At 29.1% G+C, this 70941-nt stretch overlaps 9 protein-coding genes and 1 long non-coding RNA gene across 25 annotated transcripts in view; 4 read left to right on the top strand and 6 right to left on the bottom strand.

The window, feature by feature from the left end:
* The window catches only part of LOC145191602 (E3 ubiquitin-protein ligase MARCHF8-like), a 7365-nt gene extending 3845 nt beyond the window's left edge, over positions 1-3520 (top strand). Inside the window, exons 2-3 of the mRNA XM_090079740.1 lie at positions 1729-1971; positions 2566-3520. Coding sequence (XP_089935866.1) covers positions 1729-1971; positions 2566-2919 — 597 coding nt within the window. The 3' untranslated portion in view covers positions 2920-3520. The remainder of the gene's footprint in view (positions 1-1728; positions 1972-2565) is intronic.
* A 1804-nt stretch (positions 3521-5324) lies between these two features.
* Positions 5325-8498, bottom strand: LOC145189387 (potassium voltage-gated channel subfamily A member 1-like). 2 transcript variants are annotated; one of them, XM_090079314.1, is made up of 3 exons: positions 8306-8498; positions 7956-8059; positions 5325-6669 (listed from the first exon to the last, which is right to left on the bottom strand). In XM_090079314.1, the coding sequence occupies exon 3, from the start codon at positions 6577-6579 to the stop codon at positions 5452-5454; it is 1128 nt and encodes a 375-aa protein (XP_089935440.1). In that variant the 5' UTR covers positions 6580-6669; positions 7956-8059; positions 8306-8498; the 3' UTR covers positions 5325-5451. The 2 variants fall into 2 exon arrangements, with proteins under 2 accessions (XP_089935440.1, XP_089935441.1); XM_090079315.1 differs by lacking the exon at positions 7956-8059.
* A 4734-nt stretch (positions 8499-13232) lies between these two features.
* LOC145186053 (shaker-related potassium channel tsha2-like) lies at positions 13233-16178 on the bottom strand. The gene has a single exon (XM_080062111.2). The coding sequence runs from the start codon at positions 15179-15181 to the stop codon at positions 14078-14080; it is 1104 nt and encodes a 367-aa protein (XP_079918237.2). The 5' UTR covers positions 15182-16178; the 3' UTR covers positions 13233-14077.
* Positions 16179-16353: 175 nt separating this feature from the next.
* Positions 16354-18743, bottom strand: LOC149892286 (uncharacterized). 2 transcript variants are annotated; one of them, XR_016450018.1, is made up of 3 exons: positions 17832-18743; positions 17479-17716; positions 16354-16921 (listed from the first exon to the last, which is right to left on the bottom strand). It is a non-coding gene; the product is annotated as an uncharacterized LOC149892286 (long non-coding RNA). The 2 variants fall into 2 exon arrangements; XR_016450019.1 differs by having other exon boundaries at positions 17479-17698; positions 17832-18591.
* Positions 18744-20095: 1352 nt separating this feature from the next.
* LOC145186138 (potassium voltage-gated channel subfamily A member 10-like) lies at positions 20096-23897 on the bottom strand. The gene has a single exon (XM_080062226.2). It carries the CDS (start codon positions 21482-21484, stop codon positions 20381-20383), a length of 1104 nt encoding a protein of 367 aa, XP_079918352.2. The 5' UTR covers positions 21485-23897; the 3' UTR covers positions 20096-20380.
* An 861-nt stretch (positions 23898-24758) lies between these two features.
* LOC149892285 (potassium voltage-gated channel protein Shaker-like) lies at positions 24759-27093 on the bottom strand. Of its 3 annotated transcripts, none has more exons than XM_090079258.1 (2): positions 26801-27093; positions 24759-25752 (listed from the first exon to the last, which is right to left on the bottom strand). In XM_090079258.1, the coding sequence occupies exon 2, from the start codon at positions 25730-25732 to the stop codon at positions 24893-24895; it is 840 nt and encodes a 279-aa protein (XP_089935384.1). In that variant the 5' UTR covers positions 25733-25752; positions 26801-27093; the 3' UTR covers positions 24759-24892. The 3 variants fall into 3 exon arrangements, with proteins under 3 accessions (XP_089935384.1, XP_089935383.1, XP_089935381.1); XM_090079257.1 differs by having other exon boundaries at positions 26829-27093; XM_090079255.1 differs by lacking the exon at positions 26801-27093 and having other exon boundaries at positions 24759-26052.
* A 3083-nt stretch (positions 27094-30176) lies between these two features.
* LOC145182490 (potassium voltage-gated channel protein Shaker-like) lies at positions 30177-31575 on the top strand. Its single transcript, XM_080057640.2, has one exon. It carries the CDS (start codon positions 30301-30303, stop codon positions 31477-31479), a length of 1179 nt encoding a protein of 392 aa, XP_079913766.2. The 5' UTR covers positions 30177-30300; the 3' UTR covers positions 31480-31575.
* Positions 31576-31978: 403 nt separating this feature from the next.
* Positions 31979-33562, top strand: LOC145186410 (potassium voltage-gated channel subfamily A member 1-like). Its single transcript, XM_080062522.2, has one exon. The coding sequence runs from the start codon at positions 32064-32066 to the stop codon at positions 33216-33218; it is 1155 nt and encodes a 384-aa protein (XP_079918648.2). The 5' UTR covers positions 31979-32063; the 3' UTR covers positions 33219-33562.
* On the bottom strand, positions 33221-56643 carry LOC149892284 (ATP-dependent DNA helicase Q5-like). Of its 9 annotated transcripts, none has more exons than XM_090077204.1 (23): positions 56376-56451; positions 55831-55938; positions 54898-55148; positions 52956-53177; positions 52459-52831; positions 50838-51396; positions 50509-50596; positions 50217-50319; positions 49995-50106; positions 48123-48230; positions 47839-47899; positions 46944-47008; positions 46816-46864; positions 46559-46719; positions 46180-46279; positions 46003-46095; positions 45537-45604; positions 42480-42579; positions 42292-42348; positions 40792-40854; positions 39695-40414; positions 35644-35707; positions 33221-33394 (listed from the first exon to the last, which is right to left on the bottom strand). In XM_090077204.1, exons 5-23 carry the CDS (start codon positions 52484-52486, stop codon positions 33300-33302), a joined length of 2694 nt encoding a protein of 897 aa, XP_089933330.1. In that variant the 5' UTR covers positions 52487-52831; positions 52956-53177; positions 54898-55148; positions 55831-55938; positions 56376-56451; the 3' UTR covers positions 33221-33299. The 9 variants fall into 9 exon arrangements, with proteins under 9 accessions (XP_089933330.1, XP_089933333.1, XP_089933332.1 ...); XM_090077207.1 differs by lacking the exon at positions 56376-56451 and having other exon boundaries at positions 52459-52665; positions 52757-52831; positions 52956-53154; XM_090077206.1 differs by lacking the exon at positions 56376-56451 and having other exon boundaries at positions 55831-55981.
* Positions 56644-60291: 3648 nt separating this feature from the next.
* LOC145182513 (protein Wnt-5b-like) lies at positions 60292-68168 on the top strand. 4 transcript variants are annotated; one of them, XM_090077199.1, is made up of 5 exons: positions 60292-60437; positions 64384-64462; positions 65011-65255; positions 65544-65833; positions 66789-68168. In XM_090077199.1, the coding sequence occupies exons 2-5, from the start codon at positions 64416-64418 to the stop codon at positions 67269-67271; spliced, it is 1065 nt and encodes a 354-aa protein (XP_089933325.1). In that variant the 5' UTR covers positions 60292-60437; positions 64384-64415; the 3' UTR covers positions 67272-68168. The 4 variants fall into 4 exon arrangements, with proteins under 4 accessions (XP_089933325.1, XP_089933324.1, XP_089933326.1 ...); XM_090077198.1 differs by lacking the exon at positions 60292-60437 and adding an exon at positions 60496-60668; XM_090077200.1 differs by lacking the exon at positions 60292-60437 and adding an exon at positions 61221-61245.
* Positions 68169-70941: the final 2773 nt, after the last annotated feature.

Here is a 70941-nt window from a genome sequence, read left to right as displayed (position 1 = left end):
ATACCAGCTCCTACAGCTACTTATAAAGTTAATCATTGGACCTTGAATATGGCTTTGTTGCTTTGATTACTGATTGCTCTAATGTTATGAAAGTATCTGGAAAAAACCTTTATACATTATGTGTTCATGCTCATCCCATTCATTTAGCTGTGTGTGACATTCTTTGCAAAATGTGTAGAAGAAGTATTTGGTGAAGTGTTGGAAGAAACTCAAGAAATAATTGTTGATGAAGATCATGAAAATGACGTGGAAGATCTTGATTCTGAGAACAATGCTGAAGAAGAACCTGAGTTAATGCTCTTTCAAAAAAGGGTGCTGATGATTTGAAATCAGAAAAACAAATTGAATTTGCAAAGAACATCTTAAATAACCTTGAAACAGTATGAGCAAACAGTTGCTTTGGTTATTTTCAGTTTGCTTTATTAATTTCATGCAGTTCAAGCAAATGAAGATGATAACAATAAAAACAACACATGCAACAAAAATAAACTTTCTCTGGTAATAATACTTAATATTTTTATGAAAGAGTAAGACTAAGTTCTAGTGGTTAACAATGCTGGCTCAACTTTTTAAAAAAGAAAATAGAACTCTTTGAATCTAAAAAAGAATCTAAGGTTTATAAAGGGTTCTCAACCTTAAAAATGCTTTAAACCGGTATCACTAGAGGTTTAAAGGAACTTTTCTTCACTTGCTTTGTTTTTTACTGATTTATGAAGTAGATTTATATTTTAGATATAGTTAATGACCTTATTTCATACACAAATGTTAAAAGAAGCAAAACAGCTAAGACATTTAAATAGGTTTTTAAAACTTACCTTCATATATTTACACTAGTTGTATGTTTGATGTCTTTAAATAGTCATAACTTCAAATCTATTGAAATTTTTGGATATTTCAATAATTATTATCTCAAGCAAGAAATAAAAAGTAGTAATTTTTTTGGTTGAATAAAATTAAAAGGAATTGATATGGAACTGTCCTAAATTATTTTGATATGAATTAAATATGCAACTTTATATTATTTTATCTAATTAATAAATCTATTACATAAACTCAATGGTGTTTTATGAATGAGTTACTGCAGAAAACAGCAGTCAAATGAAAAAAGCATTTAAATTTCATATACACAAATAATAAAATTTCATAACAAAAATATTTTGCTAAATTTTCAAACTAACTAGTGCTAAAAAAGTATGAATCATAAATACTTTAAGGTTATTTTTGATTCTAACAATAATGGTTATAATAGATCAAGTTATGTTTAAAGCAACCATATTTTATGAATACTTTTTATAATCATGTTGCAAAATATTTGATCATTGTTGCAAAATATTTGAACAAACTGACGCTGCATTACTTATAGTTTTTTTTATAGATTTAATTTTCATTTAAATACAAAGATCTCAAATAATAATTGAGATTCTGATGCTACTTAAAAGATAAATTTCGTATCAACTGTTGTTATTTGCCCTATGAATACTTCTTAGCACTTTTTTAACTTTTCTATTTAAGTTTCGCCTTCCATATCTAGTTTCTTTTTTATTTTCCTGGCCTCCATTTAAATATCTGTGTCAGCTACTTCTTATTAACAAAAGTTACTTCCTATTAACAATAGATACTTTTTTTTTTTTCAAAATCTTTATATATGATTTTTAGGTTATCCATTTCATCTATAAAGTTACATATAATAGTTACAAATCAGTTTTAGGAATTGATCTTTATTTGTAGGTTTGTCACACCTCAAGTCCATCGTCTCGCTCAGTAACTTCATTTGGAATTGAAATTTGTAAAATATGCCACAGTGAACCAACAAAAGATGATGCATTCATATCACCATGCCTTTGTTCAGGTTCATTGCTCTATGTTCATCAAGGTTGTATACAAAAATGGATAAAGGTAACTGGTGCAAAAAATTGTGAACTATGTCAGTATCATTTCAATATTGACTCCACAACTAGCCCAATAAGAAAGGTAAATTTTACTTTAAAAGTTTTAAAAAAAGGTGTGTTGTATATATATATATATATATATATATATATATATATATATATATATATATATATATATATATATATATATGTATATGTATATGTATATATATATATATATATATATATATATGTATATGTATATATATATATATATATATATATATATATATATATATATATATATATATATATATATATGTATACACCCCTTTTTTAAATATAAATGTCACAAATTTATCAATGAGGTCTAGGATAACCTCAGTCAGCAGATTTGTCAACACTTTATAAATAAATTAATTGTGCTTGATTTTGTTGCAAGGCAAGGTCAATTATCTTTGTTAATTTTCTTCAAATTCCTTCAGTTTTTTTTATAGATTTTGGTCTCAAGAAATAATTGTGACTAATGTTGATTTTCTCACAATCATGCAATTTGCATATTTTTTTGTTTTAAAAACATCTTAAAAACTAGTTGTTTGAGCAATTATTAACCTAACCTTTTTATATGTAATTTATGGCTTGTATATGTAATTTATGGTTTTTTAGTTGGCATTTTACATTAATTTTCATTTTACAGTGGAAGCGTTTAGAGTTATCACACGGCGAACGTCGTAAGATATTGTGTTCTGTTGCTTTCCATATTGTAGCTGTCACGTGTATTGTTTGGTCTTTATGGGTCCTTATAGATCGGACGGCAGAAGAAGTCAAAGGTGGAAATTTAAAATGGCCTTTTTGGACCAAACTTGTTGTAGTGGCCATCGGTTTCATAGGAGGTGTTGTTTTTATGTACGTGCAATGTAAAGTTTACGTGCATTTATTTACACGATTAAAAGCCTATAATCGTGTACTCTTTGTGAAGAATGTTTCAGAAATTGACAAAGAAAGATACAAACTTCGTTTAGTTGAAGAACAATGCAAAGAAGTTGTTTAAATTCGAATTAGTCAAATTAACACGTATAATGTGTATAATGCGATTTTTTGAAAAATTATCTTTCATTTTAACAGACTACGCTCCATTTAATATTTGTCACTTTAATTTATTTTTAAGTATCTAAGGGTATATATACGTGTGCTAATGCTTAGTGTCTATATATATGTGTATATATATATATCCCATACGTATACTTTTATGTATATAATATACATATATTATGTATAGCTTTTTTTAGACTTCAGATGATTACATTGAGGCTCATGTGTAATAGATATTTATTCTCTCATCATGTGCGGGTTAGTTTTTGTAAATTAATATTAAGTTTATTTAATTGGGATAAAAACTAATTTCATTTCTAAAACTGTTTATTTTTAAAAATTCTTACTTTGTGTTTCACTCATTATTCTAATATTTTCATTCTGGAGATTTTCATAATAAAAGAAAGAGAAGTTACAAGCTTGTGTTTGTCACAAAACGTCCTAAATCTTTAAGATTATTATATATGCATAATTTATATATGGTACAGTGCCTACAATTGGTAGTAGAAAATTGTTTCATGATGTCTATTACATCGATAAAAAATTTAAAATAATTCAAATTGTATTTTTCTTCTCTATGATTGGTACTTAAAATTTGAAAAATAATTTTGGTTTGATTGCTTAGATGTAAAACTTCTAATTTAACACATTTCAAGGTTCTGTAGCGTAAAATTTTGCGTCATAATGTTTTCTCACTTGTTTGTATTGTTTATACACTGTGATTTGTAAAAAATCTTTAACAAAATAAATGGATCCACTTTAATAAATTTGACCTTAATTCGGATAAATTTCGAGGGGAAATTCGCAATTTCTATGCGAACGGTTTTCTATTCAAACAACCGTTCATTTTTTTCAAAATCAACTCGAGATAATGAAGGTAAGTATTTAGAGTTCAGCGGAGAATACAAAGACGTAAAATGCAAATCATAAAATTAAGCAGAAAGTTTAAGTTTTAAAGAAGTTGGCATATAACGAAAATTACCTATTCTGCATCAAGTAGAGTGAGTACTGTCTACAGTACTCCCTCTACTTGGTGCAGAATGTCATTTTCCCCAAATATACGTTTTCACTATGTAAAGTACTTATTGCAATTATTTCTTTGATTTCAAATTATCAAAACACTTGTTATACGTTGGAAAATTTTCTGAAAATTATTGAAGTTGATAGACCCAGTATTATACAAAAACATCCAAATATCAGTTCCTCATATTTAGCTGAAATAATGCGTGAAAATAATTCTTTCAAGACCTAATATCTCAATTAACAAACACAGCTAATCAAAATTACGATATAAAAAAAAATTAGGAATTGTGTTGAATTTTTTTCTATCCTTTGACCGTTTTAGATAAGGTTTGCATCCTGAAGAGCTACTGCTAATGAATGCTTGTATCATAACTACTGCTTCTAAATTGAGCATTTACTTTTTGACAATAAAAAGTGCAATAAAACCAAAAAATGTTTTATTTTTTCTTAAACTTTATTAAAAATACCTTCTTTTTCAATTATCCACGAATACTTGTGGAAACATGAAGTAAAAAAAAATTGACCTCTTTAAACTATCCCAGCGCTTGTCCGCGAAGCGCGTAAATTAATCGAGTAGAACTTAGAAAAACAAGAAATTGAAGCTTTTCATTTCAGCAGAGCGTCGTGTTTGTATGGTAGCCACCGATTTCTGTTTAAACGTTTTTTTCTCAAACTTTTGTGATAAGTTCAAGCCCGTTTTCAAGAATGCTGTTTAGAGCGCTTTTAACCGCCAACAAGCCGGTGACGTAAAAAAATGTCTCCTTTATCGCTTCTACTCAGAACGGGTGGGTTAATGAAGATGTCTGACATGAGTAAAAAAGTTCTTGAAATGCTAAAGTCTGATTAATGTTGTTTGTTAACTTAGACTGCTATGGTAGCAGTCTAAGTCATCTAAAGCAGAAAGTCTTAAATAAACCGAATGGAATAGAAAGATCCAAGTTGCACAGTATTCACATAACATAAACCTTATTATTAAAAAGTAAAAGCATTTAGATAAAAAAAAATTTTTTTTTTTTTTTGAAACCTAAAAAAACTTGAAATTTGAAAAAAGTTTTTCATTAAATCTCCAATGGATTTTTTAAAAACAGGTTTCTTAAGAAAACTCATAATTTATAATAATGAAAACTTGATACCAATTTATTAATTGATAATCCAAACATCGTCTAGTATGTAATGTCTTGGTTTTTTAACATTTGTAAGTACATATTTACTTCAACTTCATCACAAATTTGGTTGCTAAGTTGAAGTAAATATATCTTCTTTACTGATTTTGTAATCTTCGTAAGTTTTGCACGAGGTCCTATTGAACTTTCATATTTTTCAATTTAAACTCAAAGTGGATGTATTTTAAAATTTTCTCCTTTTTGATTTAAAAATATAATGAAAATTTACAAGAATTTAATGCAATGCCCATGAAAATTTAAATTAAATTTATTGCTTTAGTGACATCACAAAATGGATTGTTTAATCAGTCCTTCAGGGGCTTATCAAAATTATGCATGACAATTTCATAAGTTTTTGCATACGTCGAAAAATATTTCCCTCCTAAAGATAACAGTGGAAGAATCATTGTTAAAGCTCCAATCGCTGCCGTAAAAGCAGCTGATATCTTTCCTAGGATTGTGACAGGTATAATGTCACCATAACCCAACGTCACTATGGTCTGCATAGCGAACCACATTCCTTCAGGTATACTTGATATAGGGCTACTCGTATTCTCCAATTCCATGTGATACACAATGCTGCCAAAAAGAATACAGGAGATGATCATGATAAATCCTAACATCATTACATCTTTAAAACAATTTGCTAATATGTTTAAAACCACAGAGAGTGAAAAGAAACTTCTAGACAGTCGCATTAATCTTAGAATTCGAAATGTTCTTAAAATACGAACAAAAAAAACTCCAACCATTTGCTTTTCTTCGATAACAGTTAGCAAAAATGATGGAAATATTGAAAAAAAGTCTAAAACGTTTCCTATAGATATTACAAATTTTAACTTTGACGGCGTAGATACCATTCTCGTGACGAATTCTACAGCGAAAAATACATTTATGTAAAAGTTCACTGTATATAACGACTTTAAAATGGAAGATTTTCTATAACTTTCCAACGTACCAAAGCAGTCAACTCCTACTACAAAAAAAATGAGCATCAAAGATAAAAATCCAAAAAGTTTAGCCGGTATGGAAGATTCTGGCTCTTCGATAAAATGCCATATCTTTTTGATTGCACGCTGCTTTTGAATTGGTATAGGCTCTTCAACGTTCACATGTAATCCTTCAAGTTCTTTCATAGATTTAATTGCTGCTTCACCTAGAGCGTAAAATTTACATTCTTCTTCAAACAACTTCATGGGCAAATCAGGTGGTCTTATCAAACGACCGTTCGATTGATAAAAAAATAAAATAGCTTCAAACGCAATTGCTGAGCGGTTAATAAAATGTGCATTAGATACAGAGTCGAAGAATTCAATTCGACGCGTCTCGTCTCCTAGTAATGTATTCGGAAATCGATTTAATGTTTCCAAAAATGTTTCAAAATTATATCCAGAGACATTAAAGCGAACTCTTATACTGCTAAGAGGATCCATCGAAATGCTAACGGAGTCTTTCCTAAGGTTTTACTATTCAGCATTTAGAGTGGTTGTCGACTTGGAGTTAGGGGTATAATTCAACAATTGCTATAAAAAACATAACAGAATTAAACAGGGATATCTTTACTACTTCTTACAAATGCAAGTTAAAAATAAATTATTAATCAAGTCGCAAAAGAATGTGCTTTTTATGGTTTTTTGTCGGCTTATAAATTATTAATGTAGGAACCAAACATTGCGTTAAACTTTCGTTGTTTAAATTACATGTGTTTCTAATTTATCTTCAGTTGCTATTTTTGTTTCAGTTGAAAACTTTGCCGGATTACTTGAGTCACTTGTAGCAGTGTTTGTACCAGTTGCAACAGTATTTTTATCAGTTGCAACAGTATTTTTATCAGTTGCAACAGTATTTTTATCAGTTGCAACAGTATTTTTATCAGTTGCAACGGTATTTTTATCAATTGCAACAGTATTTGGATTATTTGTATCACAATAACTTTTTTTTGTCTGTTTAAGAAATCTTGTCCAATTAAAAGTCACAATCAAAAATTGATTTTTTTTTTTTTATTTACTCGAATTAATTTGTTCCTTTGGTAACGATAACTTTAAAAACTTAAAGAAAGTTAACTCGCTTCAGGGAGAAAATGCAGGAGTGTATTGGGTTCTTTGATTTGGTTAGAAGGTTCGCTGACATAAGTTCAAGTTAGTATGTGTCTGTCTTTTTGGCCTTCTTCGGCATTCTTCTATCTTCGATTTCTAGCTAAATCTACGGTCGATGATTGTAATTTTTTACCAAAGGTATGAAGACGAGGATTAAATAAAAACAAAAGTCGTTATATTTTACAAATATCTGGTGTATCAAGTTTTAGTCGAAATAGAACATAATTTCTAAGAATAATTTGTTGAACTTATGATGGCTATTCAATTCAAGTTATTTGTCTTACAAACTTTTAAAAATAAGTCGTAAAGAGCACCAAACACTACAATATTAACCACAGTATTATTGTCGCTGTCAATGGTTCTTTTCTTTTTAAACCATGTATGCTAAAATGAACTTCTTTATTGATTTAAGTCATTAAAAAATCCTTCATTACCGTAGGATATCACATCTAAATAAATTGATTATGAACACAGAAGTGATTTTGACTGTCAAATAAATTACAACCCAATCTAACAAGCTCGTAGCGAGTGTGTCATAAAAAAACACAGCATTAACTTTACAACCTTATGATGAGGTCATTATGATAGTAAGGAAAACGTCTATACACGTGTATGATTGAGTTTATACACGTGTATGATTATCACTTCATTTATACACGTCTATACACGTATATGATTAGTACAAATACATGTAGCTTGAAATACAGATATACCTTAAAATGTTGATAATTGAAATTTAGTTTCATGTCTCTTCAAATCCAGTGGAACAAGGTTTATATTATTGAAGGAATTCGCTACGGCAATTATGCACTGAAAACTGGTAGTATAATAAAACATATTCAAAAATTTGAATGCAGATTTTTATTGAAACTTAAAATTAACTATTGATGTAGTTTAATATGCTATTAAACTACATCAATAACAGAAGGGCTTCAATTTCAACTTAAAAACAAGATCTAAATCCTATAACTGATCAGATTAACATGTGACAACTAAAAATCCGGACAAACTTTGTAGCTTCAATATGTAAGTCTAACAATTTTTTATAATTTTATAATCCTACCTATTATGTTGCAAATTTAATCCTCTACAATATACCATAGTTATATATTGACTTAGGACGAGTACAAGAATTTACAATGTTTGTTGAAATGGACTGTTAAACGAATATAGATTTTTTTCATTTTGTAAATTACAAGTTTCTTGTTATCTTTTTGATCAATAAAATTGAATACTCCGTTCAAGAGCTCCGTTCATTTTCAAAGTTAGGATTTTTAGTTGTCACATATGAAGAGCAAAAACACCAGAAATTTAAAGGTGCATGTTGAGCTTTTGATAATTTCTACACATTTGAACCAATAACAGGTGTAAATTAACAAATAAAAGAATTGAAAATTAAAGTTTCATGATAAACGGAAAAGCAAGAAACAAAATATTTTAATTAAAAATAAATTCAATTAGCAAGTATCCATAAAAATCTTAACAGCTGTCATATTAAAAGTTGTTAGTGTACTTATAGTCGTAGCAACCGAACTGAATAAAACGTTTCACTAATAAACTGATGCATAATGAACGGGGTCACCTTCAGGTTCAAAGTTTTGAGGGATGGAACACTGACTGTTTGTTCTCTCTTTTTAATCCCATCTCCTAAAAATTATTTATCCTCTTGCAACACTTTTACCCATTGATTTAATTCAACTTTAGCAGTAGGTATTTTAATTAGATTTAAATTTGATGGGTTGTAGATTTGACTCATTTTCTTGCACTTTACATCATCTTTCGAATCAATATTGGGTTAAAAAAGTTCGGATCTTGTAAATAAATCACCGCTTTCTTTTTCATAAAAATTAATAATATTTCTTCTAGAAGTATTAGAACTTAGTGGCTTCAATCATTTTGGGTTTAATAACAACAGTTTTACAGGATTGCTTGGTAAAAATTGACTTCAAAACATCATTGTTAATAGATCGCTGCTTGCAACCAGGTACTGAACAATTTCCATTACATTAAAATTGATCTTTACATTTGAGAAACTGTTCTTTCATCATTTCTTTCATCATGTTCTTTCATCCATTTTTTATTTATTCTCCTGTTTCTTTTTATCTCTTTCTTTTTTCTAGATTTTTTTTCTCAACTTTCTTTTTCAGTGACCGCTTCTATGACATTTTTGTCTTCAATTGAGATATGATGTAGAGTTACTATGCTGTCTTTTGAAGTTACCGTTGAAGATGATAACAAACAAGGGTTATCTTTAATTGGTCATGAAGAATCAGTAAGATCATGGACAACTTGATATGCATTCCCTTTTTTTTCTTGTAATTGTCACAAGAACATGTTCTAACACCTCAGGGAATGAAATAACTAAGTTTTTTTCTGAAGAAAACTTTTTTGGAGTCTGAGAAGAATAAATAGCTGCTATGTATCTTCTGCTTGTTAAAACTTATTGCATCCAGTGTCAGCTAGACTAGACTCTCCAATACCAACAACTTTTTCTGCCTTGACTAAAGCTTCTTTTGTTTTCCATGATAGCCATATCACTCCTTATATTTCCCAGAACAGATCCCAGAACAATCAATGATCAACATATTCAAGAATAATTGTGATTTATATAGCGATAATTGTTGGTGTAAACTATGATTAGCTTGATCTAACAGTTGTGATACACCAATTCAAAGTTAGGAACTTTAGTACATTGTGGTGACCGAAAATTGAAAAGCTTATTAAGTAAAAAGTTTTTGGCATTTTTTAAATTTCAACTTAGCCTTCGTGAAATTTTCATCCTTCCAGCTTTAAATAGAAAACATGGACAAATTTTGGAAAAATCGAAAAAAAATTTAAAAGTTTTTTTATTACGTCAGGAAGTTCGATGGCAGTCTTAAGTTTTTGCTTAAACCAATTTCTAAGTTAGTTAAGCTGGTTAGAGGGTCAGATGGTACACTATACCCCGTACAAAAATATCTTTTAAACTTACTTTCCTACTTATTTTACGAGCGTGGAGTTCTCAATATTTCCTGTATAATTTGTTTCTTGACTCAGCAGGTTTTTCACTAATTACTCCTAGTAGAAAAGGCGAATGTAACAAAATTTAAGCATGTGCTAATACTTTTTGGAATGAAGCTAGAATCATAAGCCAAGAATCATACAGATCAAGAAATAATTTAAGCTTTTTTGCAATATGAATTCAATTTCTCTGCATTGATTTCTTGATGGCAGTCAAACGTAATCAACATACTTTTGAATCAAACAATCAGGTCTTCTGGCCTTAAACTTCACTTCTTTGGATTGGAGAAAATTCGTCAACAAATATTGCCTATCATGCTAATTCCAGTACCCCCAGCTATTGGCTGATCAACCTTTAACAAGCTTTTTCCTTATATAGGAGGGCTTCTGATCCTTTTGGATCTCTAGACATTTAGCTCAAGCCAATATGATATAAGGAGTAAGGGACTCGAAGAGACTCATCCATGCACGAAAAGGACAAATACATAGCACAACACGTCCGGCTTTACTTTGAATCCTTTATAAAGCTCGGATTTGTCAGTTATTAATTTTGGAATTGTCAACAATAGATAGGAAAATACTTCCATTCATTACAAAAACAAAATTCAAGTTTGCATTGAATTTATGTTTGTAATGAATGGAGGTATTTTCCTATCTATCATTGACATCACAAAGGCATAATCAGTGATTGCATAATTGCCATTTGGAAGGTCAACCTTGATTTTAGAACTACATTCTTGCAATCCCTGATAAACTCTATAATGGCGACAGATTTGCGCAACTCTAGCTCATTAAGTTCGACCAAAAAATATTGTTTTTAAGCTTTTAAAAGTATAAAAAAGCCAAGGAGTGGTATTTGTGGCTAAAAGGTCTGAGTCGTTTGCTTCGCGATTGGACAATTGCTGATGGAGTTGGGAGTGTCCCGAAAAACCATCAAGCAAAATACAAAAAAAAAAAAAATGGCGAGAATATTGTTGATTTTTTTCTATGTATTTTTCTACCTGCTAATAAAATTAATCACTCACATTTTTTACTAACCATTGGAGATCATAAGATATTTTCATGGTATATGCATCATGTGACATTTTTGTACGTGATAAGCTACAGAAAAAAGGAAAGCTTTTCTACCTGCTGCTTGAGATCATAGATTTCTTTAGGTATGATATTGCAGCACACTGACATCAAACCTCATAAAGTTTTGACGTGAGTTTCCTGCAGTATTGTTGTGGAAAAATTCTGTTAACGTTAACAAGTTTGAAAATTGAGTAGAGAATTGTGACCTTGTACTTCATGTAATGTCATGTAAAGGTGAGCTACCGTCATGAGTATTATTATATATATGACTATTATAAATAAGTTTATAAAATTAAACATTAGCTCTGAGGGTCTGCATCTACAGTTAATAATAAATTATGGCAACGCTACAAAAATTAGCCTTGTTTACCAGTGTATGTACCTTAAAATGCTGGTTTTATTTTTAAGATTAGGAACGAATTACATTTTTCTGTTGAGATTTGTGCAATAATTTCGTAATTGTTTTAGGTTAAATTCACATAAGTAAGTTGTATCAATGACTTTTAGATTTTCAGATGAACTTTACAGTCTTTTCAGGTCTTTATCAATCTTTACAGGTTTTTCGTACTTTAAAATGAAAATCAGGAAAGTGAACATTTTTTAAAATCATAACTGAAAATCCAAATGCTTTTTAATTTTGTTTTTATTGTAGAAGTGTAAAAAAATGAGACCAAAGTTCAATCTCAGATCCAAATATTTTTTCTCGTACCTCATGTTAAAATCCAAGGAAAAATATCAAACTGCTTCTTACAGAGACAAAATAGAATTGAATGAAAAGAATTTAACAAATGCAGTGGAATTTAGTATATTAATTGTCGAGGTTACAAATTCGTCAAAAACGTTGGATGCGTTGATCGTAGAACTAAATATCGTAAATTAGATGGTGCTGAAATTGGGAAAGATGAAAACTATCTTTCAGTTTTGACGAAGGATGAGGAAAATTCAATAGTATTGTACGCAAAAAAAAAGAAAAGAAAAAAAAATCATCGTTTATACTGTAAACACCTAAAGCAGTAAGAGCAATAAACCCGAATTGACCCTCATGCTAAAATAAATCATGTTCTTTTAGACCAAGATAAAATGGCAAAGTATCCCAATCTAACTCAAAAAAGACAAGGGACAACTTACATGAACCGTGCATTAAATGTTTTAGAGCGATGGGTGAAAGTCATTTTAATGAAATAACCGATGAATTTAAAATAAAATGAAGAACCGTGAGAAATCTTCAGAAAAGGTTTGGTATGGTATTTGCTAGAAAGGGTGATAGCTACAATCAAATGGACCATGAGAACAGAAATTTAATTATATTCACCCACTTGTGCCTTGCGCTGCGGATGTAGTTATTTGCTATGTTATACTCTCAGAAAAATGACCAGAAAAATGGCACCGAAATTAACCGTGGAAAAGATTCCAAACTTGCTTATGTTTAAATCTAAACAGATTGTTTTAGAAAAGTACAGCAAAGAGTGTTCTCGATAAAATACTGCTAAGGAAGTTCTGATTGTATATCACAGTATAGGACTTTTTTTTTATTACCCGTTAGGTTCAATATCAATGGACCATACTCCAAAACTTGGATACTTACTTTGACATTCTCTGATTTAAAATTGTTTCCATTCCACTTTTCAACGGTGCAAACATTTTCAAAAGAATTTGGTTTGAATCTTGTAATTTATTGTCTAAAATTTCTTATTTTGATCTTTTTTAGTAAATGATACACTTGATATTTTTCTTTTTTCATTTGTTACATGGAATTAAAATTAGCAGAGGTCAACTTCTTAAATCACAAAGGTAAAACTCAGTGTTTTCATAACTTTTTTTTACAAACATTTAATTTTTTACAAACTTTTTTTTACAAACTTTTTTTTAATAAACATGTTAAATTTCAAGTTCACTTACAAAATAATTCAGAAAAAGCTCGATGACAAGGATAACTTTGTAAGCCATTTGCCACTTTACAGAGTTTATTACGAGCCTAAAATTTGATATATCTTGTTTGATAAATTTGCCACTTTACAGAGTTTATTACCAGCCTAAAATTTGATATATCTTGTTTGATAAATTTGCCACTTTACAGAGTTTATTACGAGCCTAAAATATGATATATCTTGTTTGATAAATTTGCCACTTTACAGAGTTTATTACGAGCCTAAAATATGATATATCTTGTTTGATAAATTGTGTAAAATTTGATAAATTTGATCTTGTTTGATAAATTGTGTAAAATTTCAAGCTGCATCGGCAGACTCAATGTAGAGTACACACATTCACATATTCACACAAACACACATACGCATTCATACATGCTACACTATTGAAGATGGCTCTTTAAATAATATCGCCGTGTTAAATATTCATGGGGAATTTTTTTTGATGTTATTTTAGTAATAGATAAAATTTCAAATCTTTACTTTTATAAAAATATATGCTAAATGTTGTTGAATAATCATATTGTAATAATAGAAATCCCTGCGACTCGTAAAGATATTTGGAATGGTGAAGTGTAACAATTAAAAACTTTCCTAAACGATATTCGAATATTATTCGTTACTTCTTCTTCTTCTTCTTTTTTTTTTTTTTATTAAAAAAAAACAAAAAACATTTTACACCAAGTGACAAAAAAAGAACTCTCTCTTTTGACGAAGTTTCACAGTTAATACGGTTTATTTCTATTCTCGTTGTTCTTAACTTATTCGGATCGTTCTTAACTTACTCGAATCGTAATTAACTTACTCGGATCGTTCTTAACTTACTCGGATAATTAATAATCAACGATAGTAACTTTGTATATTTTGGCGTATGCATGAAAATATTTTCCTCCGAATGATAAGAATGGAAATGCCATTACAACTCCGACCGCTGCAGTAAACGCAGTTAATACCTTTCCTAATATTGTAATGGGAACCACATCACCGTAACCTAACGTTACTATGGTCTGAAGAACCAACCACATGCCTTCTGGTGCACTTACCACAGTGCTATTTTTATTGTCTAGTTCTGCAAAATATATTAGATTCCCACAAAGAGTGCATGCTATTAGAATACAAAATAATAGGGTGATTACATCACCAATACATTCCGACAGTATTTCCAATGTGACAGATATTGACTTGAAATTCTTTGATGTACGCATTAACCTCAGTATCCGAAAAGTTCTAAAGATTCGACCGAAAATTAATCCGTCGACATATTTACCTTCAAAGAATATTAGTGGAAATGAAGGAAATATTGCAAAAAAGTCCAGCATGTTTCCAAAGGACTTAACAAACTTTGATTTTGACGGGGTACATATTAACCGAGCGATAAATTCTAGAGCAAAAAATACATTTGATGACAAATTAATTATGCTCAAAATAAAAATGTTCGGCATTTGATGAGCTTTTAATGTAGCATAGCAGTCCACTCCAATTACAAAAAAAATGAGTATTAAAGAAAATGCTCCGAAGATTTTTGCTGGTAACGAGGACTCTGGTTCTTCAAAAAACTGCCAAACTTTTTGTAATTTTGTCTTTTCTTCTATACGTTTTGAAATGCTCTCGTAGCAATCATAACCCTCGCGTTCTTTCATTGTTTTGATAACTTGTTCACCTAAGTCGTAAAAAATACATTCTTCCTCAAACAAATCCATTTTCATAAAACTCGGTCGAATTAAGCAGCCGTTGGACTGATAAAAAAACAAGATTGCCTCAAACGCAACTGGAGATCGATCCAGAAAGTAGGCATTGTCTTTTGCATTAAAGTATTCAGTTCTACGCAAAGCATTTCCTAATAATGTGCATGGATATCTGTTTAAGGTCTTCAAATAGGTTTCGTACACCCTTCCAGAGACGTTCAGACGAACTCGTTTATTTACCGATGAACTCATAGAAGTTATAGACAGAATTTTTTAGTTTGCCGGTGGTAATAAATTGTACTTTTGTTTGGATTTGCTTCTTTTTACTATTTTCCATTGAAATAATAAAGACACGAGTGTAATTAATAATTAAAACGAATATTTGAAAAATTCATCTATTTTAAAAGCACAAGAAGATGACGGTCACATAAAAGGAAGATGACCGAGCATCAAAATAAAGTTTTTTACGGTAATATTATCTTTTTGGTAGAAATGAAAATTAATAAAGTACTTTGTGTGAAAAAATGAAAACCAGCTCCTCTTGCTAATATATATATATATATATATATATATATAGAACATTTATATAAAGTATTTATATAAAACAATTATATAAAATATTTATTTAAAACGTAAAGCAATATTTTAAGGTTCAAAGAAACAATGCTTTTATTTCGTTAAGGGTTTCAGAATGCACGGTTTTCTAAAAATCGTGTTACATAATATTTTGTGTTAAACATTGGCTCGTTACCACTCCTTCTGTAATGAATTATAAATAATATCGGTCTTCACTTCAACTTTCCCCTTGCAATGCGTTGTCTGATTTATTCTTTTAGTCTCGACATTTTTATTTAAAATCAGTTTTAGTTTTAGAGAATACAAACAATGCGTCACCTTGATTGTCGATCGTTTTTATATTTCTGAATTTGTGACGAGCGATCAGAGATCCTCTTCAAACCATTCATAACTTGTTTTTAAATGAAAAATAGAGGAAAACAAAAAAACCATACTGTTCTTTCCAAAACTCTAAGCAAGCTAACTTTCATTCAGCGTTCACTCCATTTTTAAAGTCAATAAAACTTCATGTAAGATATAATGAACAAGTCTGAGTGTCGTTGTTTTGCAAAACTACTTTTACTAATTTTTCTAATTTATTAAGACACCTCTATTGAATACATAATGCATTAGACTTTATTATACTATAAGTTTCAAAACAAAAATATTGAACAGCAGATGTTTTTTAAAAAGTGCTTTTCAAACATATAATCCCTTTTTCTATTTAAACTCGATGGATATTGTAAGGATTATCAAAGATCAGGTTTATTCCTCTTTAACTTTTAAAAAACGTCAAAAGATTGAGAGATAACACGCAGATATTACGAGATAACACAAAGAAGAAACAAACCATAAAAGGTAAACAGGGGGTAATGTTTTACAATCAATCATCTACAGTTGTAAATACACAAAAAGTTTTTGTAAGATCTTTAAATTGCTACATTTGTTTTTTTAAATTACAATATACAATTGTTATAATTATTTTAATTATATTGTTTTTACTATTATTACTATTGCAGTAAATATTAACTATATTTTTATTATTGTTAATACTTTTATTATTATTTATAAAATGTAAATTACAATAGTAGTAAACGCTTTGTCATTTAAAAATACCAAACTTTGTTGGGCTGGGGGGGGGGGAGGAAAGGGGGGTGCTAGCAAATCTATTGTATTTTTCTCAAGAATAAATACTTTTTTCTTGTTGTATGGAAAAGTTTATGAAAATTAAAATTGATTAAATCTTAACGTTGCAAAACTTTCAAACTTAGTTAAATGTAATTATTTTGGTCTCGGTTCATTTTTGTTGATAGATTTTCTAAATTTTGAGGCGAAAAAATCCCGATGAGTCAGGTAGGTTTTTAGAATAAAAACTTTTGATTCTTGAAGGTGTCTGCGTCGACGTAAATTTAGCATCATTTGGAAATGTTGTTTTATCTAAATGAAATAAATATTAACTCAATATTTAAAGTTATTTAAACGAAATAATATTTTAACTCTATAATATCATTTATAATAGTATTTATATTTTATGACTGAAAAAAGCCAAAGTTTTACTAACAAACTAAAATAATCTCTCTTTGTTCGGTATTGTGCTAAATCAAAGTGAATTTTTAATAAATCGGTTACTTTGCGTCTCTCCGAGAACTTTTTTTTAGTTACGAATAAAGTTAGCAGTAATGACGTAACCACAGCAAATTTCGTATTTGGTGCATTCACAATTGAAGACTGAACGGAAAAAAGATCCACTTTCACAGATGTCCATTTTTATTAATTTTCACTTTTGCGTCCTTCTTATTGTGTACTGGTGTTTCCCTATTACTTCTTACCAATTATTTCTTAAAACATACAAGTCTTACTTCTTACAGCATACTGTTATTATGGACTATTGAGGTGTTTAAAAACGATTGACATTAAGGATACTTAAGGATATTAAGGATGAAATCTTCAAACACAAAACTCAATTTTTTTATAAAACTAGAAAAAGTGGATACCTATGGGTCTTCTCTCTGATTTCTTCAATGCTTATACTTGTTTTCTTTTTGTCCGAGAGAGAAACAGATTAATTCCATATTTACGCTTCCTAACCAGTCATTCTATTTATGCTGTCCTTTGTCATTCTATTTTTGTTTCTTAACTGCGCTGTTCAATTTTGTATGACATGAAGTTTGGGGTAGAGATCTTCACTTATCTTCATTATTTCACATTCCCTGGCTTTTAATATGCAAAATACTGTTTAGAGTTTTTTTCAGTAAAAAAAATATTTGAAGGTAATAAATGATTATAAAGTTTAGTATTAAAAAAGCAAATCTCAAAAAGTTCCTGTTGGTTGGGAAGTAAAGCTTACCAGATTCCCAAGTTACTTCTTCTTCTTCCTCTTCCTCTTCTTCTTCTTCTTCTTCTTCTTCTTCTTCTTTATAACCATCGTCCTTATCCAATATTTCCATGTAAAGATGGCTTCTGTATAGTTTGTAAAAAGTTTTTGATGGCGCCGTGAGTCAGCTGAAATTTCAGGCAAATTATCAGATACAAATCCGCTTTGTGCGGGCAAGTAAATATCTATCATCCGTTTTTGACAGTGCATGTTATATCAGTTGGAATCAGTTGGAATCAGTTGGAATCAGTTGGAATCAGTTGGAATCAATTGGAATCAGTTGGAATCAGTTGGAATCAGTTGGAATCAGTTGGAATCAGTTGGAATCAGCTGGAGTAAATGGTATGAAATAGGGTTAGGTTGTTAAAGCGTTAAGGTTGTGTTGTCCGTCCTCAAAAAATTCTGTTATACCATAATTCACAATATAAAGTTCTATTAACGTGTAATGGTGGTTAGCACTCTTTTATTCATTACAAATAATAAAATTAAAAATAATAATTTTTTCAACTCTCCTTGTAGCGTCTAATACTGCTTTTATCAATTACTCCTCTTTTATTCTTTTTTTTAAACGAATATCTCTTCTTCTGTATAAGGAGTAGCCGAGTTTCCGCTACTTTTCTTTTTGTTTATCTTTAAAACTTCTTGTTTATCCGAAAACTTTTCAACCAAAAAAAATTTCTCTCTCTCTAAAAACTGATTTCTCCGAACTGTTCCCTCGTTAATACTTAATGATTATTTAAAAATAATCATTAAATCATCGATTATTAAATAAATTATAAAAATAATTCCCTCATCAAAGAACTGTCCTTTTAACTTTTATTAGTTGAGCTTTTATAATTTTTGCTTGTTTATGGTTGTTAACACCTGCTCTTCATTTATTTACATGACAGGTTAAACAAATTTCCGTGTGTGTCAAAGTCTTTTCCTAACCGTTGCTTTAAGCTTAATTCTCCCTCCTCGTAACATCACTCAATCAAAACGCGAAGATGATGCCAAATATTTAGGAAACTCAAATGTGTAAAATTTTACTGTCAATTTTTAGCCTTTTGAGAAATTTACCCCAAGACATACTTTTCGAGGTACTTTGAACCCTATGAATTTGTAACAGACTTAAAGGAGTTTTTTGTAACGATTAATTTGAGTGATGTACAAGTCTAGTAATAAATTGTTACAAAAACCTGAAAAAAATACTGGGAGCATTTAACAAACATATTTCAGTGATTTACACAAAAAAAGAACGCCAACATTCAAATCTACTCGAAAAAAAGCCATTGATGACATTTGGCAAAATGAACCAACAATACAACAGTATATTGGCGTTGATAACTTTCTTGGGTAAAAACCACTGAAATTTGTAGAAAAATACCCACAAGCTTTTTAAAATTTGAATAAAAAGTTTGATTGTTTCGAAATTTCTTACGACATAAGGTGATAAGTGTTTTCAAACATTTTAGAGAAATTGGAAAGAGAGATTTTCCTCCTGCGATCTTCAGTTCTGTACACGAAGCTAAATTCAAATGTTCACGTAGCAGGTAATCCTAAAATTTACTGACCTGTCTCTTAATCTTTGCATACCGTAAATGACCGAGTTAGCCAACCTTTCGTATAACCCCCTACCCATACATAAAGCTCAAGTTCTTAAATAAACCCCCATTCTAAATAAGCTCCCAGGAGGAAAGATCAGCATTGCAAAATTGATAACACAGCTCTGAAAGTACACATGCTGCAGATAAACGACATTGAAGAAAATGAGCTGTTAAATAGACCGCTAGGGACTAACTCGGTCATTTACAGTAAATCAAATAGGAATCTGGTCCGTAATTTACTACAAGCAGTATTGGGTTTTTGTTTACTTTTACTTTTTAGTATATTTAACTTGTACGCTACAATATTTGTTATACTTCGTAGTATTAAGTATTTTCACAGTTTAGAAATAACTCTTGTTCCAAGTTTAGGGTAATTGTGGCAAACTTAAAAGTCAATTGCTTATTGAATTTGAAAAATGCAACGAACTCAGTTTTTAAAAAAATCGGTTTTCTTAAAAATGGAATTTTAATCTTTCAAGAAAATTGTTGGTGAAATTTTTTTAAATAAAAGAGCGACTCAATAAATACATGAAGATCATAAACCGATTTAATAAAACTATTTAACAAACGCTTAAATCAAAATTACGTGGGTATGATTCAAAAGTTACGATGGTTAAAAATATAATGGCGGAAATAAAAATAAGAAAAATGTTTTTGAAACTGAAGCTACTTTTTTACTGGTTTAAAATCAACATGCGTTGTTTTATATATTTTTCTTTTTTCTGTAACCTTATTTAACAAAAATAGATTATTGGAAATGCTCAAGACGACTATGCCAACAAACAAGTTACGATAAATACGAAAAAGAAGAAATAATCATATTCTGAAAAAAAATCTTTTGATAGTAATGTGAGTGTAAATAGAAATTTTTAACGCAGAATGAGCAGGTTCTTTTGTTATAAATTCAAGAGTTTCATATATTATCATAAGAACACGTTAAAGAGCCTCGCAATCCACTATAGTAATCTTAAAAGTCTTTGTATAAAGAGCAAAATACTTCCCGCCTAAAGCTAATAGCGGAATAGTAATTACAACACCAATAGCAGCGCAAAAGGCTGTTGTTAATTTTCCTAGAAAGGTAACTGGAATAATGTCACCATAACCTAATGTAACCATCGTTTGCATAGCAAGCCACATGCCTTCTGGAACACTGGTCACAGGGCTTGTTTTATCATCCAGCTCGGCTAAATATATAATGCTTCCAAAAATGGTGAAAGATATCATCATGTAAAATAATAGACCCACCAGCTCCTTTATACACGATGCTAAAATATGTAAAACGATTAACAGGGTTTGGCATGATTTGGAAATTCGTATCAATCTAAATACTCGAAACATTCTTAGACACCGACTGAAGACAGCTCCGTTCTTGTTTTCAACTGCCAACAAAGGAAGTGATACAAAAATAGTAAAGAAGTCCAATGCATTCGCAATTGATCTTAAAAATTTTATTTTTGATGGAGCACTTAAAAGTCGCGCAATCATTTCTAAAGCGAAAAAAATATTAAAAGAGTAAGTGACTGCATTCATTACCATCAAAAACGACCCACTTTGAAATATTTCCAAAGTGGAAAGGCAGTCAACTATCACGACAAAAACAACTAGCACAAGTGATACAGAATGAAAAATTCTTGCTTGTAAAGAAGAGTGCGGTTCTTCCAAAAATTGCCATAACTTTTGGAGAATTGTATTGTTCTTGACTTTCTGGCGTACTTTCGGGATGTAATCAAAGCCTTCTCTTTTTTTCATTGATGTTACATAATTTTCTGACAAATCGTAAAATTTGCACTCACACTCAAATAATTCCATTGGCAAAAAAGGCGGTCGAATTAAGCAACCATTTGACTGATAAAAATACAATACTGCTTCGAAAGCGTCCGGAGAACGGTTGAAAAAGTAAACTTGAGTAATTGAATCAAAAAAGTTTATTCTACGAGATGGATCACCCAAAAGAGTGTCTGGATATCTGTTTAACGTTTCTAAAAACGTTTCATATATAATTCCAGCAACATTGAAACGAACTCGATTTTGAAAAACCATAGCTAAAATTGGTAAAAAAAAATAAAAAAAGAACTTTTGATCGTGGGAAGATCCCAAAATAATTCATTTTTCAAAGGTGCCTTTAAAAGTTTTCGTTCTTTTTTTTATTAAACAAAATCTTTAATTATTTATATTGAGTTTACCTATTCTATATTGTATTTAACCATTCTTATTTTAAATATAACGTATGAAAAAAAGCAATTTTGGATGCCATTAATTATTCAAAGTTATCAGACTAACCCCCATGTATGTATGTATGTATGTATGTATGTATGTATGTATGTATGTATGTATGTATGTATGTATGTATGTATGTATGTATGTATGTATGTATGTATGTATGTATGTATGTATGTATGTATGTATGTATGTATGTATGTATGTATGTATGTATGTATGTATGTATGTATGTATGTATGTATGTATGTATGTATGTATGTATGTATGTATGTATGTATGTATGTATGTATGTATGTATGTATGTATGTATGTATGTATGTATGTATGTATGTATGTATGTATGTATGTATGTATGTATGTATGTATGTATGTATGTATGTATGTATGTATGTATGTATGTATGTATGTATGTATGTATGTATGTATGTATGTATGTATGTATGTATGTATGTATGTATGTATGTATGTATGTATGTATGTATGCATGTATCTATAGATTTAATTGTATTCAGTTTTCATCGCTTAAAGGGATCTTCTTTTAGAGGTATGTAATTTCTTTATCTTATTCCTACAAATTTGATTAAAAAATCAAGAGTAATGTGGCATTGTATTACTTGAAAATGTTGCCATATCGTCATCTGTGTTGAAAACTACTCTAATAAATTGAAAGATGTATTTTTCGTTGTGACGCATCAACGCTGATGCAGCTTTCTTTGATATATTTCTTTTTTTGGATGGGAACAACACAAAAATAAATCCAGTACAGTCACTGATTGGTGGAGCTATTTCTGCCTCAATTTAAAATTTAAAAAATTCATTAAAAAACTTTGTTTTTTGTTGTGGATTAAAAAATTTTTAATGTGTGCAGTTTTTAGTCACCAAATTTCGAACTTACGGTTATCTTCAGTTCAGATATCAGTTCACCTTGTTTAAAGTATCAGATTGAATTGAGATTATTTGTGTTGAATAAACTGGCGAACCCGAACCACTGATTATAAGAACTTTAACTAGCAGTTATAAGAATCTGAACCAGTGTATAGCTGACATAATTTGAGAAAATATTGCTTCATTACTTTTACACGCTATTCAAGGTTCCAGTCTCCCGGGGAAATCTATGCAATATCATTTGTATTTAAGAATACGAGAGAATCCTTGATATTGATAAACTGTTTAAACTTGTAAAACTTTAACATTTTGAATTTCGGTTCGTTTTATGTCTCGTATTCCAATTACAAAACAAGATTTTACATAAACAGTTTTAATTATTTTGTTAGTTTTTCTTAATTGTCTATAAATTGGGGTATTTGGGGTATGTAGCTTTAGGATGAGGGGAACTAATGAACTGTTTTTGATTTTAGGTTGTTTGAATTTTGGTTGAGAAATTTTCTATTTAAATGGAAAACCGCTTCTCACTCTTAAGGATGATTAAAAGTCCAAATTTTCACAATGTAGTAAACATTTTGTTACCATTGTATAATAAAAATAACGTTTTAATGTTTCCATGAGCATCGTTCAACTTGAAATCAAAAACAAACCGTTTCACTTTCTTAAAACCACCATCATGAATTTCAATGATTATCAATAAAATATGTTCTTTTGCTAATCAAAAGCTAATAATATGTGATAGAAAGGAATAAAGGCAAACAAAGAATTCAATAGCTTTGGTTAGAAGTTACAAAAATTATTAAATTCATATTTATAGATGGGTGTTATGAGGTCTCTTCAGTACCTTAAATACCAATGTGGGTAAGTTAAGTGGTTAATAGATGATGCAGATATATTCGAATTCGTGAAAGTAGCATCAAGAATAATGTGATGAGATCTATGATGATTTATGACATAACATAATGTAACTCGATTCAAATTCGAATAATGCAACACACAAATTATACACACGCAAATACATGTATATAAATACACACACACACGCACACTTGTTATATATATATATATATAGACGCAAGTTATACACACTCATGTATCTCCGTGTGCATAACATGCGTGCGAGTGTGTTTGCTTTATTCAAATTCGAATCAAGTTATATAGAATGTCATACTTGAGAGATTGAATATGGAAATGGAAGTTTTTGTTCTTTATGTATTTTTTGTGTGCTGATAAAGCTTAAAAAGCTCTTGATGTCACTGACGTCGATAAAACCTTCTAGATTTATATCCTAACGTGGAACGGGGAGGTAGTTTTCGGTTTTAAAAAGATGAAAAATTATGCATAAAAAAAAAAAGTTGATGGGGAATGCTTGCAAGATCGTAATTCTTATCATCAAATCGGTGCTGATTAAAAAGCTGGCCTTTATTCTTTATTTCAAAAATATGGTGTATGAAAGAAATATTTTTAATACTATAATGTTATTTTTACATATTTTTTGAAATTATGATATTAATATGGAAACTATTTTATGTTTTCATATTAACATCATAAGGACGACTAATTTTCATTGTAGCTCTTAAGCGGCAAAATTATAAGTTCACCACTTGCGTGCGAGTCTGTGTGTGTGTGTGTGCAAGTGTGCGTGTAAATTCGTGCGCGTGTATGTGTGCGAGCTTGTGCAATTATCTTAATCAATCCAATATGTAACTTGATTTTAACTATGAGAGAAATGCTGATTTTGTTGCATAATTTCTTGTTATATCTTAAATCTTATGCTATACATCATTTTCATTTATGCATCACAAGTAGTGAGATGCTGCAGTGTTTCGTTTTTTCATTTATTCATCAATGAAATGCTGCAGTGTTTCGTTGAGATTTTACTGCTTAGAATAAAGAAATTAATCAAAAAAGAATTTGTGTTAAATTTGTAAAATATTTAAAAAATATTGAGTAGCAAAAGTTAACAAAAATGTTGCATGTTAATTTTAAAAAATATAAACTTCTTATGGAAAAAATTACCGAACATTTTTTGCGTAGATTCTTATCGCTGCGGAGATTCCCAGGAAGTCAGAAAATAATAATGCAACTGCAGACGTTAGATAGTTTCTTAAAATATTTTGGCACATGTAAAATTACATGCCACAACGAATTTAAGAATGGAGGGTCTAATTTAGAAGAAAAAGATATGTGAATTAAAATCAGGTTATACTATCCAAACAATTTTACATTAAATGTTATATATTAAATATTTTTTAAAAGCTAATGCTATTTTCTGGTAAAATATTTGTCCACTTGTATAAGTAAGTTATGGATAAACAACGGGGTTCATAAGATATCGATAAATTATTGGTTCATAGGTTCATAAATCTCCCTTTTTTTAGTTTTATAATCAGTTACAGTTATTTTAAAGACCTTTGCATAAAAAATAACAAATTTTCCACCAAGTGTAAAAAGGGGTATAGCCATAACCGCTCCAATAGCTGCAGCCAATGCGGCTGATATTTTACCCAATATGGTACTAGGTATTACATCACCATAACCTAATGTAACCATCGTCTGCATAGCAAGCCAAATCCCCTCCGGAGCACTGGTGACAGGACTTGTTCTATCTTCTAGTTCTACTAAATAAATTATGTTTCCGACTATTGTAAAAGAAATTATTATACAATAAAGTAGCATGATAAGCTCTCCAAAACACACTGTCAAAATGTTCATAACAACTGAGAGTGAGCGAAAAATCTTCGAAGTTCGGAATAACCTTAATATACGAATCATTTTGAGGCAGCGGCCTGAAAGCACTCCATATCTATAGTTTTCTTCAACTACCATCAGTGGAATTGAGATAAAAATAGAGATAAAGTCCAATGTGTTTGCAGTAGATTTTATAAACTCTGTTTTTGACGGTGCTTTTATTAAGCGCACAATAAATTCAATACCATAAAAAATATTGGCAAAAAAATTTATTAGTTTTAAAGCAAATGGCGTTAAAGAGTTATTACATACGTCCAAAGTGCTTAAGCAATCCGTAACAACCGCAAGAACTATTAACAATATTGAAGTTAATGTAAAAATTCGTGTGCAGATAGAAGAATCTGTTTCTTCCAAAACCAGCCTAGTTGTCGGCATTTCTTTTTTTGTGCATTCTTCTACAGTATTAAAATAAAATCCTTCGCTCTCTTTCATTGAATTGACGACATTTTCACCTAAATTGTAAAATTCGCATTCATACTCAAATATATCCATAGGCAAAAATTTCGGTCGGATTAAACAGCCGTTGGACTGATAAAAATACAAAATAGCTTCAAATGCAGCTGGGGAACGATTTAAAAAATATACGTTAGTTTTAGAGTCAAAATAATCCTTTCGACGTGAAACGTCTCCCAAGAGTGTATGAGGAAACCGATTTAATGTTTCTAAAAACGTCTCAAACATAAACCCGGCGACGTTAAAGCGAATACGCTCTTTATTGACGGGTTTCTGCATATCCAAAACAGTTTTAAAAGAATAGTAAACCTTCTCTAATCTAGAGATTTTAAACAACACCTTATGATGCTGAGACAGTTTTTAATTTTTTATTGTCGTTTACTGTTAACAAAGAAGGTATTTAAAGTTTATAGTTTAGAGTAATTATTTATTATTCATTGTGATCTGGTATTTTCATGGATTTATTTATTTTTAGTTCTCGATTAAAGACGTGGTTTTTTTTAAAAAACTGAAAATATAAATTACTAAAGTTTTTTAAGAACACTGGCCGTCACGACAATCAATTTTTAAAAGAAAGGCCTCAATCTGAACTGTAATATTTTAAAATTCGATATAAAATTACTTTATTTTGAAAAACCTTGGGTCTTTGAAGATAAAACGTGTAAAAGTTTAAAAACGTTGAATCATGTTAAAACAATTGTCAAAGGTTAAAGAGAATAAAATGAGAAGCGTGAAGAATGTGGGAGCCGGTAGATATAAGGTAATTGATTTTGGGAACAAATAAAGTTTTTGTTAAAATAAAAAAAAATTGGTGGGTTAGGCAGGGAGTAACAGTAAAACAGTTTTTTCCCAATATCCAAAAAGAAGAATGAATAAACCACGTGATTAAAAACCATAATCAAATCAAAAATATTCCAATTTAAGATAAGCAAAATTCCTAGGCTTAATATGCTTAAGATAAGCATATTCTAAAGAAGTTAGAATCAACAACTTTGAAGAAAAAAACTTTCCTCTTTTATAGTTAACTTTAATGCTACTTTAACTTACGTAAAACTTTCAAGATTGAAAGGCCAACCTGTTATATTTGTTTCTTCTTTTAACTTTGTAATCTTCTTGACTATTCATGCTTCTAATTTTCAATCCGAAGGAATCTGCTTTTTTCAAACATTTTCTCCCTAAACTTTACTAAAATACTTTTTTTCAGCTTTTTTTCAGGCTTTTTTTCAGGCTTTTTTCTTAACCAAATATCGCATATTTACTTTTCGTCTATTCATTACCAATTTCAAGTAACAACCTGATAGAGGGCTGCCGCCCTTTTTAACAAGTCTCTTCCTTTTATTTTTTAATTTCCTAACTTTTACTTTTGTATTTGAAAGTTGTTCATTACTTTTTCGATTGATTTATATCCTTTCCATCATTAATTTAGTGGGAAAAAGTCTGTTCTATCTGTAATTTAAAATCTTCGGCTCTTATTTCTCAAAGGGATCTCAACGTGTCTTGTGATAATTATTTGATTAGTCTAAGGCTGCAATATATTTGATGATGTAAGCGAACATGCGTATTGCGACCCTAGAATAACAAGGTTCTAAGTTGTTTTTTTTTTCAGAACTAAAATAATTGAATTGGAATTTGATATTTAGTTTAAATAAGCTATACATTTATTCGATATTTTCTGTATTAGTTCCTATTCATAGCATCAATATATGGTCGAGTTAGGATTCTTATTCATAACATTAATACATGGTCCAGTTTTGAATATCAGGAGTTTTTTTGATTAAATATATGAAATTTTAATTATAAAATTGTAAGTTTGAAATATTTTTTTTATTTATCAACGGTTAGCAATGAAAAAAAAAAAATTTGTAGTTAAAATGAACCAAAAGTACAAACCTTGAAAAAAAAAATAGTAGTTAAAATGAACCAAAAGTACAAACCTTGAAAAAAAAATTAGTAGTTAAAATGAACCAAAAGTACAAAACCTTAAACGACTTTATTTTAATGAAACTGTGAAACACTTGTAACAAACAAAAATTCAAATTATGATTAAGGTGTTGATTGCCAGAATCGCCTAACCTTCATATTTCCCCGATTATATTTTATGCAACCCATCCCCTCCTCTACTCAAAACGTAAGCCATTTATAGGATGATAGTATTTATTTGTATAAAAATATTTATCGACATAAAGTTCATACATTCTTTTGATGTTTTATCAGAATTACTTCTAACAGATTTAGATCCCTCTGGGTCTTAACATCTCAATTATTTATGCTATGATTTACACAGTTATGCTTACGTTTTCTTTTTGCTATAGGCATACCATGGATTTTTTTCAAACAGATTTTTTTCAATCACATTTGATGAAATTGCTTCCTCAGGTAAAGTAAAAATATCTGAGGATTCACCTTTTTGTAATTTCATAAAGCTGACAACGAACTACTTCATGTTGTAATGCTCTTTACATTTTTGATAAATTCTGTTACATTCTCCAAAAATTTGACAAAAGCTGAATATCATTCCCTGATATTTCCTCTTATTTCCTGATATGAATATATAATATCCCTGATAAATCACACAAAATTTTGTTTAGCCTGGGATAAAAAACCTGTCAGATTGAAGATACTTAAGTTTATTTTCTCGTGGGGAAAAAAAAAACACAGGATTTAGTCCAAACTCTCAAACTATTTCTATAGAGTGACGCAAAAGTTCCTACATGCTTGTGTCTTGAAATAAAAACTCAGAAAATTTTTTCAGAAGCAATTATATTTAATCTGCTTTCATGATCATAATAAAACAAAGTATATTAATAACTTGTATGATCGCCATTATTCGCTAAGAAGTCCGAAATTCTACGACAAAAATTTTCACACAAGTTTTGGTTATATAATCATTTTTAATCCTGGAAATCTAGGTTCTTCATAAACCATATCCTTTAAATAAGACTAGCAAATTTTCAGAGGATTTAGGTCTGGAGAGTTTCCTGGCCAATCTCTCCAAACATTTGTGAAGTTCTCATTAATCCAGGTAATTGCAGTCGTAGATGTATGGCGCTTTGCGCCATCTTGCATCAAAGTCGTATTTTTAGGCATAGGGAATAACATATTATTATGATGGTTTCTTAGGCATAGGGAATAACATATTATTATGATGGTTTCATAAATGGTTTCTTGTGGAAAACTATTTATGTGATCAAATACAATTTACCAGGTTCTAAATGAAACAAATTTCTTGGCAAGTTTTCCTCTACCATCTCTAAATGATATGCCGGTATTTAAGTTTTTCTTAAGGTATGTGTTTTAGATCGTTTTTTCAGTGAAAGAAGATAGATCAAGATAGTAGTTTTTACAAATTCTTACTTTGAAACGCCCACATTAAAGCTTTAATCATTCATTTTTCACACGATTAAATTTAAACTTTTTTCAAATAGTAAACTTGATAACAATTTAAACGAAGGAGTGTGTTATATTAAACTGAGAGTTTGTTGAAAACTGATCTTTCTTTCTATTGCTGAAATTTTGTGTGCATTTAAATTTGAAATTATTCTGATAGCCCTTTAGACATTTTTTTTTTAAAGTAAAAAGTTGTTCCAGTTCCTAAAGCCAAAAATGTATTTGTAGGAAAGGAACGACGTGAAACCCCTCACTTTCCCTTGATATAATGACCATTACATATCCTAACTTAGTTAAATACCTACGCTTAAACCTCGTGCTTAAAACTAATAAAAATTTGATAGGCAATCGTTTTTTGGAAAATATAACTTATATTTATATGTGGTTTATAGACCAAGGAACGCACATTCAAAAATTTCATTTTCACAACCAAGAAAACTGTCTTTTTACACTACAACCAAATGTTTTTTTCATAAATGCCCCCTTTAACTTTCAAAAAGAAATTTTCTTTTAACTTCACCCGCGCCTTTAAAATGACGTGTTTTTGAATGTACACCTTTTAACAGCCAAAATCAAAAAAGTGCGCACTAAACTTTAAAACTTGTGCACTAATTTTTGTTGGTCACACTTTAAATTTTTTTGCACACTTTTGCAAATTCAATTTTTTAAACTGTCAAAATCTTCCAGAACGGTTTGCATTTCATAACCATGACTAATGCATTTCTTGCGAATAATACCTATGTTGTGATGGTTCCAAGATCCAGTGACACATTCCACAGCGTTTACTCGCTAAATATGTATTGTTGAGAGGTATCCTTTAGTTTAGGGCAAGAACAATTTTTGTTATTAAAACAATTTTAACGTTTAGGATATAGAGTCGGTGTTAAAAATGGGTTGTGTAGAAAATACACAAAAAAGAGCTTTTTTTATGTCTTAATAATTTATTAGTCGTTAAAAAGAAGTTAAACTTTTTCAAGCACTTAAAAATTCGCAGGGAGAAAATGCGACAATAAAAGTATATGAAATCTAAATAATTTATAAATATACTACATAATAAATGAATAGCTTACATTAAAAGTACAAAGCCTTCAATGTTCTATTTCTACAGCAATTACTTCCTACCAACTCTTTCCTTTTGGGCTTGTATACTATAAGTTTAAATGCAAAAACAATTTTTAAGAGTTATGTCAAAAAAAAATTTTACGAAGGGTGCTTCTAAACGAATTCGCTTAAATGTCGCCGGGTGTATTTATGAAACATTTTCGGAAACATTAAATCGCTTTCCCCATACACTTTTGGGAGACGAGAAACGCCGAATGAACTATTTTGATCCTCTTACCAACGTATATTTCATTAACCACTCTGCGGTTGCGTTTGATTCGATTTTATTTTTCTATCAGTCGAATGGTCGTTTAACTCGACCACCACTTTTGCCCATGGAGTTATTTGAAGAAGAATGCATTTTTTACGATTTAGACCGTGCCGCAATCAAATCTATGAAAATACTCGAGGGTATTGAAGAAGAAGAAGAACCTCTGAATAAAATAGAACCAATAAACTTAACAAAGTTACAAAAAGTATGGCAGTTTGTGGAAGTGCCAGAATCTTCTTATTTAGCCCGTATATTTGCATATACATCCCTGTCTCTAATAATTTTTAGTGTGACAATGGATTGTTTTAGCACATTAGAGAGCATTAGAAACTCCGCTTTAACAAAGTTGCTGAACTCAATCACTAAATATGGAAACTTTTTTTTCCTTGTTGAATTCCTCACCAGGTTGATAAGTTCGCCATCAAAACTAAAATTCGTAAGATCTATCAGCAACATAGTGGATTTTTTTGCGATATTTCCGTCACTTTTATTTGTAATTTTGGAAGAAAATCAGATGGGCAGCATCCTTTTTATTCGAGTTCTTAGAACTTTTCGCATTCTCCGATTACTGCGACTTTCAAAAAATTTCCAAGCACTAGCATCGGTGTTGGAAATCCTATCTAACTGTTTAACAGATTTATTTTTGCTAGTTTTCTTCATGATCATATCTGCAACTTTATTAGGAAGTGTGATATACTATGCTGAGTCAGGAAACAAAAATAGTCCTGTTTCCAGTGTACCTGAGGGAATGTGGGTTGCTATACAAACTATAGTAACATTAGGGTACGGGGATGTTATTCCCATTACAGTGCTCGGAAAGTTATCCGCTGCATTTACAGCAGCCGTCGGAGCTTTAACAATGATTCTTCCTCTCTTGTCTTTAGGAGGAAAATATATTTCTATGCATTCAAAAAAGTTTAAAGTTACTATGATAGACATCAATACTCCTATAAAAACAAAAAGATAGCAACAAGCTGAGAAATGTTTCCAATAGAGATAAGTTACAATATTTCCAATATATCAGTTAAAGTATATTGTATATAATATATTTCGATTGTGCAAATTATTGAAGCAGAAAATACAATATATACATGAACTTATAGCCATTTTAATGGGTAAAATTAAAAAAACTCAAGATGTTTTTAAACTATATGTAATTGGTAAAAAAAAAAAAATCTTTTATTAAAAACAGTGTTTAAAGCTTATTCAAGCACGATGGTCTGGCGAATATACATAATTGATTTTGTATTTATTTACACTCTGCTTCATTATAATTCCTGGCGACACAAATAAGTTCTTTTTTTACCTCCATCACCACCCACCATAACATCAAAGCAAGATTATGTAAACATTTAAGCATCGCTTCTACTAAAAAAAAAGATCAAAGTTCGTCCGAACAACGTAAATGGAAATTAATTATAAGTAGTTGTAAAATATTAATAAACGGACTTGTAATAAAATTTGCAGGATTGTCCCTCCCAATAAAAACCAGAAATTCATCTATTGTAGTCTTTAATATAACAAGATTTTTAGACAATTTAAATATATAAAATGTCGAATAACCATGCTCACAAAAGGATTCGTCTAAACATTGCTGGATCAATTTTTGAAACGTTTTCGGAAACCTTAAACCGGTTTCCGCATACGCTTTTAGGAGATTCATTGCGTAGAGATGATTTCTTTGATTCAAACACAAACACGTACTTCATAAATCACTCGGCCACTGCTTTTGATGCCATCTTATTTTATTATCAATCAAATGGTCGTCTTCATCGTCCACCTTTTTTACCCATGAAAGAATTTGAGCAAGAGTGCATTTTTTACGACCTGGGAGAAATAGCTATAAAGAAAATGAAAGTTAGCGAAGGATATGAGCTTGATGTTAACGTAAAATTCACGGATTTTCAGAAACTAAGCAAGAGGCAGAGACTATGGCAGTTTTTGAATGACCCAAGTTCTTCTTCAGGAGCACAAGTTTACCTGCTAACATCACTAACACTAACTACAATTGTAGTACTGGCCGAGTGCTTTAACACATTGGATCGATTCTCAAACACATCTAATTTGTTAAATTCCGTCAACTGTTATTCAAACGTATTTTTTATCGCAGAACTTATTGCGAGATTGACAAGCACTCCGTCAAAATTAAAATTCCTCAAAACAATTAGAAATGTTGTTGACATTTTGGCGGTATTTCCGCTATTTCTTTTTATAGCGATCAAGGATAAGCGAGTTGAGAACTCATTTTATGTTAGATTTTTCCGACTATTTCGGGTAGTACGATTGATGCTTTGGGCAAAGAATTTCCACTCGCTAAAAATGGTTTTAAAGATTTTATCAAACTGCCTAACCGATATTCTAATGCTAGTGCTATTCATTACCATAGCTTCTACTCTTCTAGGGAGCATAATTTACTACGCGGAATTAGAAAACGAGAACAGCCCTGTTTCCAGTGTTCCGGAAGGTATGTGGCTCGCTATACAAACAATTGTTACTTTGGGGTATGGTGATGTCATCCCTGTCACAGTGCAGGGTAAGATATCAACTGCGTTAACAGCAGCTGTTGGAGCCTTAACAATGATTCTTCCTCTTTTATCATTAGAAGAGAAGTATATAGATATTTACACAAAAATATTTAAAGTCAAAACTATCAACATGGAAAGTCCCCTTCAAAAAAACTTTAAACGAGGATCGATTAGGAAATGAACTCTAAAAGATAAATTTCATGTATTAAAAAATGAAAGCTGAAAAAACATACAAGGAAAAATTCATCTAGTATATACATATTTAAATAAACTTGACTCGTTCCAGGTCGAGCAGAGAATCACAATTTGCACCTCCAGCAAAGTATTTGTTTACAAGTTCGTACGTTCGGTACTTTACTAAAAACGATAGAAAAAAAAAATTTCTTAAAAAAATTCTGATGACAAAGATTTTCGTTAAAAATTGAACAAAAATCAAGTAGATTACCAAGATTTTGACTTTTCATTGCCAAAAAAATCTTGGGTAATTATTTTTGTGATTTTAAAAATTTTAATGAAAGTAAAAATGATTAGCTCTTTTTGATTGGTAGATTTTGATCACAGTAACTTCTGATTAGTGAATTTAAAACTTTCACTTTAGAATAAAAACTGATTTTGTATTTAAATAAGTCAAAAACAGGTAATCCAAGATTAAAATCATTTTAAATAAAGTTAAAGATTAATTAGGCTACTAATTTCAGACCTTTTCACTACAGCACATAATAAAAATAGACCTTTTATCATGTACAGTTGCGAAAAATAAAATAACACCACTAAGCGTATTTTCCTTTTTGTTAAGAAAACACCATGCAAAATAAATTTTTTTTATAGCTTTGCTGTTTAAAATATTAGCTAACATGTTTACTTTCTAAAACAAATCATTTTGGAAAAAAAAACTGCTTGCTGTTGCTCGATTTTAATCAAAAATGCCAATTCTGACCGAAAAATAAAATAGCACCACACACTCTTTTGTTGTAAAATACTCTGGTGGTAACGGTAAAAATAATTGTGAAAATAGCAAGCATTGCGTTTTTTTTTTTGCTGTTTTATTCGTTTTATGTTAGTGCGTGTTAGTAGGAGACATTTACATATAAAAATGGGACGCGGAAAGCATTGTAGTGCAGAAAAATGAAAACTGATCCGAAAGTTGATATCAGCAGGGAAATCTTATAGAGAAGTTTGTCGTTAAGTTGAGTGTTCCAATAAAATGATAAGAAATGCCATAAAATTTCAAGAAAAGCCTGAAACACGTGGTCGAAAACGTTCTATTTCAAGATTGCTGGCCAATCGCTTAGTCCGACAGGCTGAAAAGGAACCTTTTAAAACAGCTACCGAGCTGAAAAAGGACTTTAACATCGATGCAACAGTACAAACAGTTCGGAGTTGTCTGCGAATAAAAGCCTGTAGCCCCAGAAAAGTTCCACTTCTAAGTGCCAGACATGTTGTAAAGCGTATTGCGCTTGCTAAAAAACACTCAAATTGGCCACTCGAAAAATGGAGGAATGCTTTATGGACAGACGAAAGTAAGATTGTGCTTTATGGTGGAAAAGGCTCTCGGGCGAGAGAGCCTTTTCCACCATAAAGCACAATCTTAATGTCAGAAGACCGCCGAATGCAAAATACAATCCAAAATATACCATCAAAACTGTTAAACATGGAGGTTGTAGTAAAATGATATGGGCATGCTTTTCTTATTTCGGAGTAGGGCCCATATTGGATAAAGTGATGTTGCCGTATGCAGACTATGAAATGTCGTTGTCCTGGGTGTTCCAACAGGACAATGACCCAAAGCACACTAGCAAGAAGGCGAAGAATTGGTTTGAGGAGAATAAGTGAACGTTATAGAGTGGCCAGCACAGCCGCCAGATCTTAACCCAATCGAGAACTTATGGGCTGACGTAAAGGAGGTGGTTACTGTGCCAAACCCACCACGAAAGAGTCACTTTGGAACGTATTTAAGTAGACATGGAGCGAAATTTCGCTAAAGCGATGTCAGGACTTGGTTAATTCGATGCCAAGACGTTGTGTAGCCGTCATTGCCAATAAAGGTCACGCTACAAAATACTAATATGTTAAGAAATAACTAATATTTATTGTAAAATGTTTAAAACAATTGATCTCATAATATTTCCTTATTTTAAAGTACACATTAAAGCTGTGGTGCTATTATTTTTTTCGCGTTTTATTTGATTTTTTTTGAATTTCTGTTTAATAAATGAATACTATATATTAAAACTTGTATATTTTGTTTTTTATAAAAATTATAAGCCATTTTATTTTTAAATATGTTTTTAAGAGATTTTCAAACTTTCAAAAACAGTTAAAAATTCTAATTTCAACCCATTTTTGGTGGTAGTGCTATTTTATTTTTCGCAGCTGTATATATAAATTTCTTTTAGTTTGACAAATTTAAAGATTCATTTAGCGAATTTAGCTTTTCAAATACCATTTTTACCAAAACCTTGTGGTTAGCAGGATATTAAACCACATATAGTTTAACTTGATCCTTGTTGTGGATGTTTAAAATAAAATAATATGATAAAATGAGATAAAAAAATAAGATAATATGACCTTTTTAGATATTTAAACGACTGTTGAATAAAACATACCTTTTGGATCCATTTCTTTCATTACCTTGTAAGTAATTGACTTAGCTAATGATTTGAATAAATCCTAGGGGAAAAATTTAGAGATTAAAACTGAATTTTGGAGTAAAACTTAACCATAAGGTTCACAATAGTAGTATCATAACGTATAGTGATAAGAAACACAGATTCATAGTCTAATGAAGAGTTTATATATCAGCCTAGTGTGAAATATTCTTATGTGATCAAATACCTTGATTTAAAAAAGAAAGGTAATTGATAATCAAAAGTTTTTTTCGATCAAAATATTAAAGATTTAAAAATGTTTTATTTTAGATATACAACAAAAAGATTAAAAGAGAAAAAAGGAATTTTAGCACCTGAAAATTAAACTTAAAGAAAAATATTTCAATTTAAATCTTAAATGTGCCAACCTTTTTATCTTCTCATGTAGAAAAATTACTACTCTCACAATACCCTAAAAGCCTTTCATGTAAACCTTAATGTATAGATAGTCTTAGTTATGCAATAATAGGGTGCCATACTGTTTTTTTTCCAGATTAAAAACTCTGTATTTTAAAAACTTGCAAATATGCATAATTTTACTGAAAAAGTTTAATTGATAGAATCCAAAATGTTTAAGCTACCAGATGTTGACGTAGCATTCTCTCCTATCCTCCCTACCTCCTAACAAAAAATTTCTAAAAAAATTACTTTTGCTTGTTGCTTTATGTTTCATGAACTTTTGCATGAGACATATTGCAAAAATACTTTTTATCAACGATATCTAATAGAAAATTGAGTTTTTGCTTATTGTTTTTTAGTTCTGAAATGTTTTCCTATGAAATTATATGTTAAAATATTTGAAAAGTAAGACCGTAAATATATCAAAATCCTTTTGTTTGAAATTGTCAATTGGGATATTTGATTTTATTTTTTCAGCCAATTGATTTTATTTTTTCAGCCAATTGATTTTATTTTTATTTAAAAAAAAAAAAAAAAACTTTCAAAAGAAAGCTTTTTTTTTTTAAAATATCCTGAGACCCAAGATCCAAAACCCTTGCCTATGCAATAATAGTTAAATGTTGAATAATAAATGGTAAATTATAATATAAAATAATAATAAAGGCTAATAATAATAATAATAAAAGGCTAATAATAATAATAATAAAGGCTAATAATAATAATAATAATAATAATAATAATAATAATAATAATAATAATGATAATAATAATAATAATAATAATAATAATAATAATAATAATAATAATAACAATAATAATAATAATAATAATAATAATAATAATAATAATAATAATAATAATAATAATAATAATAATAATAATAATAATAACAATAATAATAATAATAACAAAAATAATATATATATATAATACAACATTTATTGAAGGGCTTTGGATCTTGGGTCTCAGGATGTTAAAAAAAAAAAAGCTTTCTTTTGAAAGTAGTTTTTTTTTTTTAAATAAAAATAAAATCAACAAAGATATATTTCTTTAATCTTTGTCATGTTACTCAAATCTTGTTTTGATTATGAATGTCACCTGTTTTGCTAACCTATCTTAGACCATGGACATTAGGCCATACCAAAATATCAAGATTTTCAGAAAATGAAAGGTTGCAGTATAAATACCTGTTCTATACATAAAAAGAAGTATATAAACCAAATTTGACCTCACTAGGTCCATATTTAGTGTTGGAAGGTGATTTTAAGTTTTTACGGAAATACGAGAAATCATTGTTTTTTTCTGAAAAAAACAATGATTTCTCGTATTTCTGCTCAGATTTGATGTATAAAGAGTTGCAAGTATCAGATGTTGCAAGAGAAGTTAATTTGTATGGAGTGCAGAAATCAGCAAGTTCAACTTTCTTTCTAATTTTACTTTCTGCCAATAAAATAGTTCCACCTAAACATCCTGTATTAATGTTAACATTAGTAGAATTGCTGCATTTAGGGTTTTATCAATAAATTATTTTTCATGAATTCAAATATATTCTGATCAATTATTTCAGCATAATTCATATGCTTTTGAATTTTTTTTGGTGTGAAGTGTAAAAGATACCTACTACCAAATTCTTGTCATACCTGTTTTACTGTAGCAGAACATTTTTTCGACAAACCTTCAGTTATTAACAAATGTTTTATAATATCAAACCTACCATCAAAAAAATACAATCAATTAAATTAGAGCTGCATTCTTTATTGAACTCTTTAGAAAGAGACAACATGACTTTTTTCTGGCTCTCTTTATTCTGAGAACTAACTTAATAACTATGTTGAAATTGGAACCATTTTTCCTGATTCCCACTGGTTGGTTGCGTCTCATTGTACCTTCTTTGTTTTAAGTATGGATAAACTAATTTTCATTAATATTAACATTTCATAAGATAACACAAGCACTAGAAACTGGCATTATTTTCTTTTACTGTTATTTTAAGATACAATAGCAATACAATTCAAACTCTGGAATAGAAGTAGTTGATAGTAGTAGAATAGAAACTATTCAGTCATGATTATCCTTATCCTTATCTGAATTTAAATGAGATTATGCCAATTGCTAATTAAAAAATTCAAATATATTTATTTGGATTATAACAACTTAACCCTTTATTGTCCATGGGATCTAAATGAACACCATCACTTTATATCAAATCACTTTATATCAAAACTTTACAACACATATCAAGATATCAAACAATTTGTCAAGTCTAGCTACATATCTTTACCCTTTAGGGTTGCTTTTCCCCTGGCAATCTAAATGGTTTCATTTCATTCATCCACCAATAATGCAGTAATAGAATGCTATACATGTCACAAGATACACAAATAAAAAATTGGCATGACACTAATCAATCAATTTTGAGTACAAACTGTTAATTAAGTATTTTATTAGATATTTCTTTTGTTTTCAGTGTATGTTTCTTGTAAAAACAGACCATATCTGAGAGGATCTCTAATGTTGTTAACTCCAACACAAGAAGATCTTTTCTGGGACTATATATTTAGAAAGCTTTGGTCTACTTTTCTTTCACTTTCCGGTAGCTCAACATAAACCTTTTATTTCATTTTACTTAATTTATTTAATTTTTAAATTAGAAATATATTAACACATGTTTTACATATACCAGGTAGAAGATTTAATTGCATTTTACATAACCAGGTAGAAGATTTAATTGCCTTATAACACAGTCAGTAGGGTTCTACAAAGGATTTTAGAGACCAATGATCACACTAGACGACTTGGGGAAGGCAGACCATAAGCTACCAATGCCATGGAGCACCGATTTTTATTGCTTTAAACAATGAGAAAACGGTTCAATACTGCACGAAGTCTCCAAAATACAACTTGCTAAGGTTCATGGAACTGCGTTAGTCAAGATACCATAAAAAGAAGACTTTGTCCTTTAAATTTATGACTTCAGGCAGCAGCTATTTGTCCCAGATTGTCTGTAGACCACTGAAGAAACAGACTGGCTTTTGCAAGGAGGCATATAAATTGAGAAATACATGACTGGGTATAGGTCTTATTTACAGATGAGTCAAGGTTTTGTCTTGTAAGTTCTGTTGTGGAGTGGTCAGCTTGCGGTCCACATATGAACCCAATAGAGCATCTTTGGGATATAATGGGATGCCATGTCAGAAGCAAACATTCTCCAAGTATACCACAATTCTGAAAGTATACCACACCGCTGTCAGGCTGTAATAACATCTAGAGTTGGCAACACTAGTTATAAGCCAAAAATGTTTCAACTTAAGCTGTATTAGTGTGCATAACAATAATAATCATTTTACTTTATTTTTTTTAAACGAACCATATTTTTGGTTTTAGTTGTTTTTTTTTTCACCATCCTCAAAGTGAATTTTATTATTATCATTGAAATAATTGTGTTCAGGTGTTCTATTCTTAATATGTTTGTCAAAATATATTATAATATTGACAACAATTAAAATAAATCAAAATGTATAAGTGGTGCATTAATTTTGTGGTTAAGTGTATTTAGAACAAACACTTTTTTTAGTACGTCAAGAAAAACTTTAAACCAAAAACAGGTTACCTTAGTTTTTATTCTTTTCATTTCATTATATTTGGATAAATATTTCACTACATAGTGGGCTACAATTTTCTCATCTAATTTCTGAATATTTTGCTGACTTTTTTCTTCGACTGGACCGAGTGCCTTTGATAACCCAGTAGCTTTATCGAGATATGAAAGCATTTTGGAAGCCTCTTTTAATTGTAACAAAGTTCTGGATTTGGTTTGAATCAGATTTGTATTAATTTCATTTAATTCATTTGAATTGATTTTTAAGTCTTGTCGAAGTTGCTCTTTAATATCGCAAGTAGAAGTTTCATTTATAATATCAATATCACTTTCGCTACTTGGTCTGGATCTGGGTTGTTTGTTAGTTATATCTTGATTAACTTCTATCTCATGGTTTACAGAATTTGTAACTTCCTTATCAGTTAATATATTTTCTTTCTGTCTTTTACACAGGTCCCCGAAATCTGAATATCTAGAGGATGCCTTACTATCTGAGGAATCTTGATGGCTTAATTGTGCACTGTTATTACAGTTTATATTTCTTTGAGAAATGTTATCATTTGAACTAAATTTTGGAGATTTTGTAGAAGTACCCCACTTAGGAGATATATCACTTTCATGTGGTGAACCTTTAGTACTTTTGCGTTTTCGATCACCATTCAGAGCAAAACCATCATTTTGCAACTTTTTTTTGCCAACTTTGTTATCAATTACTTGATTGATTTTATCATTCTAAATGAAAGTTAATACAGATTTTAAACTTATAGCCAAAGTAGATGAGATCTCCACCAAAAGTATGCATTACAGAGGCAGTATCATAGTCAAAGATACCTATACAAATATTATTCATGAACCAAAGTACATAGGTCTGCATAATTTATTATGGTAAAATTTATGGGTACACAAAATAAAACTTGAAGTTTTTTTTTTTAATTAAAAATTATGTGTCTATATATATATATATATATATATATATATATATATATATATATATATATATATATATATATATATATATATATATATATATATATATATATATATATATATATATATATATATATATATACGCATACATTATTTAAAATATACTTAAATTGTACAAATACCTCTTTTTTAAGATCAGATGCTTTCATGAAAAATGATTTTTTTGTGTTTTCTGGTTCAACTTTCTAAATTAAATTTGTTATCAATAACTTAACTGAAATTTTAATATATTACACATAGTTAAAATATATTTTACACATTTATATTATATAGTTATAATACAGTTATAATGTATTATATTTGGTTATATTATATTAAGCTATAATATATTACATACAGTTGTATGATAAATATGTGAAAAAGATAAATGAGTATTTAATATCTAAAATCTTTGACAAAAAAAAACAAAATGGAAAAAAAAATTTTAACCAATAATGTTTATTAAATATGATATCAACATTTGACATTATATAAAACAAAATTGATTGAGAATCTTTATTTAATATAAAAATATTACATGATTTAAAAAAAAAATTAACTGAATCAATGAATTCACTGAAATTAAGAAACAAATCAATGAATTCACTGAAATTTTTTTACAAAAAAAAAAAAAAAGGAATGAATCAAAAAAAGTTTTAATTACAGTTGCCAAACTTTGCGCCATGAATTTGACTAGTGCTTTTAAGACTAGTGGATTAAGGTCTGGTGACTGTGCTGGCCATCCCATTACATTTATATCATTTTTAATAAAATATTCTTTATTTGCTGTTTAGGATTATTATCATGTTGGAATACAAAAGTTATTACCAAGATGCTGTTTTTAAGCAGTAGATATCAAATTGGCTACTATTATTAAGTACAAAATATAAATATTAGAGTTCATTGTAGAATCAATAAAGGTCATTTTTCATATCCTTTGCCATACAGCTCAGTTTAAAAGCTTCTCTGCTTTATTACCAGACCCTTTGGGCCTCATCAGATGACTTAAAGTTATACTTGTTTTGGGCTCCATCAGATAACCTTAAGTTAAACTTTGACTCATTAAAATATAACCTTAAGTTATCTGATGGAGCCCAAAAGGTCACAAAACTTTCTTCCTGTTTCATAACCAAATACGGTTTTTTGAGGAATAATCCACCTTGAAATCTTTTTTTCCAAGTCACTTCCCAAACTATTCAAAACAGAATTTCTAACTCTGTTTTGAAAAGTTTGAGGAGTGATTTTGATCCTGTGATCTTCCTTGACTTTTTCTGCTAACTTTTGGCCAATTTTGATTTTGTTTCTCTTGGATGATGATGCTTCTAAAATTCAGATGTCTTTCTTTTTCTGCCGTCAAATGACAATTTTATTTTGATTAGATCTAAAAATTGGTGATTAGGTTTTCAAAAGAAAAGGAGAACTTAAAGAGAATTCAAAGAAGAAAATCTCAATTGAATTTATTATAATCATATTCTCAATCAATATTGTCAATAAATTTTCTTTAAAATAATGTCAAATGTAGATATTAGCTAAGGTTTTTATATAACTAAAAATAAAAAGTAAAATTAGTTTGTTCCATAAATTTTTTTGTGCATTTTATTTTACACACATATTGGGTTTAACTACTAAGTTACTTTTCCTACCTTTTTATCATAAGAAAAAACTTTGCCAAGTTTTGAATATGAATTTACCTCTTGAACCTAAAAAAATGCAAAGAAAACAAACACTTTATAGTTCTTTACTTTATTTCTTTTATTGTTCTAAAATATTTAAAAAATTTAAGAAGTTTTTAACAATTAAGTAACAAAAAAAAAGGTTTAAAGAACTTTACCATTTGAAAGCAACTTGTCTTATAAAGGGTGCATAACTTTGACTTCTTGAAAATATCAAATTCAACCCTTGAAGCTAAATCCAAAAGTTCAGGTGATGAACTAGAAAAATACAGTATAACGTATGGGACAGTTTTAAAAGCGAAGAAAAAATAATAATAAGCATGCAGTGCACATTTTCTATCAGCTATGTGCTTAATTGATATAAGGTAGCTTACAGATGATTGTTTTTATATATTTATGTTTTTTAAGTAATCAAAGTGGTTTAACAGATATAGATTGGAATGTATGTATGTATGTATGTATGTATGTATGTATGTATGTATGTATGTATGTATGTATGTATGTATGTATGTATGTATGTATGTATGTATGTATGTATGTATGTATGTATGTATATACGGGTTGGACAAATAATAGGAGCCGCAGTCTAAGAAAGCAAAATTAAGAATTTTTTGTTGCTTTTTAGTTAATTATTCATGTAGGTTATCATGTTCTAAATCTTAATCTATTATTTTCAGATATCATTAGTACAGCTCCTAAAATTGCAGTAAAACTATAGCTCCTAAAACTGCAACAGAACTCAATCACTATATAGAAAATCCAATGTATACCATCATCATCACTAAATGAAATAAGAGCTGTTTTATTGGAAGAATGGTCAAATTTTCCCTTAGAAACAATTCAAAATTTGTACAAAAGCATATTGAGAAGATTTAAAGCTGTAATTGCTATAGCAGGTCAATGCCATTAATAAAATTAGCTTGAAAATTTTCAGCTGTTCTTATTTTTTTGTCCTACCCTTTTATATATATATATATATAAATTGGTTATGTTGATTGGCTTTGTATTATATCAAAATAATACAAAGCTCATGTATGTAAAAGATTGCTCAGTATTATACTTAGGTCGTTAGGAAAGTTCATAGAACTCCCCTATAAAAAAAAAAAGAAGAGTTTTTTTTAATTTTATTTTATTAAATGTTCAAAATAATGTCCATTGTTATCTATACAAAGTTGCATTCTTTCAAGCCATTTGTCAAACGTTTTTTTATACTCTTCTTTGGGTATACTTTGAAGTAGCTTCATTATGCGAGTTTTTTGACTTTTGACGTCAGTACTGTCATCAAGATTTTTTTTTATCAAGTTGAATAGCCAATAATCGGATGGAGCTAAGTCTGGTGAGTATGGTAAGTGGCGAATTATTGTAATTCCAGCTTGGTTTAGACAATTTGTGACGATTTCCATCACATGGGGTTGAGCGTTATCATGGAGAAATTTGAAATTTTGATTGCCTGTTTTAGGCCTTTGCTTATTTATTTCACATACAAGAGGTTTCAAACAATTTTTTATATAATATTCACTAGTAATGGTGTCTCCCTTTTCAACATAACCCAAATGAACAACACCTGTTGTTTTGAAGAAGATGTAGAACATGTTTTTCGGCTGAAACCTGTCACATCTTACTATAGTTCTTGGACTTTCACCTTCACCAACCCAACTAGCATTAGCTGACTTGTGTCCAACTTGTCTCAAATAAAACCACAACTCATCCCCTGTAATAATATCACATAGTCTCCATGGGCCATTTCTGAAAAGTGCTAAATTTTCCTTACATCCCTCAACTCTATTCTTGCGATTTTGATTGGTTAACTCGTGGGGTATCCAATGTGATGTTAGTTTTCTTTTTTTTAGTGTGTTGCGAATGATTTCGTTGATTATAAAATGATTAATCGATGTCAGAGCTTTAATTATATCATGTGTTGCATGCAGATTTTCTTTAATAATGGCTCACACACATTCAATATTCTCAGATGTATACGTGGTTTGAGGGTGCCCTGAGCGAGGATCATCTTCGAGACTCTCTCTAACATCTTTAAATAAAGTAGCCCACTTGGCAACTGTACTATATTTTGGAGCTTGGTCACCATGAACTAAAACCAACTCATCGGTTATGGCTTGTGCTGAAACTCCAAGTAGAGCACGAGTTTTAGTATATGCTCGATATTCAAATTTTTCATTTTTTCTTTTAAACGTATGTAATAAAATTTAAATAACTTTTTAAATAAACATTCAAAATATTTCAACAAGTACTTAAAATTTTCATAATTGAACACAGTTTAAAATGATATATAAATATTTAATTATTTCCTGTCTCATTGTATCTTTATAGATGAAGTTCTACAAACTTTCCTAATGACCTAAGTAATGATAGAGCAACATATATATCTGTCATTTAAGTGGAGAAAAACAACATTTTAATAGTACTTAGAGTTTCGTGCCTTGCGGCAATCATCAGCTCTGAACTATAAATTAAAAACGTAAAAAACCGTTTAAAAACAAATCAAATTTACGGTAGAACGAGTTCTGATTTAATGAACAAAAGACGCAATTGTTTAGTCTTCAGTATCAAAAGAGGATAAAAGGAACTTATTAGAACGTTGACATTTATTACAAATTTAGAAATCTATAGAAAAAGCCATTACGCCTGTAATAAAGTGGAGAATTGTAAAGCACTGCAAACCTAACAACCCAGAATCCAAGACCTGTACCTTTTCCTACACTTTAAAGTTTGAAATTTTATCAAATAAAAAAAACAACCTGCTCAACAAAAAAAACGAAATAATATCTAAGTGTCAACATTCTAATAAGTTCCTTCTATCCTCTTTTGATACTGAAGACTAAACGATTGTGTCTTTTGTTCATTACATCAAAATTCGTTCTACCGTAAATTTGATTTGTTTTAAACGGTTTTTTATGTTTTTAATTTGTAATTAATAGCTGATGATTGCCGTAAGGTACGAAACTTTAAGTACTATTAAAATATGGTTTTTCTCCATTTAAATAACAGATACAGATATATATATATATATACATATACATATATATACATATACATATACATACATACATACATACATACATACATACATACATACATACATACATACATACATACATACATACATACATACATACATACATACATACATACATACATACATACATACATACATACATATATAAGGGTAACTGTAGATAAAATACTAAGGAACTAACCTGTCAACAAAGCCACTAATATTTGAGCGCAAAGCACTGGTAATAAGTTTTAAACAATGCTCCCTAACCTAAAAAGAGATTGTAACCTATAAATAAAATGAATAATAAAATCAGATAACCATAAACATTTGTTCAACTATTAGAGCAAAATATTTCTTAATTTTAAAAAATTGAAAGCTGAAATTATTTTTTATTACAGTTTAAAAAGAATCTTTCATAATTTTTTTTTCTGTTAAAAAGAACTTTTCTTTCATTTTTTCTACATGGGTTTTTTTGACATGAAGTGCCAGGGCAGTTTAATAATACTAACTTGATTTTTTGAAATAATGAAGACAGCAAATTGAAGTAACTGGCAGCAAACTGAAGTAACTTAATAGACATTGTAAATATGAAGTTCAATTTTTGCTGTTTTTTACTTCAGAGGTGTGTGCTTATTTGTCAAGCCAACTGAAAATTATTGACTCACACTAATAGCTAACTTTGGTATCTTCTTGTTAAATGGTTCAATTAGCTTTGTGTCAAGAGATGGTTTCTCATCGATATCACCAATTTTGCTTGTCTAAAAAAAAATACAACTTTAACTCACTGTGTGTTAGTCAAACTCAATAGTTTAACAACAAAAAATATAAATAGAAAATATTACTCTTCTTTTTTCAAACTCTTTTTGTATTAAAGAACTTAAGCCAGAGTCCTTAGAAAGCTCTTCACTGGAGCCATCTGACAGGATTTCTGTTGCATCGTATCTAATAAAAAGTTAGATGAAGGCATAGACTTAAACAACATAAACTTATAGTTTCTTTGTAGATGAAAAATATTTTTTACCTTTTTATTGAAAACCATTCACTTTTCTTTTTCTTTATATTAGATTGATAAAGATTACTTGAGACTTTAATCTATTTAACTATTTCAGTAACAACTTTTGGATACTTTTCATTCCAAAATACAAAAACTCTTTCATTTTTTAGTATTAAAAAACTTAAATGAAAGTTTGATATAAGACATAAAAATCATTATTTTCTTACAACGTATCTATTCCATTCCTTCCTCCTCCATACAAATTTTTGGTTGTACTTTTATCTTTTTTACTTATTGTAGTTGAAATGAAATTCACAGAGTCTTTAAATGCATTTACTTGAGCTGTAACTTTTTCAGGATATTTACAAGCATCACAATTTCTGTTGCACTAAAAAATTATTGTAAAAAAAATAACGCTCTGTAAGTTTAAAAACTCTAAAAGTTTAAACTTTTCTGGATCAAAAGTGTTTACAATAGCACATACCTGTGGTATATCATCTCCAAAATATTTTGCTATGTATTCATGTCTGCATCTAGCAAATGAAACTTATGATTTTAATATATATTAAGAGCTGATTTTAAATAACTATATTATTAAAATGCATTAATTACCTTACATCTTCCACATACTTTACCATTGTTTCAAAATTCAACAGATCATTATCACATTTGATTCCCTGACAAAAAAATACATTGTGAAAACTTTTTAAACAAATGCAGCAGAATCTTAGGTACTCCTGCATGTTTAGATCTTTCTTGGTTAGCCTATTGTTGGTGTTTTTAAACTATTCCTGGTATCAGTTCTTTTGCATCACTGATATTTGTTAGACTGCATATATATTTAGATTTAAAAAAATTCTCTGAAAACCTTTATATTCAAATCTGAAAAAATGATGGCTGATAGACTTTTTTAAAATTATTTTTGGACTCAAAAACATAAGAATATGACAAATGTGTTATTTATTAAAAAACTGTTAATGAAAAATCCTGAATTTTTACTCAAATTTGTTGCAGCACAAGTAAACTCTTTTGCTTCATCTTTTAAAATAAAGTGAGCAAATAAACAAAGAATAGAGCAAACCATTCTAAGCAATTAATTTTTTTAAATTAGATAAACTGTAGCTTATAATTATTTTCTAAAAATTAATTTTAAAAGACTTGAAATTGTATTAAACAAAATTTATTGAGAATATGACATATTGAGTACCACATGACTTAAAAAAATTAACTTTTTTGAACTCGCAGAGGTTTTTTTTTACTATGATTAATTCGGTTTTAATACTTTGACTTGTTCTGAGCTTTTTACTTATTTCTAACCTCCAAAAAAAATGTTGTATAACATATCAAGTCTTAACATTTTAACTTTTTCTTTTAAATAAAATAATTATAAGCTACAGTTTTCATCTTTTAAAAAAAAATTTTAAGAACTGCTTGTTTCATTTAATTTTTTGTTCAATATACTTTTATAAAGATAACCCAGAGTGAAATTCGTACAAGAACAACATACTTTTTCTATTTTTCTTTCTGTTTCTTTTGAAATGAGATAAGCAATTTGATCTCTATCTTGTCTAAAAGAAACTAATTCAGTTAAAAATAGCATAACTTTGAAACAACAGATATCAAACTCGATTGCTTATGGTATTTTAATTTCATAATATAATCCATACTTTATGTAGCCTACATGAAAAGAGTCTATAAAATATTTATGTAAAAATTAATTTCAAACAAAGAGAAAATAGTGAATTCAAAAAAATTGTTGTAGTCTAATTAAGTCTTGATTTCAAAACTCACTTGTCAAAATAAATTCTACAAAATGCCTGCTTTCTATCCCTTCCAGCTCGTCCACTTTCTTGGTAATACCCTTCTAATGACTGGGGAATATTCCAATGAACTACGCATCTAAAAATTTTTAATTAATTTTAAAATAACTGCAACATTTTAAAAAGTTAATATAAATATTTAGAGTAAAAGAATTAAAGATTAAAATGTTTATGGAAACTGTTGTATAATATGTTAAAAAGTATATTAAAAAATGCAATAAAAAAAATAAAACATTTTATAATAAAAACTTTGCAACCTTTTAACAAAAAGATAAGAATAAAAGATGTTTAACAACTATTCACTGTTTATACATACTTACTTTGAAAAATATAAACTTAAAAATATAAATTTTCATATTAAAAAAAGTGAAATCCTTTAAATATTTACAGTAAAATGAATAAGGTTATTTTCTACTTATTGGAAAGTTGATTGAGGTTATTTGCTTGCCAGTTTTTTGCAAAGTTCATTCTTTTAAGGATAACTTAGAGATATTTAATTAGGCAAAATGCAAGTATATTTTGCAGGTTATCAGCTTTTTTGACCAAATTTATAGACTTCTCATCAGGGTATTAAACCACCCATTATTTCCACGTATTAAACATCTCTTCTTGATTAAAGTTCATTTCTGCTGGTTGTCTGTTTGAATTGGAAAAAAAAAAAACTTCTTTTTTTAAAGTTGAATGCTAACCTTTCCTACCAATATTTGGACAATGTATAATTGGAGGCAATTAGACTTTTGAGCAGCTTGCATTTTTTAAACTGAATGATTATAAAACTGCATGATCATGATACTTATTTTAAGCACTTGACATTCTTCTTGTCAGTTATTTTAGTTACCCAACTACTATCCAGGGCTCTCAGGTGTCCAGATCGATTTTTGGTTTTTCAGATTATGTTAACAATGATGTTTTGATAAACTGCTTTTGTTTTAAAATGATCAAACATTGTTTGCCATTGGAACAAGCTCTTTTTTTGTGTGTGTCTCTTGATAAAAAAACAAGTTTGATAAAAACAATGAGTAAATTATCATGCAAAAGAAGATTTATGTAAATGACTCAATTTGTTCACAGTAAGAAAATTGCTTAAAAGTTTTTCCTTTAATTTCTAAATACTAGAATACTTAAAGAATAATTAAATCATTTCTCAGGAAAAAATCGATATATTACAAAGCATTTTTATAATAGCAGCAGTGTAATTTTAAAAATGAAACTATTATGCTGTTATCTATTATTAAAATAAACTATTAATAAGACATCTAAATTCTTAGCTATCAAAAACATTTTTACAAGCTACAGATTTTTTCATTTTTTTATATCATTAAGTTATACTTTTTTAAGTTAAATTTTGCCATAATTTTAAAATTTTGACTTAATTGGAGTAAAAAGTGGTATAACATTTGTTTCAGAGAAATTTTAGCTTTATAAAATGATTTAAAATAAAACTTAGGTGTGAAAAAAGTTACACAAATTTGAAATGAAACAAATTTTCAAAAAAAAAAGAAAAAAAAAAAGGTTATTAACAAAGTACTTTTATAAACAATAGATTCACAAACATTTTCCTAACTTTTTTTTTAAAGGTAAAATAATTATTTTCAATGAACAAATCAAAAAATTTTAAATAAGATATTTTTTAATAACATTTATGACCAGAAATCCTAACTGACTTGCTTAAATAACTTTTTTACAAATTAAATGTAATTAGGTTTTTTAATTTACACAAACTATCATTTTTAATGAAACAACTAGGTATATTTTCAGAAAGCAATAATCAAGTTTAGTACCACTAAAAAGAAAAAGATAGTAATCTATTATAGTATTAGTTGCTTATTTTTAAAGAAAATACCTAACACTTTGCTTGTCAACACCCATTCCAAAACTGATTGTTGCACATATGATTGGTACAAAACCTTCCATCCACTGATTTTGAACATCTAGTCTTTTGTCTTTCGATAAAGCTGCAGAAACAAAACATGATAACTTGTATTTGAAATAAATTTGAGAAAAATAACTATCAACAGTTTTGAAAAACATTCAAGTCATAAATCAACAAAAAAGGAAATGTTACCGGAATGGTAAGCTTTAGCTAAAATTCCTTTTTTAGTAATTTTATCAGCAATATTGCTACATTCTTCTCTTGTGCGACAATATACTATTCCACAACCTTTTTCCTAAGAAACAAAAATTTATCTGTTGTGTATAACATTACTAATGTTACTGAAGATAATAAAAAATTTAAGTGATGTTTCTATACCTTTTATGATTTCTAAAGAGTGTGAAACTTAAAAAAATTTCCAAAAATATTTTAAAGTTTTTAACCAATCGACAATACACAACATATAAAATAAATAACTTAAAACCTTCATTGGAAGATTATCTTTCAATTTCAGACAACTTTCAAGGAACCCACACAAATCATCAATGGGATTGTCTAAGAGATCTTTAAACCTAATTATTTTAAGCAAATAGAGATTAAGTAATGCAATATTTGGGTAACACACACACACACACACACGCACACACACACACACACACACACACACACATGTGTGTGTATATTGCCTTTTTTACAGATTGTTAAAAATCTATTAGTAAATTTTAAAACAAATACATTATTGGTAATTTAATATGTAATTTAAAGTTCAAATTTAGTAAAATCTTTAAATTAGAGAGAAAATTAAAGTCCAACCTGACATCATAAAATAAATTTGATCTGAAGCTACTTGTGCGGAAAACAGCAACAGGGGGTTTAAGACACAAAGTTTTTATGATATCCTCCTTTACTTTCTTTGTTGCAGTAGCTGTTAATGCAATCCATTGTGATTCTGGAAAGTCTCGCCTTAATCTACCCAACTTTAAATAACTTGGTCGAAAATCATGCCCCCATTGTGAAACACAATGGGCTTCATCTACTGCAAAAAAACCTAGTTTATCTCTTTTCCTCAGTGACCGTAGAATATCATGAAAATTTGATGTACTTGCAAGTTCAGGGGTAATATAAAGAAGTTTTACTTTAGGATTTTTAGTACTTAGATCATTTAATATACTATCTCTTGCACTAGATGTTATTTGTGAATTCAACGTTTTTGCATCAATACCAAGCTCTTCTAAAGATTTTAGCTGATCATTTATAAGAGCAAGAAGGGGTGAAAATACAAGGTTAACTTTTCCATTTAACACAGCTGGTAACTGATAGCACAATGACTTTCCTGATCCAGTTGGAAAACATACAAAAACATCTTTTTCACCTAAGATAAATCCACAGTACGTTTAAAACATTAAAAAATATGTATAACTGAAAAAAGATTATTTGATTAATATGTGAAATGTGTATATTAGTAAACATCATTATTTGGGTTTTAACTTTATACATCTTTTTAGAGATAAGAATATTTTGACAACTGAAAAAAATGTTACAAATGAATGAGATGCTATACATTATATATAGTTATGATTTAATCTTTATTTAAACAGTCAAATCTTTTTCTTTTATTGGTACATGTAAATATAGTCTCACTAGAATATGGACTCCTTTTAGATGAGTCATTTAAAAGATTGGGTGTATTGAGCACAGAAGGCAAAACACTTCTGAAGAGTTTTAAGGAATCTTTTTGGTATTTTTTGTTTCAGCAATACAAACTTCAGTCTCAACAGTTTCTGTGTTTAGGTTTGACCTCGTTAAGTCAAATCCAGCATCATTTCAGTGAATAGCATACATTTTTCCCTCTTTTAACCAATTCAGTTTTGTTAAACTCTTTCTAATACAGCACTAAACAATTGCAACCCTGACAAACAGAATCAGAAGGATGTCAATTTCTCTCAAAATTTTAAGACATTGACCTGATTTTAAAAAGGAATTGTAGGCTTCTTGAAACCACTAACAAGTGGTTAGGTGCTCATTTATAAGTCTTTGATAAAAGACTAATAGATAAAGGACCAGGGTTTCTTAAATTATAGTTTTTGTACTTCAATTTTAAGTACAACCTGTAAAGAAATGTTTCTCTACTGTTATTAAACTGTGTGTATATATATATATATATATATATATATATATATATATATATATATATATATATATATATATATATATATATATATATATATATATATATATATATATATATATATATATATATATATATATATTTATACATAATATAACTCAAATTTAATATTTGTATTACAATTATGTTTAAACATTTTCAGAAAAATATTATATTCCATATTAAATATACAATAGCTACAAATATTATAGCAGAGTACTTAAACCCATTTCTATGACTTTTCCTTGACTTTTATCAAATTTTTACTTGATTTTCTTGATGCTTCACTAATCATTATATTTTTTCTAGGATTTTCTTGGCCACTTGAAGTTGAAAAACTTTGAAATCTTGGTATCAATCTCAATAAAAATAAATATAGCAAATCCGTCAAGATTCATCTGTTTTGTTTCCTTTTGTCATTTTAGTAATCATATGGTAGAGAAAAGTTGCAGCATGATGTTGAGTTACAACAGTCTGAGCAGAAAAGAGATACAGCTCATACAATTATTTAATTAAAGAAACATTCTTTATCCAAAACAACAACTGTAATTGTAAACTCTTTAACCTTCCATGATAAAAGATTTCTCAATCTTAAGATAGTTTTGAAACTTCATCATGGTCTATACTAAGGTAGTTTTTCCTAAAAAATTAAATTATAACATATTGTTAATTTTGCAAAAGATTATTTTATTATGAAAAGGTTGTGACTAAAGTAAGAAACTGTAACACAACTGATTGAATAATACTAAAATTGAGAAAGTTACCAAAGCATTTTTTCATGAAAGTTTGCTTAGCCAGGTGTGGTTGAACTTTAAAAAGGATTGCTTTTTGAATCAGTTCACTCAAACTTTCATCATCACCAACAATTTTCTGAAGAATAGTGTTTAATCTGTGATGAATTATAAAGTCAAATGCCAATAAGGGACCAGTGTGTCTTTTGGTAACATTTTGCCAGGTCAGGACCTTTGTTAACAAGATGTATGGATCTGCATTTTTCCCAGAAAAAAATTTGTTCAAATTTTAAAAACATTTTTAAATTTTATTATTTTGCAATATATCTAGTCCATAAATTTAGTTTAATTGAAAACTTAATTTAACTAAACTAATGGACTTACAGTGCTTCGAGAAAGTATTAGCGCACTCATATTTTTTTTACCTAAGTGAACTTCAAATGAGTGTAATTCAAAAACAATTAAAGGCTGATTGATAATTTTTTTAACTTATTAATAAAATAAAGCAGAATTACTAATTATCAAATATATAAAAGATATTTCTTTATTATTATCTTGAATTTAATTAGAATACAAAAAGAGTGATAAAAACGATATTAAAAAAGTGTGCAAAAGTATTAGCGCACTTAAAGTTTTTCAAAGATTCTAAGAAAGTTTAATATATTATGTGACCACCTTTGTTTTTAGGGCATGCCAAGACTCTACGCAGCATAGAATCTTTAAGTTTTCTGATTAATTCTTGTGGCATGGTATTCCACAGATGGAGTCAGCCTTGAAAACGTTCATTGATGGCTTCAAATAATCTTCTAATATCTCTCAATATAGATGTTGATTAAGGCGATCAGTGTAAAGATGCACCAGTCCATTGCTAGATCCAGCAATGCAGTCCCAAATGCCAAATGAACCTCCTCCTCCTTGAACTCTTGACATGATAAAACGAGGGTTATATTTTTTGTTTTTGTATCTTCTCACGACAACCCTTTTCTTGTGATTAATAAGTTCAAAATTTGATTTGTCCAAAAAAATTACTTTTCTTCATTGCTCTATAGTCCATGCAGCTCTCTCTTTGCACCATTCTTTCCACCATCTTCCCTTGAGACAGCCTTTGATACTTAATAGTGGCTTCTTTGTTGCAAGGTATGAATTGAGATGTTTTTTCTTCATAAGCTTGCTAATTGTTGATCGGCTAACTTGATGTGCACCCAATACTGTATTCAGGTCTGAGGCGATTTCAGCTATGCTCATGTTTGGGTTGCGTCTAGCGAGCATAATCGCTTTATTTTCATCCCTCTCTAACATTTTTTTGTCTTTAACTGTTCCAAACTCATTATAGTTTTTGAGCGTTGTTCTAACACTGCATTCACTGATTTCAAGTTGATATTCGATTTCTCGATTGCTGAGAACACTTTTGTTCAGGCCAACAACTTGCCACTTTGTTTCAATTGATAAGCTCCTTAAATCCATATTTTTGTTATTGCAATTTTAAAGTTTTAACTAACTGCATTTCAAATGATATTTCCGCCACTTAAATTAATTCTACTTATATTATTTATTGACCATTAACCAGCAGAGAGTTTTTAACAAAAATTAACCAAAAAAGTCTTTATCAAAGGAATTAGACGAGTGTGCTAATACATTTTAAATGAGTGCACTAATACTTTTGCATGCTTAATTTCAGACATTTTTCTGAGTAGTTATTTAACTTCTAATTAACTCATAAAAAAAACAAGCAGGTTGACAATATTTGACATTATAATTAAATTTAATTGGTTTTACTTTTCATTTAAAAAAAAAAACTAGTTCAAAATTAAAACTACTTTACAATTTATATTGATTTGAAGTTGTTTGTAATAAAAAAAAGTTATGAGTGCGCTAATACTTTCTGGAAGCACTGTATGTAAACAAAATCATACATTCTTGAATACTTTGTATAAACTTCATTGTAAAAAAAAAGTGGTAAAAAAAATTTACTTACTTGCAAAAAATGTCCTCTGTTAGTTCAACCATGAAAAAGGTCTTTTTAAAGATCTTTTCCAGGACCTATGAAGGTATTCTCCAACAAAATAACTTTTTTTTTTGGTTTGATTTGGTTTGAGAATGTTGAAAACTGGGATTATGACTTTCAATCTCTTCGAAAAGTCATTAATTGCTTCAAATTACAAGATTTCTACTAAACATTTTTTGGTTCAAACCCCATAGTTTAAAAACATCTCAACTATGCACAACCTAAAAAATTTGTCATGATTTCATAGTGAACTATTTTAACATTGTTAAACTCCAATAAATAACAACTTTAGCAATGCCTTCTTACCTTAGTATAAAGGTTCTTCTTTTAAGACCTAAGAACTTGACTTTTAAGACCTAAGAACTTGGTAGGCAGCTTTTTATGATTAAAGCACTTTGATGAACACAAATTCTTTTGGTTCGTTGTTATTTAAATTTGCAATAACAATTTAAATAAGAATTGACAAAAAAATTTTTTATTTCACAACTAAAGTTTTTTTTGTAAACGATGTTGACAATCCATGTATACAATTTAGAATTTTTACAAATTTGCTAGCACTATTATTACCAATACTAGACTATGATGCTACATTGTTTTAAACTTGCAATAAACACTGCTAGAATAACATTGGTGACATTTATCATTTTCTCAATATGGTATTTAAGGAGCCCTGAATAAAACTTTTTTGCATTGAAAAAAAGAATCATTTGGTATATTTTCCATATCAATTTTTATGTAAATATTTATATAAGAATACCTTTTCACCTTTGACCTTTTTGTGGTTTAAAAGAAAACCTGTAAGTATTTAGTATTAACATCAACATCACATTCTTTAATGGTCAAGATTGAATTTGAAAATTTAACTGTAATTATAAATGAAAACAACAGAACAATACAGCATACCAGCAGCAATCTTTTTGATTGCTTGAGCTTGCAAACCAGATTTATAATCTTCAAACTTAAATGTTTCTCGTAGTATCTTTAAGCAACCTTGTCCTATAGATGTCATTGCTTAAAAAAATTAACATACATAATTTCAAATAGGTCCATAGCCAATTGAAATTTTTCATGAGTGATAAAATTTAACTAAACCAACTAAATTTTGATATGGCTATGGTTTTATACTGTCTGGGTTATTTTGTGGTATTTAATGTACTTTTAGCATGTTAATGCTGCTGTTGGATTGAGTGTGTGTATGTGTTTAGGCATTTTTGAAATAGTAACATGCAGCTGTTTTTCTATTTTCAAAAAATCAGTACATATGATGTTTCTACAAGTTTTTGTAAAACGTAACCCAGTATTCAGTAGCGAATATCAATACAACTGCAATTTTTTGGTACAGTTATATTGTATACAAATTGCATATCATATGCTGATGTTTTATAATTTTATAAAAATTTTTCTAGAAGTATATATTTCCTTTTAAAGATTTAAAACATAAAAACTACCATAGAAAATTTTATTCCTAGGTTAGATCATCCTTGTAAACATTACATCCATGCTTTAAAGTCCATTATGAATGACGCAATAAACATGCTGGTTGCATGTGTAATTTCGCCGCTTTAAGATAAGAGAGAGTGATAAACCCTAGGATGGTGCCGAAATAGCACTGAAAATGTTTAAATATCCTTCATAATTTACAGCATAAAAACTCCAAACTGATATGTCAACATTTTAACAAGTTGAATTTTTTTTTGTTTTTTCTATTTATGTTTTAACGTTCTGAGCAAATTTGTATTTTATATGCTAGCTTTATACCCCGTTCACATTATAATAATAATAATAAAAAAAAAACAGTTTAATCTTTGCATTGGAAGCCGAAAGATTTTGATCAAACCATTACCTTATCATTAGTAAGAACGGAGTATAAATTATTATATTTTTTTCTGAATTTCTTTTACAAAATTTCATAAAGCTATGCGATGAAATAAAAGCAATCTTCAAATCACGTATTATTGCTGTCATAAAACATTCGCTGATGTTTCCCATCTTGAATAAGATTAATTTCGTTATCTATTTTTAGTTCTTACAAATTTTTTTTGAGCTTTTTTTTTTTTTTAATTATAGATTATTCAAAACTCCAGAGTTTAAATCCTTCATTGACAGTTCGTCAAAAAAAAGGTAGCACCTCCAAAAGACTTTTATTCGCCTGATTCACGCGTTGATTTGATGAAATTAAGATTAGAAAAAGCTTTTAAATTGTTTTGATCGATTGATTCCATGAAAACAGTTATCAAACTTAAACAAACCAAATTTAATCATATTCAACCACAAGAGTCAAATTTTACGTGGTGTTAGATGAGCTGCGAGAGGAGTACAAAAGATTTAGTTAGACTTATTGGTGAATTAAAAGTTTAAAAGCGAAATGTTTTCTGCAGCTTTTACATCAAATTTATGCTTCAGTTTATAAAGCCACGTTTGTAAATTTATTATATATATAAACATTTGCTCCCGACCCTAAGTTTACATGTTTACGTTCAATCTCTCACAGGGGCGGATTGGCCTACAGGGACACCTGGACTTGTTCTGGTAGACCGATAGTCCCACATGTTTATTGGGCCGATCTACATAAAAATATTGCTGAATAGTAAAAATCTTATAATTGAAAAAATTTTAATTCACTTTTAAAGCTCACGATTGCAAAATTTTTTATTCACTATTATATACTATCCAAATAAAAAGTCAGAAAGCTGGTCCCGGGCCATTTTATGTTCCCAATCTCTCACATTCGCTTTACGTTAGCGTCAGTTTAAACTTGTTCATACCATAGGATTTTATGCTCTAATAACCAACCCATCGTCAAGTGAAGTTGTCATATGATTTAATAACCAACCCATCGTCAAGTGAAGTTGTTATATGATTTTATAACCAACCCATCGTCAAGTGAAGTTGTCATATGATATTATAACCAACCCATCGTCAAGTGAAGTTGTTATATGATTTTATAACCAACCCATCGTCAAGTGAAGTTGTCATATGATATTGTTACTCGTGGAAGAAATCCTTACTTTAGCTTAAAGTATTTGCTTTTCTAAATGAACCTTGCCTCGTTTGTGGCCATCTCAGTTTTATAAGATCTACCAAAAGCAGTTTCAGCAAACTGAGGTTCATTAGACGTTATAAGCACTGCTTTTTTTTTTTAAAAAAAAAAACACGATTTTTCAAAGTTTTTTTTTTAATGACAATTCCTTTCAAAGCTTGTTTTTACTTAATTCTGACTTTAAAAAATACATCATCTTTATCATTATTTTAATTTGATTTAAAAAATTGATTTGTAATTTGGATTTTAAAATTGATTGAATGACAAAACAATATTTTTTTTGGTTCTTTATCCACACTTTACATCATTAATAAAAAAAAAAATTGGCAAGTAGGTTGTTGTGCCAAAAATTGTTTCTTAAAAAATCTTTTTACAAAGACACTTTTTAAAAAAGTAATTTAAACAAAGTTGTCTGTTTCCAAATCCGGTTTCTCATATCAAATGTCAAGTTAAGATGCCAAATACAAATGTGAGTTATGATGTCAATAACGAAGAGAAGGGCTTCTTTTTTATTACTTTAAGAATGTTATCTCTCATGAGAAGCGATCGACTCCTTTTTTTTTTTTTTTTGTTTTTTTTTTTGTTTTTGTATTTTTTTGTTTTGTTTTTTGTTTTGTTTGTTTTTATAAATATAGAAAAACATGGCTTTCTCAAAACTGCCAATTTATTTGGAGGTAAGATGTCAATTTCATGAATTCAAATTCCTGATCGAACTCCGTTAACACGAAATTCTAATGCAACTTTCAAACCCCATATTTCTATTTGGTTGTAGACATTAAATTTTTATTTAATGCAAATTAGCCGACGGTTGATTTTGCTCTTATTATCTGCGCTTTTATCGCGTTTTTACTGCAATAAGTAGCTTTTTCTCGAATGGCTTAAAAAAACCCTTTGAAATTGAGCTATTTCGTTTGAAAATACTTGGCATTTGTTTATTTATTTTTCTTTTGCCTATAATTTTCTTTATGTTCTAAAAACTACTTTTGGTGGTAAACTCGTTTTCAATACTTTTATTTGAAAGTGGAACAAACGTTGAGCATGGTACAAACGTTGAAGATTGTACAAACGTTGAACATGGTACAAACGTTGAACATGGTACAAACGTTGAACATGGAGCGATATAATTTAATTGAAACAACATTTTATCATGTCTAATCGGATAGTGCGATATCATAATGCGAATATGCTAAATGATTTTGTTTTTATTTTAAGAAATTATTATAAATTGTTTTCAATTTGCCGGGGATGAACATTTTATCTTTTAAGTTATTTTGAGAAGAAGATTGAGGTTTGAGTTTAGGTGCCTTGAAGCATGTGCGTTTCATTCTATTTCTTTTTTTTTTAATTAAAGAAAACTTTTTTGTATTTACATAATAACTCTATATTTGAGCGTCTCTCATTGTAGAATAAAGTGTGTCATGTAGAGATAGCTACAAAAATTTAACTACAAAAAGTTTGACGTGATATTTGGTATTGCGCATACTGTTTTAACTGTTATTCTTTCTTGATGGGGAAACTTCCCAAAATTATGCTGACGTTAGCATCATCAACACATCCTATTTACGAATATAAATTAGTTTATTGCATATCAAATACATTTTTGCAAGCATATTCGTGTTTCTATTAACACTATTTAACATAAAAAGAACATCTAGTAAACTTAATCAAAAACTCGATGTTTTTCTAAACTTTGAAAAATAGTTAACTTAAGTGCATGTAGAGTTTATTTAGACCATTCATTGGAATTGTATAATAAGACAAACCTCTCGCCGGCAGCAATTTTGGAAAAATGTTAACTTGTTAACTAAAATACATTAACTGAAATGTGCCATTTATCGTGGAAACAGCTGTGGGATAACTTTCTCTACACGATTATTGCCTGTCACACCTAATTAATTGTCTTGATCGGGTCAACAAAAAGTTTCTTTTAATGATTCTTTGTATGTCAATAGTTCCAGAAAAAGCCTTTTGATCTGACCATTATGTTGCCATTATGTCAAATACTGATGTTGGCTATGCTCACGTGGTTTTATAAACAGTAAAATAATTTTACGACCAAAGTTTCCGAAGAAATATTTTGTAACACAATAAATTTGTCTTGTATTGAAAACTATTACACAAATCCGTTTCAGGTCCAGTTGCAAAAATTCCAAATCAGGATGGTTTTTAAGCTGTTCAATAACCTTTAGCTAAACGGATTTCGATGTTCGCGATGTTGAATTTACAAAACTTTATTTATTTTCAACTTAACTCATGCTAGGTTTCTAAACAGTGCTAAAAAAATGAAGTTAGATTTGCATCGGTAACGATTTTCCTTTCAAATCGATCCAACTTATTGAACAATAAGTAACGAATAATAAGCTTTAATAAAAGGTTCCTCCGCTTCGTATAAATTTTACATTGCTTAACCGTTGAGTGGCATTTACAAATGGGATAACGGTCTTAATATTTACTTTGTGACTATGATGTGGTAAGTAAATTTATTAATCAGGTACTTGTTATCAGTAAAAAAAAGATAATCTGCGGCGGTAAATAATAAAAAGAAACGGAAATTTGGTCCTTAAGTCGTATGAAGTTAAAGATTACCAAATATTTTCTAATGAAAAAGCGGTAGCCTTCAGCTAATGGTCGGATTACATTCTATGATCAAATAAATTATCATGTAAAGGAAAGTTCGTGTTGGTAGCTCGGTTTGTTCGCGGTAAGAATATAGTTTTTTCCTTTCTAGATACCAGAATACGTAAAGAAAAATAAAATCATTTCACAGGAAAAAATTAATATAAAAATTTTTGTCAAAGCTGATAAACGTGAAATGTTTTCTTAACATAAGTAAAAAATTTTTTTCATAAATAAACTTAATAAGAAATCTTCAAAAATAAACTTCATAGATAAACTTCGTTAAGAACTAAAAACGAATGACAAACATATTTTATACTTTGTAACTTGAGACGTGTAAAAAAGAAAGAAATATTATTTACAGCTCTTGCTTTGTTCTAAATTCCAAAAAGAGACTAATTTATTTATAATTAAAAAAAGTTATTGAAGGAATGTTGAAAAAATATCAAAAGATAATCAAAGATGGTATTAACAACACCTTTTCTATTTTTAAATATCAAAACTAGTTCTACAAAAACCTTTTCAATCACTACCGCCGCAATTGTCTGAATTGTTAAAAAAAATAGTGACAAAGGTGCGGAATATATTCCTTACTAATTACAATAGTTATCCCATTAGATCTTCCGTCAACTTCATTGAAAAGAAATTGTTTCCGCTCTCAGGTAACGGTTATTTTAATTCGACAAAGATCTGTCGTGTGCGATTATCATATATAACCGCAAAAAAAAGGACGTTATCATAAATTTTATAAGTGTATATATTTTTGAGTGCCACTCAAATTTTATATATATATATATATATATATATATATATATATATATATATATGTCTGTTAATTTTTTAGCTAAAATGATCAAATGCTTATAATAGCTAAGATGGGTAGTTATAACGTATTTAATTAGCAGTAAATTAAACTTTTAATCATTGTTTATATTAGTTTAACGTCTAGTTTTTGTCCAAAAATAAACTTCAATCTTTAATTATTTTGTTACTGTATTTGTATCATTGTTTATTCATTTTCTTTTTACTTCAGCATTGTCTTTTTAATTTATCTGTCTTCGGACAGTATTTTCTAAAAACCGAAACTTCAAAGAATTTAAATGGGGCACAAGTTGGTTTTTGACTTCTATGTTTTAACAAATCTAAACAACTTTTTTTTATGCATCTCTAAATATTTATGTTACTTTGGTTACGAATTAAGATCTGTGTTAGACTCAAGGGCCGTGACTTTTTTTATTTTCTTGTTTAAATTAAGACAGCGCCGATGAAAAAAAATTTAAACCGCGTTTAGCGTAATACTCAAATCTGCCAGAGCTTTTGTAGTCAACACTGGTGAGTTTTATAATACGTTTTCAGAAATTTGATACGAATTTTAAAACGCATGCCTTTCATCAAAGAATGCGTCATGACAATTTTACAATAGATAAATCCTACCTCATACAAATTCTCCCATCATAAAACGTACTTTCGTAATAGCGAAAAGCTAATATGTATCAAGAAGCTGATAAATAATGGACTCACGCAGAGATAATGGTCCCAAAATCTTCATTTATAATTGACTCTATCTCAAAGAAACTTTACGAAAAAGCTTACTTTATTCGATCATCGCATAATGAGCTTATCAAGTTTGACTGAAAACAAACTGATAACGCAAATTTTTTTAAAATACCGCTTCTAAAGACGGTGATCATTATTATAACCGAAGAATTTTTTTTTTTATCTCGAATAAGTAAATGGAATAATTGTTGCGAAAAAATTATCTTTATACATGTTCATAAGCAATTTTTAAGTAGATGAAATTCATTGGTTTGAAGAATTAAGGTATGTTATATTAAAAAAGATCCTTTTACTCTGAAGTTTCCGTCAAAATAAGGGGCGCCACTTCAAGTTAGTGGGCGCCTTTACAAATTATCGGGCGCTATTTCCAATTCGAGTTAGGGTTTTATGTTTGCGTTGGATATACTTCCGGTTCACGGCTTAGTTATATAATATGTAATACTTATATTATAACATTTTTTTACGTTTGGTAACTATTTATATATAACTATAACTTACGGTACAAATCAAGAACAACTTTTCGAAATATGTTCAAAGTCTACAAATTTGCAAACTTTTAGCAAAACTTTTGTTTTCTTAAAATCTAATGAATTTGAGACAAACCATGTGCTCACTCTCTACTTATGAAAAAAAACAGTTTTAGATACCATTTATAATATTCAACATCATAATGAATTTAAAAAGGCAACCAGTGCAATTGACGTCCGAATTACATTTTTATTGAATTCTGCTGATCGCTTCTGTAGATTGCTTTAGATTTTATAGAGTTCGGATTTGTTTACGTTATATGAGTTGATCTGACAAGAGACGACAAGAATATGTTAATAGTTTGTTTTTGAGATATTTTTTTTATTGTGGTTACTGTATTTAGATTTGGAACAAATTATCATAGGATTATTGAAATAATCTTAGTGTGTAACAACTGCCTTATTGCGGTTAAATAATCTTATGGGATCAGCCTTATTCCGTCGTTTTTCCAGTTCGTAATATACATTAATAAGTATGCAATCACCTTAAGTTCACTACGTATACTGAGAGGTAACAATGACTATTGTTTAACCTTAAACGTGATTTAACTTAATTATTTTAGATTAGTTATAATTTATGAAATTACTGTAATAATTTATGCAATTATGATAGTGAAAAATTTAGTTCATCTATAATTGTGAAATCTGCTTTCATATTAACTTTATTGCTACATCAAAATAATCGACTGAACGTTTTCGCTTCAAATCATTTGGCTAAAAATATTTGATGGCTGTATAATTGAAAGGTTTTGTTGTTAAAGTTATTTTACTAAGAAAGGTGTTTTAAATTCAAAGCTTCATTGTTAAATAGTGATACTACATAGGAATAATAATCTTTTATCCAAATAAAGTATTTAAATTTACGTAAATGTCGTAAATACCGGTGCATTAGTCGCGACTTTACGCCATTTAGAATGGCTTTAAAATTTTCCTTAAAAACGTAATAAGGCAAAATTAATAATTTGTGTAAAATACACCTTGACTTAAGGATTGGTTATAACACGTTGAACTACTCTTTTCAGTTAAAACTTATAAAACAGTTTGACTTTTATAACAGGCTAACTTATACCCTAATATATGTGGTTATGTTCCTGGAATCTTTATATAATAAAATTTGAAGGAGATTTGCAGTGATAATTTGCTAATGTAATTTTTTTGAAAACTTAAAAACTGTTTGCTGCTAAAGCTAAACTCGTTACATTTAAAGCCTATTTTACATTACCTAACAAGCGCCAATCCACACAATCAAACACAATATGTCGGTAAAAACCCTGCTGAAGTAAAAGAATAACAGTGGAAATGTTATCGGAAAGGATTACGTAGTCCTAAAACATATTTGTGAATGAAATGGGTACAGGAACTTTACACGCGTATCTTGAAACGAACCTTTGTTTTATTAAATAGTTTAATCAGCGATTGCTCCTAACTCATTAAGCAATAATTAAACAAAGAATCATTTGAACTACCGCTGAGGAATTATCACGTTTTACAGTCACATTAAAGGTATCTTTCTTAAAAGGATCGGTATAAAAAGGAACTGTATTTTAAAAGTCTTCTTTTTCATATTCGGAAATGACGCATTTTGATGTCAGTAGTAAAAATGCTGAGAAAGTACCTGTGTTCATTTTAGGTTTTTTTACAGCTTGTGCAACTTCTTCCAAACTTTATAATAAAAAGGAACGGTTTCTGATTAGTGTACAACGTTTTATTTTTCAGATAATAATAATAATAAAGCTCGTTCAAGAAACATGTCAAATTATCAAACGAATCACAAAATTCTCTTTTTAATTTTATGGTAAGATGATTATTTTACTTCGTTGTTCCGACATAAAGACGGGTGTAATAACTATAATATTACTTTCATATTTCCGACAAAAATAATATTTTAGTTACCACACCGTATCGTTGTTATTATTTCCCTTTTGGTTATGAGTGTTCTTAATAATTTCGTTTGGTTTTTTTGTTGCATGCATTTTTTTACAAAACTTATGGCTAAATTATTTTGATAAATATTGAAATATGTGAATAGTTTAAATAACAAAACGCAAAAATCTCTACATGACTTTAGAAAAAAATCTCTACATGACTTTAGAAGAAAATCTCTACATGATTTTAGAAGTAAATTATATTGAAAATTTCGAACTTAGTTTTTAAATTTAAGATTAAGCGTCATTAATTTTGTCGTTTTTAAAGATTCTAAAAAATGTCGTTTACAAAAACAACGAACCAAAAATAATGATCGTGTTAAACATCAAAATAAAGCGAAAACATGCGACAAAAAGAAAACTATGCTTTGGTCGCAATTTTTTAGACCGTCAATAAGTCTTGTCTGTTTTTATTCAGCTGCATTTTGATCAAGTCATCTTGCGGCAGCTTGTTTAATGTTATAAAGATATGCGATAAAAGGCGGAGTTTAACTGATCAGCAAATCAAACTTTGCAACACGTATTTCGATCACATGGCTTACATTATCGAAGGCAGGAGAATCGCTCTAGAAGAATGCACCAGACAGTTTAGCGGAAGAAGATGGAACTGCACTTTTCCAGAACCAGATGTCATTCCGTTTCTTCATCCTAATATGCCGATTGGTAATATATAAACATTTGCTGTTTTTTATTTGCAAGTTTTGTGAAGTTCTAAAGCAAAAAAATATACATATTCATATTATCACAAGAATATGAATATATATATTTATAATCATAATATTCAATATATCATAATTATCATAGTTATCATAATTATCATAATTTTCAATAGTTATAATCATCATTTTAACATTATTGCACTTTAATTGTTTGAATAAAAATCCTAGGAAAAAAGCAAATAAAATCTAAAATTAAAAGCGAATGTTTTTTTTTTATTACCTTTTTGTTCAGGAACTCGTGAAACAGCATTTGTGCATTCGATTCTAGCCGCTGCTACTATGCATTCAATCAGTCGTGCATGCATGGAAAACAAGCTGTCCTCCCACTGTTCGTGCAGCCAAGAAGGTAAACCAGATAATTTTCCGAAAACAGATTTGTGGAACGGATGTGGAGACAACTTACCGTATGGATATCAGTTCAGCAAAGAATTTGTAGACGCCAAGGAAAATCTTTTGAAAGATTCTTCTCAAAGTTTTGGAAGAGTATTGATGAATCTTCATAATAATGAAGCTGGAAGATGGGTATGATTGTTCAAAGATTTATATTAATATGTTAATATTTTTTTTAGTTTAGTGAATTTTAGGTCTGAAGAAAACAACAGCCAATAAATAGGCTGTATCACTCGTTTGTTAAAAGGGATTTATAAGGAAGGCCCATAAATATCATTTACTCATTTTTTTTTTTTTTTTTTTTTTTTTTTTTTTTTTTTGTTAACGTTCTTTTATGGTTAGATATATTAGTAACACTTTTGGCTAACGAAATAATTTTCACGAGACAAGAAACATTTAACTACCTAACGCAAAATTTTTAAAAAGATTGTACAACATTCGTCCCTGGTTTTCAGAACATATTCTAACTACTTTATTTCCAAATCGTCAGTGAACAGGTTAAACAAGTTTTTGTTTATCTCTTTTTAGAAGGCTCCGTTGCATAAGCATCATTTTGATTGCTTGCACGCACACACTTTTAAATATATGTTAATACTAGACATCTTAAAGTGCCACACGTACCTTAGATATTAAATATGTTCTGCAGAGGCACAGGATCAGTTCAGATATTTCAAAAGCACTCTCCTAATTTTTTTGTGCCACTTTAAAACTTTAACTAAATTTAAACTCAAAAAGATGAAGCAAATTCAAGACTTGAATTTCAATATTTATTGAGTGCTTCATTAAAACTGACGTTACATTCGTTTTTAGCATGATTAATTTGGCCTATTGCTTAAAATTTCAATTTAGGAAAGAGAAATAAAAAATAACTATAACCTATCCCAAAAAAATTAAATAATTTTTATGGGATAGGTTATAATTATTTTACTTAGATAAATAATTTCGTCAATTTCATTTTCTATTAAGTTTGTGATCTACTTTTTTATTTCAAGTTCACAACTTTAAACTGTTAAAGGGAGACTTAAAAATCATTCTTTTACTTTAAAAAACGAAGGAAAATCTGAAAATAGTAATTTATATTTTCCAGGCTGTGTTTGAAAAATCAAAGATTCAATGTCGTTGTCACGGGGTCTCAAAAAACTGCGCGACGAAGACATGCTATCGACAACTGTCAGAATTTAAAGATGTTGGATATAGATTGGAACAACTTCATCAAAGTGCAATTCGTGTTCAATTGTCGCAAAAAGGCCACGGAAACAACACAGAAATAACAAAACTTGTAGAGATGAATTCTGAATTCAACAAGTTCACTTCAAAAGATATGGTTTATCTCGAAGATTCGCCGAGTTACTGCGACCGTAATTTTTCAATTGGCTCGTTCGGTACAGCAGGTCGGGAATGTTCAAAAGAAACTATAATTCTAAATCAATGCAGTCATTTATGTTGTGATAGAGGACATCACACGAAAAAAGAGTTTACAAAACAAAAATGTGGCTGTAAGTTTATATGGTGCTGCGAGGTCAAATGTCAAACTTGTGAAAAAGAGCAAAATGTACATTATTGCAAATAGTAATGATTGATTGCAAGTGAATCTGCACTTATATTTGTCGAAAGCACGCAAAAGATAGTTTAGGAAATCCTAGGAAAAATTTTTCTAAACGTGTCATCTTTACGACGTAAAAATGATCGACATAACACAAATGCTCTTAATTCGAGTAAAACTAAACACAAAATAGTTTGACGTTCGTACGATATCAGTTTTAAAACAAAAGCTTATTTCGACTGTTTACATGTGTTGCACCATAAAGAATTCTTGTTTACTTATAGTGTACCACGCAGGTTTTTGAAAGGAGACTTACTAAAAAAGTTAAATTATTTATTAGCGATATATATGTATATTTTTTATTAAAAAAAAAGGTAATTATTATTTTTATATGCATTTCTGTTGCCTCATAAAATGAGCTATAAATGTTAAATTACAAATTTTTATGATTTTTAAAGTTGTAATAAACTCAGAGGTATTGTTATAAGCAGAATGTCTCTGGATATAATTGGAAGGCACAAACAAGCGATAAATTCTTTTTAATAATGCTAAAAATTTGTTTTCTATTTTTAAAGCTTAACTATGATTCTTTTATTGTACGTCATTTGATGCCGCAGTTTTATTGAATGTTTCATATTCTTATTATCTTTATGCCTTTTTTATCCTCATGCATCGATTATTTCATCTTTTTTTTAAAATGAGATCAAATATTTTTCGACAAATTTTAGATTCACTTACAGATGACGAAATGAAACATGATACTATTCATTTTAACTTTTAGAATTGCAATTTTTAAATGTATAGTTTATACTTTAAGCAGGGCCGTCAAAAAGCCATCGAGGGGCCCTAGGCTAAACTCAAATTGGGGGCCCCCAATTTTATTTTTAGAATTATAAAGATGAAATAAAGCAGTTAAATAGTAAACATTTTTCAAACCAATGACTCACATGTGACGTTTTCGTACTTTTTTCTTGAAAACTTTTTAGTAAAATCATCAAAATCAATGTTGAGATGAACATCAGATTAAGTAAAGATTAAGAAAAGATACAACATTTCTTGTGACATGCTGAGCAGAGCTTATTTTTGATAATAATCTTTAGTTTTTAAAATGATTATTCGCCAGAACAATTTTAATAACAATTGCTGGCGATTGTTTGAGTGTTCATTAGAAATCCAAATTTGTCATTGGTCTTCTCATATACTATGAGAATTCTTGGGGCGCCTATATTCGGAGACCCTTAGCTGCAGCCTACCTTGCCTATACGTAAAGAAGGCGGTGGCTTTAAGATAGCTATTAGTAAAGCATGCGCTTACTATTAGTAGGAATATTAAAAGCTAAAAAGAACTTAACAATTAAAACATTGGCAAATACAAAATTTTATTGATTTATAAAGTATAGTCTTCTTAAATATGTGAAGATATTCTTGTATAAAAAGAAATAAAGTATAAGAAAGCAGGTAGAGCTGTCACTTAAGTACGTCACAGATGTATTGAAAATTAAAAGTTTGGTTTATTCGCTCGGGATTTATTTTCAGACTTTGAAAAAAAGTGAGGCAATAAAAAACATTTCAATTTGATAAAGGTAAATAGAAAAAATCTATTGGATAAAGACCTATTAGATTTTTCTCATGGTAGACGTTAATAGTTAATTTTCTAACGCTCTCTAAAGAGCAAATTTGACGTTATTTAACTATTTGCTCTTAATCGGTGTACGGATTGTTGAACACGATGTCAGCAAACTCTTTTAGAAATGCATTTTCACTAATCTGGTTCTCACCATTTTGAAAGATTTTTTTCATTAGCTTAAAATAACAATCAAATATTTTGAACGGTCGAATTATATTTTAGTTGCACATATAGGTTACTACTCTTGTGCGCGCGGGAAAAAAGCTCATAAAGCAGTTGCTCCCTAGTTTCATATAAAGCACTATCTGTAATAGAAAGATAAAAATTCTGCCCGCCAACAGTTATCATTTGGTACCCCCAGATAAAGAAAATACCTCTCTGTGATCTGAGGCATTTTCTTCATCTAGATGTTAAATCTCAGTTCATCTTACCCATATTTACTTTATGTAAACTTGAAAGTCAAGAAAAAAATTTTGTGCAATTTTTCTAAGGTACAATCAATTTTGTCGATTTTTAAAACCGTTTTTTTACTGTAATCAGTCAACTTAATTCTAATGTGAGGGGGGGGGGGGGATGTTTTCTTGTTTGTTTGTTTATGAGGGGGTTTGTGTTTAGTTTGTTATTGTTGACAGGTTTTTATGCTGCTTTGTTCTGAATTGCTATCAGTGTTTATTGAACTGACCTCAGTGTGTGTTAAATTCCCCTCAATTTGCAGTTTGTTTTTTTATCTTGAAATGTTTCAGTTTTTGGTTTTATTAACTTGGAATATGCTCTGAGACAAGTTTTATGGCAGATAACTTTATAAGGGTATTACGATTGAAAGAGGAGGACAAAGAAGTTTAAAAATATTTTATTGTAGTTCGCAGTTCTCATGTTTTTTGAAAAACCCTTTTGCCTGTCGAGCTCTGTAAAACAATCTGGAAGCCTTTATGTCCAGTGCTGAAGTTAAAGAGCAATATTGATGAGAAACATTTTCCCTAAAAATTGTATCAAATCATGTATATGAATCATTTTCTATCTAATTTTGCATATAGGAGTTGTGTGGTATTTGTTTTTGCGGAGTAAAATTTTCCAAGATTAATTATTTTCAGAAAATAAAAATTCTTTATCATTTTTACCGTAAAACTCTCAATTTTAAAACCAGCTTAACAATGCTTAGCAACGTAAGCTAACGAAGCATGAGCATATTAAATCTTTGACGCTGGTCTCACTTGGTTGAATGGGCGAAAAATCCCAAGGTATTTCAATCTCCCCCGTGTCCTACTGTAAGCGCTAAGTTATCTCATACTCACATGGTCACGTTAGTATTACTCGAGTTATAAATGGTGCATTCAAACTTTACATATATATATATATATATATATATATATATATATATATATATATATATATATATATTCTTTTTTTTCTGGGAATCAGTATGGGTCACCCTCCCAGTTGGAAGATTTGGTGCACAACTTGTACGTTTTTATAATTAGTTATGAAACAAGTTTTTGTATATCACCTTTGTTATGTATGAGTCAAAAATAAGTTGCTATTTCTTTTTTATAAAATTGATTTTTAATAAATCTTGATAAAAATGTATATTAATGTGAAAATAAAATAACTATCTACATGTACTTTTACAAAGATTATAAAAGAGTTGGAATAAAATCAGTGCTACGTTTTTAACATCAATATCCTAATAAAAGATAGATTTAAATTTTTCTATATTTTTGTACTGAAAAATTTATTAAATTATATTAATGAGTAATATAGTTGCAAGATTATCCAGAAAGTTTTTCAGAATTTAGAAACCAAAAAAAAACAAAAAAAAACAAAACAAAATTAAAAAATAAAACATTAAAATATCAGTAAAAGAGTTTGTGCTAAAGACTGTAAACGCTTTCTTTTTGGCTTATCTGGAATACTCTGCATAAAAATTTTTGCGGGAAACCAAATTGGAGAGAAACTTGAAAAATTGTAAAGGAAACTTTTTATTAGTATAAACAAAATCCGAATTTAATTTTTTTTTACTATTAGAGCTACAATCAAAAACTGATATATAACTTAAAAAAATATTTTTAAAAGC

The sequence above is a fragment of the Hydra viridissima genome, unplaced genomic scaffold (assembly GCF_058129835.1).
Source record: "Hydra viridissima isolate aposymbiotic clone 2 unplaced genomic scaffold, HvirCarnegie_v1 scaffold_2, whole genome shotgun sequence".
In the NCBI taxonomy this organism is placed as follows: Eukaryota; Metazoa; Cnidaria; class Hydrozoa; order Anthoathecata; family Hydridae; genus Hydra; species Hydra viridissima.
Note: the sequence above shows the minus strand (reverse complement) of the source record. Positions and strands in the feature narration are given on the sequence as shown.

Excerpts from the sequence above, each read along its gene's own strand:
- LOC145189387 (XM_090079314.1), bottom strand. The coding sequence starts at position 6,579 with ATGGATCCTCTTAGCAGTATAAGAGTTCGCTTTAATGTCTCTGGATAT.
- LOC145186053 (XM_080062111.2), bottom strand. The coding sequence starts at position 15,181 with ATGAGTTCATCGGTAAATAAACGAGTTCGTCTGAACGTCTCTGGAAGG.
- LOC145186138 (XM_080062226.2), bottom strand. The coding sequence starts at position 21,484 with ATGGTTTTTCAAAATCGAGTTCGTTTCAATGTTGCTGGAATTATATAT.
- LOC149892285 (XM_090079255.1), bottom strand. The coding sequence starts at position 26,032 with ATGCAGAAACCCGTCAATAAAGAGCGTATTCGCTTTAACGTCGCCGGG.
- LOC145182490 (XM_080057640.2), top strand. The coding sequence starts at position 30,301 with ATGCAAAAACAATTTTTAAGAGTTATGTCAAAAAAAAATTTTACGAAG.
- LOC145186410 (XM_080062522.2), top strand. The coding sequence starts at position 32,064 with ATGTCGAATAACCATGCTCACAAAAGGATTCGTCTAAACATTGCTGGA.
- LOC149892284 (XM_090077202.1), bottom strand. The coding sequence starts at position 55,936 with ATGACATCTATAGGACAAGGTTGCTTAAAGATACTACGAGAAACATTT. Across the intron at positions 42,349-42,479 it reads AGACAAGTTGCTTTCAAATG|GTTCAAGAGGTAAATTCATA; the intron begins GTAAAGTTCTTT and ends GCATTTTTTTAG. Across the intron at positions 40,415-40,791 it reads CATCTGATCTTAAAAAAGAG|AATGATAAAATCAATCAAGT; the intron begins GTATTTGTACAA and ends ACTTTCATTTAG.
- LOC145182513 (XM_090077199.1), top strand. The coding sequence starts at position 64,416 with ATGTCAAATTATCAAACGAATCACAAAATTCTCTTTTTAATTTTATG. Across the intron at positions 65,256-65,543 it reads TCATCCTAATATGCCGATTG|GAACTCGTGAAACAGCATTT; the intron begins GTAATATATAAA and ends CTTTTTGTTCAG. Across the intron at positions 65,834-66,788 it reads ATAATGAAGCTGGAAGATGG|GCTGTGTTTGAAAAATCAAA; the intron begins GTATGATTGTTC and ends TATATTTTCCAG.